Source organism: Chaetodon trifascialis, chromosome 1 (genome assembly GCF_039877785.1).
Source record: "Chaetodon trifascialis isolate fChaTrf1 chromosome 1, fChaTrf1.hap1, whole genome shotgun sequence".
Lineage (NCBI taxonomy): Eukaryota > Metazoa > Chordata > Actinopteri > Chaetodontiformes > Chaetodontidae > Chaetodon > Chaetodon trifascialis.
In genome coordinates, this window is record NC_092056.1 from 35,009,977 (window position 1) to 35,082,065 (window position 72,089).

Consider the following 72,089-nt stretch of genomic DNA (forward strand, 5'->3'; position numbering starts at 1 on the left):
AAAATAAACTATGTTGGCCTTCAATACTATGCATAAATGAATGTTTCTAAAGTGGAATTGTCATTCTAACATAGTTTGATAAATCACTACAGCTGAATCTTAAATAGTGACATTCGATGCATTAGACCGTTGAAATTAACGCTTTCAGAGCCAGAAAAACACATAATGAGACAACATGAACACGTGGCTGTTATCACAGTAAATGCATACGGAATCAAAATAAACTATGTTGGCCTTCAATACTTTGCATAAATGAATGTTTCTAAAGTGGAATTGTCATTCTAACATAGATTGATAAATCACCACAGCTGAATCTTAAATAGTGACATTCGCTGCATTAGACTGTCAAAATTAACGCTTTCAGAGCGAGAGAAGTACATAAAGAGCAATATGAACAATTTTTGTTTCTTTCACAGTAAATGCATACGGAATCAAAATAAACTATGTTGGCCTTCAATACTATGCATAAATGAATGTTTCTAAAGTGGAATTGTCATTCTAACATAGTTTGATAAATCACCACAGCTGAATCTTAAATAGTGACATTCGCTGCATTAGACCGTTGAAATTAACGCTTTCAGAGCCAGAAAAACACATAATGAGACAACATGAACACATGTGGCTGTTATCACAGTAAATGCATACGGAATCAAAATAAACTATGTTGGCCTTCAATACTTTGCATAAATGAATGTTTCTAAAGTGGAATTGTCATTCTAACATAGTTTGATAAATCACCACAGCTGAATCTTAAATAGTGACATTCGCTGCATTAGACCGTCAAAATTAACGCTTTGAGAGCGAGAGAAGTACATAAAGAGCAATATGAACACAAGTTACTGTTATCACAGTAAATGCATACGGAATCAAAATAAACTATGTTGGCCTTCAATACTTTGCATAAATGAATGTTTCTAAAGTGGAATTGTCATTCTAACATAGTTTGATAAATCACCACAGCTGAATCTTAAATAGTGACATTCGCTGCATTAGACCGTCAAAATTAACGCTTTCAGAGCGAGAGAAGTACATAAAGAGCAATATGAACACAAGTTACTGTTATCACAGTAAATGCATACGGAATCAAAATAAACTATGTTGGCCTTCAATACTAAGCATAAATGAATGTTTCTAAAGTGGAATTGTCATTCTAACATAGTTTGATAAATCACCACAGCTGAATCTTAAATAGTGACATTCGCTGCATTAGACCGTTGAAATTAACGCTTTCAGAGCCAGAAAAACACATAATGAGACAACATGAACACATGTGGCTGTTATCACAGTAAATGCATACGGAATCAAAATAAACTATGTTGGCCTTCAATACTTTGCATAAATGAATGTTTCTAAAGTGGAATTGTCATTCTAACATAGTTTGATAAATCACCACAGCTGAATCTTAAATAGTGACATTCGCTGCATTAGACCGTCAAAATTAACGCTTTGAGAGCGAGAGAAGTACATAAAGAGCAATATGAACACAAGTTACTGTTATCACAGTAAATGCATACGGAATCAAAATAAACTATGTTGGCCTTCAATACTAAGCATAAATGAATGTTTCTAAAGTGGAATTGTCATTCTAACATAGTTTGATAAATCACCACAGCTGAATCTTAAATAGTGACATTCGCTGCATTAGACTGTCAAAATTAACGCTTTCAGAGCGAAAGAAGTACATAAAGAGCAATATGAACAATTTTTGTTTTTTTCACAGTAAATGCATACGGAATCAAAATAAACTATGTTGGCCTTCAATACTTTGCATAAATGAATGTTTCTAAAGTGGAATTGTCATTCTAACATAGTTTGATAAATCACCACAGCTGAATCTTAAATAGTGACATTCGCTGCATTAGACCGTTGAAATTAACGCTTTCAGAGCCAGAAAAACACATAATGAGACAACATGAACACATGTGGCTGTTATCACAGTAAATGCATACGGAATCAAAATAAACTATGTTGGCCTTCAATACTTTGCATAAATGAATGTTTCTAAAGTGGAATTGTCATTCTAACATAGTTTGATAAATCACCACAGCTGAATCTTAAATAGTGACATTCGCTGCATTAGACCGTCAAAATTAACGCTTTCAGAGCGAGAGAAGTACATAAAGAGCAATATGAACACAAGTTACTGTTATCACAGTAAATGCATACGGAATCAAAATAAACTATGTTGGCCTTCAATACTATGCATAAATGAATGTTTCTAAAGTGGAATTGTCATTCTAACATAGTTTGATAAATCACCACAGCTGAATCTTAAATAGTGACATTCGCTGCATTAGACTGTCAAAATTAACGCTTTCAGAGCGATAAAAGCACATAATAAGACAATATGAACACATGTGGCTGTTATCACAGTAAATGCATACGGAATCAAAATAAACTATGTTGGCCTTCAATACTATGCATAAATGAATGTTTCTAAAGTGGAATTGTCATTCTAACATAGTTTGATAAATCACCACAGCTGAATCTTAAATAGTGACATTCGCTGCATTAGACTGTCAAAATTAACGCTTTCAGAGCGATAAAAGCACATAATAAGACAATATGAACACATGTGGCTGTTATCACAGTAAATGCATACGGAATCAAAATAAACTATGTTGGCCTTCAATACTATGCATAAAGGAATGTTTCTAAAGTGGAATTGTCATTCTAACATAGTTTGATAAATCACCACAGCTGAATCTTAAATAGTGACATTCGCTGCATTAGACTGTCAAAATTAACGCTTTCAGAGCGAGAGAAGTACATAAAGAGCAATATGAACAATTTTTGTTTTTTTCACAGTAAATGCATACGGAATCTAAATAAACTATGTTGGCCTTCAATACTATGCATAAAGGAATGTTTCTAAAGTGGAATTGTCATTCTAACATAGTTTGATAAATCACCACAGCTGAATCTTAAATAGTGACATTCGCTGCATTAGACTGTCAAAATTAACGCTTTCAGAGCGAGAGAAGTACATAAAGAGCAATATGAACAATTTTTGTTTTTTTCACAGTAAATGCATACGGAATCAAAATAAACTATGTTGGCCTTCAATACTATGCATAAATGAATGTTTCTAAAGTGGAATTGTCATTCTAACATAGTTTGATAAATCACCACAGCTGAATCTTAAATAGTGACATTCGCTGCATTAGACCGTTGAAATTAACGCTTTCAGAGCCAGAAAAACACATAATGAGACAACATGAACACATGTGGCTGTTATCACAGTAAATGCATACGGAATCAAAATAAACTATGTTGGCCTTCAATACTTTGCATAAATGAATGTTTCTAAAGTGGAATTGTCATTCTAACATAGTTTGATAAATCACCACAGCTGAATCTTAAATAGTGACATTCGCTGCATTAGACCGTCAAAATTAACGCTTTGAGAGCGAGAGAAGTACATAAAGAGCAATATGAACACAAGTTACTGTTATCACAGTAAATGCATACGGAATCAAAATAAACTATGTTGGCCTTCAATACTTTGCATAAATGAATGTTTCTAAAGTGGAATTGTCATTCTAACATAGTTTGATAAATCACCACAGCTGAATCTTAAATAGTGACATTCGCTGCATTAGACCGTCAAAATTAACGCTTTCAGAGCGAGAGAAGTACATAAAGAGCAATATGAACACAAGTTACTGTTATCACAGTAAATGCATACGGAATCAAAATAAACTATGTTGGCCTTCAATACTAAGCATAAATGAATGTTTCTAAAGTGGAATTGTCATTCTAACATAGTTTGATAAATCACCACAGCTGAATCTTAAATAGTGACATTCGCTGCATTAGACTGTCAAAATTAACGCTTTCAGAGCGAAAGAAGTACATAAAGAGCAATATGAACAATTTTTGTTTTTTTCACAGTAAATGCATACGGAATCAAAATAAACTATGTTGGCCTTCAATACTTTGCATAAATGAATGTTTCTAAAGTGGAATTGTCATTCTAACATAGTTTGATAAATCACCACAGCTGAATCTTAAATAGTGACATTCGCTGCATTAGACCGTTGAAATTAACGCTTTGAGAGCGAGAGAAGTACATAAAGAGCAATATGAACACAAGTTACTGTTATCACAGTAAATGCATACGGAATCAAAATAAACTATGTTGGCCTTCAATACTATGCATAAATGAATGTTTCTAAAGTGGAATTGTCATTCTAACATAGTTTGATAAATCACTACAGCTGAATCTTAAATAGTGACATTCGATGCATTAGACCGTTGAAATTAACGCTTTCAGAGCCAGAAAAACACATAATGAGACAACATGAACACGTGGCTGTTATCACAGTAAATGCATACGGAATCAAAATAAACTATGTTGGCCTTCAATACTTTGCATAAATGAATGTTTCTAAAGTGGAATTGTCATTCTAACATAGATTGATAAATCACCACAGCTGAATCTTAAATAGTGACATTCGCTGCATTAGACTGTCAAAATTAACGCTTTCAGAGCGAGAGAAGTACATAAAGAGCAATATGAACAATTTTTGTTTCTTTCACAGTAAATGCATACGGAATCAAAATAAACTATGTTGGCCTTCAATACTATGCATAAATGAATGTTTCTAAAGTGGAATTGTCATTCTAACATAGTTTGATAAATCACCACAGCTGAATCTTAAATAGTGACATTCGCTGCATTAGACCGTTGAAATTAACGCTTTCAGAGCCAGAAAAACACATAATGAGACAACATGAACACATGTGGCTGTTATCACAGTAAATGCATACGGAATCAAAATAAACTATGTTGGCCTTCAATACTTTGCATAAATGAATGTTTCTAAAGTGGAATTGTCATTCTAACATAGTTTGATAAATCACCACAGCTGAATCTTAAATAGTGACATTCGCTGCATTAGACCGTCAAAATTAACGCTTTGAGAGCGAGAGAAGTACATAAAGAGCAATATGAACACAAGTTACTGTTATCACAGTAAATGCATACGGAATCAAAATAAACTATGTTGGCCTTCAATACTTTGCATAAATGAATGTTTCTAAAGTGGAATTGTCATTCTAACATAGTTTGATAAATCACCACAGCTGAATCTTAAATAGTGACATTCGCTGCATTAGACCGTCAAAATTAACGCTTTCAGAGCGAGAGAAGTACATAAAGAGCAATATGAACACAAGTTACTGTTATCACAGTAAATGCATACGGAATCAAAATAAACTATGTTGGCCTTCAATACTAAGCATAAATGAATGTTTCTAAAGTGGAATTGTCATTCTAACATAGTTTGATAAATCACCACAGCTGAATCTTAAATAGTGACATTCGCTGCATTAGACCGTTGAAATTAACGCTTTCAGAGCCAGAAAAACACATAATGAGACAACATGAACACATGTGGCTGTTATCACAGTAAATGCATACGGAATCAAAATAAACTATGTTGGCCTTCAATACTTTGCATAAATGAATGTTTCTAAAGTGGAATTGTCATTCTAACATAGTTTGATAAATCACCACAGCTGAATCTTAAATAGTGACATTCGCTGCATTAGACCGTCAAAATTAACGCTTTGAGAGCGAGAGAAGTACATAAAGAGCAATATGAACACAAGTTACTGTTATCACAGTAAATGCATACGGAATCAAAATAAACTATGTTGGCCTTCAATACTAAGCATAAATGAATGTTTCTAAAGTGGAATTGTCATTCTAACATAGTTTGATAAATCACCACAGCTGAATCTTAAATAGTGACATTCGCTGCATTAGACTGTCAAAATTAACGCTTTCAGAGCGAAAGAAGTACATAAAGAGCAATATGAACAATTTTTGTTTTTTTCACAGTAAATGCATACGGAATCAAAATAAACTATGTTGGCCTTCAATACTTTGCATAAATGAATGTTTCTAAAGTGGAATTGTCATTCTAACATAGTTTGATAAATCACCACAGCTGAATCTTAAATAGTGACATTCGCTGCATTAGACCGTTGAAATTAACGCTTTCAGAGCCAGAAAAACACATAATGAGACAACATGAACACATGTGGCTGTTATCACAGTAAATGCATACGGAATCAAAATAAACTATGTTGGCCTTCAATACTTTGCATAAATGAATGTTTCTAAAGTGGAATTGTCATTCTAACATAGTTTGATAAATCACCACAGCTGAATCTTAAATAGTGACATTCGCTGCATTAGACCGTCAAAATTAACGCTTTCAGAGCGAGAGAAGTACATAAAGAGCAATATGAACACAAGTTACTGTTATCACAGTAAATGCATACGGAATCAAAATAAACTATGTTGGCCTTCAATACTATGCATAAATGAATGTTTCTAAAGTGGAATTGTCATTCTAACATAGTTTGATAAATCACCACAGCTGAATCTTAAATAGTGACATTCGCTGCATTAGACTGTCAAAATTAACGCTTTCAGAGCGATAAAAGCACATAATAAGACAATATGAACACATGTGGCTGTTATCACAGTAAATGCATACGGAATCAAAATAAACTATGTTGGCCTTCAATACTATGCATAAATGAATGTTTCTAAAGTGGAATTGTCATTCTAACATAGTTTGATAAATCACCACAGCTGAATCTTAAATAGTGACATTCGCTGCATTAGACTGTCAAAATTAACGCTTTCAGAGCGATAAAAGCACATAATAAGACAATATGAACACATGTGGCTGTTATCACAGTAAATGCATACGGAATCAAAATAAACTATGTTGGCCTTCAATACTATGCATAAAGGAATGTTTCTAAAGTGGAATTGTCATTCTAACATAGTTTGATAAATCACCACAGCTGAATCTTAAATAGTGACATTCGCTGCATTAGACTGTCAAAATTAACGCTTTCAGAGCGAGAGAAGTACATAAAGAGCAATATGAACAATTTTTGTTTTTTTCACAGTAAATGCATACGGAATCTAAATAAACTATGTTGGCCTTCAATACTATGCATAAATGAATGTTTCTAAAGTGGAATTGTCATTCTAACATAGTTTGATAAATCACCACAGCTGAATCTTAAATAGTGACATTCGCTGCATTAGACCGTTGAAATTGACGCTTTCAGAGCCAGAAAAACACATAATGAGACAACATGAACACATGTGGCTGTTATCACAGTAAATGCATACGGAATCAAAATAAACTATGTTGGCCTTCAATACTTTGCATAAATGAATGTTTCTAAAGTGGAATTGTCATTCTAACATAGTTTGATAAATCACCACAGCTGAATCTTAAATAGTGACATTCGCTGCATTAGACCGTCAAAATTAACGCTTTGAGAGCGAGAGAAGTACATAAAGAGCAATATGAACACAAGTTACTGTTATCACAGTAAATGCATACGGAATCAAAATAAACTATGTTGGCCTTCAATACTTTGCATAAATGAATGTTTCTAAAGTGGAATTGTCATTCTAACATAGTTTGATAAATCACCACAGCTGAATCTTAAATAGTGACATTCGCTGCATTAGACCGTCAAAATTAACGCTTTCAGAGCGAGAGAAGTACATAAAGAGCAATATGAACACAAGTTACTGTTATCACAGTAAATGCATACGGAATCAAAATAAACTATGTTGGCCTTCAATACTAAGCATAAATGAATGTTTCTAAAGTGGAATTGTCATTCTAACATGGTTTGATAAATCACCACAGCTGAATCTTAAATAGTGACATTCGCTGCATTAGACTGTCAAAATTAACGCTTTCAGAGCGAAAGAAGTACATAAAGAGCAATATGAACAATTTTTGTTTTTTTCACAGTAAATGCATACGGAATCAAAATAAACTATGTTGGCCTTCAATACTTTGCATAAATGAATGTTTCTAAAGTGGAATTGTCATTCTAACATAGTTTGATAAATCACCACAGCTGAATCTTAAATAGTGACATTCGCTGCATTAGACCGTTGAAATTAACGCTTTCAGAGCCAGAAAAACACATAATGAGACAACATGAACACGTGGCTGTTATCACAGTAAATGCATACGGAATCAAAATAAACTATGTTGGCCTTCAATACTTTGCATAAATGAATGTTTCTAAAGTGGAATTGTCATTCTAACATAGATTGATAAATCACCACAGCTGAATCTTAAATAGTGACATTCGCTGCATTAGACTGTCAAAATTAACGCTTTCAGAGCGAGAGAAGTACATAAAGAGCAATATGAACAATTTTTGTTTCTTTCACAGTAAATGCATACGGAATCAAAATAAACTATGTTGGCCTTCAATACTATGCATAAATGAATGTTTCTAAAGTGGAATTGTCATTCTAACATAGTTTGATAAATCACCACAGCTGAATCTTAAATAGTGACATTCGCTGCATTAGACCGTTGAAATTAACGCTTTCAGAGCCAGAAAAACACATAATGAGACAACATGAACACATGTGGCTGTTATCACAGTAAATGCATACGGAATCAAAATAAACTATGTTGGCCTTCAATACTTTGCATAAATGAATGTTTCTAAAGTGGAATTGTCATTCTAACATAGTTTGATAAATCACCACAGCTGAATCTTAAATAGTGACATTCGCTGCATTAGACCGTCAAAATTAACGCTTTGAGAGCGAGAGAAGTACATAAAGAGCAATATGAACACAAGTTACTGTTATCACAGTAAATGCATACGGAATCAAAATAAACTATGTTGGCCTTCAATACTTTGCATAAATGAATGTTTCTAAAGTGGAATTGTCATTCTAACATAGTTTGATAAATCACCACAGCTGAATCTTAAATAGTGACATTCGCTGCATTAGACCGTCAAAATTAACGCTTTGAGAGCGAGAGAAGTACATAAAGAGCAATATGAACACAAGTTACTGTTATCACAGTAAATGCATACGGAATCAAAATAAACTATGTTGGCCTTCAATACTTTGCATAAATGAATGTTTCTAAAGTGGAATTGTCATTCTAACATAGTTTGATAAATCACCACAGCTGAATCTTAAATAGTGACATTCGCTGCATTAGACCGTCAAAATTAACGCTTTCAGAGCGAGAGAAGTACATAAAGAGCAATATGAACACAAGTTACTGTTATCACAGTAAATGCATACGGAATCAAAATAAACTATGTTGGCCTTCAATACTAAGCATAAATGAATGTTTCTAAAGTGGAATTGTCATTCTAACATAGTTTGATAAATCACCACAGCTGAATCTTAAATAGTGACATTCGCTGCATTAGACCGTTGAAATTAACGCTTTCAGAGCCAGAAAAACACATAATGAGACAACATGAACACATGTGGCTGTTATCACAGTAAATGCATACGGAATCAAAATAAACTATGTTGGCCTTCAATACTTTGCATAAATGAATGTTTCTAAAGTGGAATTGTCATTCTAACATAGTTTGATAAATCACCACAGCTGAATCTTAAATAGTGACATTCGCTGCATTAGACCGTCAAAATTAACGCTTTGAGAGCGAGAGAAGTACATAAAGAGCAATATGAACACAAGTTACTGTTATCACAGTAAATGCATACGGAATCAAAATAAACTATGTTGGCCTTCAATACTTTGCATAAATGAATGTTTCTAAAGTGGAATTGTCATTCTAACATAGTTTGATAAATCACCACAGCTGAATCTTAAATAGTGACATTCGCTGCATTAGACCGTCAAAATTAACGCTTTCAGAGCGAGAGAAGTACATAAAGAGCAATATGAACACAAGTTACTGTTATCACAGTAAATGCATACGGAATCAAAATAAACTATGTTGGCCTTCAATACTAAGCATAAATGAATGTTTCTAAAGTGGAATTGTCATTCTAACATAGTTTGATAAATCACCACAGCTGAATCTTAAATAGTGACATTCGCTGCATTAGACTGTCAAAATTAACGCTTTCAGAGCGAAAGAAGTACATAAAGAGCAATATGAACAATTTTTGTTTTTTTCACAGTAAATGCATACGGAATCAAAATAAACTATGTTGGCCTTCAATACTTTGCATAAATGAATGTTTCTAAAGTGGAATTGTCATTCTAACATAGTTTGATAAATCACCACAGCTGAATCTTAAATAGTGACATTCGCTGCATTAGACCGTTGAAATTAACGCTTTGAGAGCGAGAGAAGTACATAAAGAGCAATATGAACACAAGTTACTGTTATCACAGTAAATGCATACGGAATCAAAATAAACTATGTTGGCCTTCAATACTATGCATAAATGAATGTTTCTAAAGTGGAATTGTCATTCTAACATAGTTTGATAAATCACTACAGCTGAATCTTAAATAGTGACATTCGATGCATTAGACCGTTGAAATTAACGCTTTCAGAGCCAGAAAAACACATAATGAGACAACATGAACACGTGGCTGTTATCACAGTAAATGCATACGGAATCAAAATAAACTATGTTGGCCTTCAATACTTTGCATAAATGAATGTTTCTAAAGTGGAATTGTCATTCTAACATAGATTGATAAATCACCACAGCTGAATCTTAAATAGTGACATTCGCTGCATTAGACTGTCAAAATTAACGCTTTCAGAGCGAGAGAAGTACATAAAGAGCAATATGAACAATTTTTGTTTCTTTCACAGTAAATGCATACGGAATCAAAATAAACTATGTTGGCCTTCAATACTATGCATAAATGAATGTTTCTAAAGTGGAATTGTCATTCTAACATAGTTTGATAAATCACCACAGCTGAATCTTAAATAGTGACATTCGCTGCATTAGACCGTTGAAATTAACGCTTTCAGAGCCAGAAAAACACATAATGAGACAACATGAACACATGTGGCTGTTATCACAGTAAATGCATACGGAATCAAAATAAACTATGTTGGCCTTCAATACTTTGCATAAATGAATGTTTCTAAAGTGGAATTGTCATTCTAACATAGTTTGATAAATCACCACAGCTGAATCTTAAATAGTGACATTCGCTGCATTAGACTGTCAAAATTAACGCTTTCAGAGCGAGAGAAGTACATAAAGAGCAATATGAACAATTTTTGTTTTTTTCACAGTAAATGCATACGGAATCAAAATAAACTATGTTGGCCTTCAATACTATGCATAAATGAATGTTTCTAAAGTGGAATTGTCATTCTAACATAGTTTGATAAATCACCACAGCTGAATCTTAAATAGTGACATTCGCTGCATTAGACTGTCAAAATTAACGCTTTCAGAGCGAGAGAAGTACATAAAGAGCAATATGAACAATTTTTGTTTTTTTCACAGTAAATGCATACGGAATCAAAATAAACTATGTTGGCCTTCAATACTATGCATAAATGAATGTTTCTAAAGTGGAATTGTCATTCTAACATAGTTTGATAAATCACCACAGCTGAATCTTAAATAGTGACATTCGCTGCATTAGACTGTCAAAATTAACGCTTTCAGAGCGAGAGAAGTACATAAAGAGCAATATGAACAATTTTTGTTTTTTTCACAGTAAATGCATACGGAATCTAAATAAACTATGTTGGCCTTCAATACTATGCATAAATGAATGTTTCTAAAGTGGAATTGTCATTCTAACATAGTTTGATAAATCACCACAGCTGAATCTTAAATAGTGACATTCGCTGCATTAGACCGTTGAAATTAACGCTTTCAGAGCCAGAAAAACACATAATGAGACAACATGAACACATGTGGCTGTTATCACAGTAAATGCATACGGAATCAAAATAAACTATGTTGGCCTTCAATACTTTGCATAAATGAATGTTTCTAAAGTGGAATTGTCATTCTAACATAGTTTGATAAATCACCACAGCTGAATCTTAAATAGTGACATTCGCTGCATTAGACCGTTGAAATTAACGCTTTGAGAGCGAGAGAAGTACATAAAGAGCAATATGAACACAAGTTACTGTTATCACAGTAAATGCATACGGAATCAAAATAAACTATGTTGGCCTTCAATACTATGCATAAATGAATGTTTCTAAAGTGGAATTGTCATTCTAACATAGTTTGATAAATCACTACAGCTGAATCTTAAATAGTGACATTCGATGCATTAGACCGTTGAAATTAACGCTTTCAGAGCCAGAAAAACACATAATGAGACAACATGAACACATGTGGCTGTTATCACAGTAAATGCATACGGAATCAAAATAAACTATGTTGGCCTTCAATACTTTGCATAAATGAATGTTTCTAAAGTGGAATTGTCATTCTAACATAGATTGATAAATCACCACAGCTGAATCTTAAATAGTGACATTCGCTGCATTAGACTGTCAAAATTAACGCTTTCAGAGCGAGAGAAGTACATAAAGAGCAATATGAACAATTTTTGTTTCTTTCACAGTAAATGCATACGGAATCAAAATAAACTATGTTGGCCTTCAATACTATGCATAAATGAATGTTTCTAAAGTGGAATTGTCATTCTAACATAGTTTGATAAATCACCACAGCTGAATCTTAAATAGTGACATTCGCTGCATTAGACCGTTGAAATTAACGCTTTCAGAGCCAGAAAAACACATAATGAGACAACATGAACACATGTGGCTGTTATCACAGTAAATGCATACGGAATCAAAATAAACTATGTTGGCCTTCAATACTTTGCATAAATGAATGTTTCTAAAGTGGAATTGTCATTCTAACATAGTTTGATAAATCACCACAGCTGAATCTTAAATAGTGACATTCGCTGCATTAGACTGTCAAAATTAACGCTTTCAGAGCGAGAGAAGTACATAAAGAGCAATATGAACAATTTTTGTTTTTTTCACAGTAAATGCATACGGAATCAAAATAAACTATGTTGGCCTTCAATACTATGCATAAATGAATGTTTCTAAAGTGGAATTGTCATTCTAACATAGTTTGATAAATCACCACAGCTGAATCTTAAATAGTGACATTCGCTGCATTAGACTGTCAAAATTAACGCTTTCAGAGCGATAAAAGCACATAATAAGACAATATGAACACATGTGGCTGTTATCACAGTAAATGCATACGGAATCAAAATAAACTATGTTGGCCTTCAATACTATGCATAAAGGAATGTTTCTAAAGTGGAATTGTCATTCTAACATAGTTTGATAAATCACCACAGCTGAATCTTAAATAGTGACATTCGCTGCATTAGACTGTCAAAATTAACGCTTTCAGAGCGAGAGAAGTACATAAAGAGCAATATGAACAATTTTTGTTTTTTTCACAGTAAATGCATACGGAATCTAAATAAACTATGTTGGCCTTCAATACTATGCATAAAGGAATGTTTCTAAAGTGGAATTGTCATTCTAACATAGTTTGATAAATCACCACAGCTGAATCTTAAATAGTGACATTCGCTGCATTAGACTGTCAAAATTAACGCTTTCAGAGCGAGAGAAGTACATAAAGAGCAATATGAACAATTTTTGTTTTTTTCACAGTAAATGCATACGGAATCAAAATAAACTATGTTGGCCTTCAATACTATGCATAAATGAATGTTTCTAAAGTGGAATTGTCATTCTAACATAGTTTGATAAATCACCACAGCTGAATCTTAAATAGTGACATTCGCTGCATTAGACCGTTGAAATTAACGCTTTCAGAGCCAGAAAAACACATAATGAGACAACATGAACACATGTGGCTGTTATCACAGTAAATGCATACGGAATCAAAATAAACTATGTTGGCCTTCAATACTTTGCATAAATGAATGTTTCTAAAGTGGAATTGTCATTCTAACATAGTTTGATAAATCACCACAGCTGAATCTTAAATAGTGACATTCGCTGCATTAGACCGTCAAAATTAACGCTTTGAGAGCGAGAGAAGTACATAAAGAGCAATATGAACACAAGTTACTGTTATCACAGTAAATGCATACGGAATCAAAATAAACTATGTTGGCCTTCAATACTTTGCATAAATGAATGTTTCTAAAGTGGAATTGTCATTCTAACATAGTTTGATAAATCACCACAGCTGAATCTTAAATAGTGACATTCGCTGCATTAGACCGTCAAAATTAACGCTTTCAGAGCGAGAGAAGTACATAAAGAGCAATATGAACACAAGTTACTGTTATCACAGTAAATGCATACGGAATCAAAATAAACTATGTTGGCCTTCAATACTAAGCATAAATGAATGTTTCTAAAGTGGAATTGTCATTCTAACATAGTTTGATAAATCACCACAGCTGAATCTTAAATAGTGACATTCGCTGCATTAGACTGTCAAAATTAACGCTTTCAGAGCGAAAGAAGTACATAAAGAGCAATATGAACAATTTTTGTTTTTTTCACAGTAAATGCATACGGAATCAAAATAAACTATGTTGGCCTTCAATACTTTGCATAAATGAATGTTTCTAAAGTGGAATTGTCATTCTAACATAGTTTGATAAATCACCACAGCTGAATCTTAAATAGTGACATTCGCTGCATTAGACCGTTGAAATTAACGCTTTGAGAGCGAGAGAAGTACATAAAGAGCAATATGAACACAAGTTACTGTTATCACAGTAAATGCATACGGAATCAAAATAAACTATGTTGGCCTTCAATACTATGCATAAATGAATGTTTCTAAAGTGGAATTGTCATTCTAACATAGTTTGATAAATCACTACAGCTGAATCTTAAATAGTGACATTCGATGCATTAGACCGTTGAAATTAACGCTTTCAGAGCCAGAAAAACACATAATGAGACAACATGAACACATGTGGCTGTTATCACAGTAAATGCATACGGAATCAAAATAAACTATGTTGGCCTTCAATACTTTGCATAAATGAATGTTTCTAAAGTGGAATTGTCATTCTAACATAGATTGATAAATCACCACAGCTGAATCTTAAATAGTGACATTCGCTGCATTAGACTGTCAAAATTAACGCTTTCAGAGCGAGAGAAGTACATAAAGAGCAATATGAACAATTTTTGTTTCTTTCACAGTAAATGCATACGGAATCAAAATAAACTATGTTGGCCTTCAATACTATGCATAAATGAATGTTTCTAAAGTGGAATTGTCATTCTAACATAGTTTGATAAATCACCACAGCTGAATCTTAAATAGTGACATTCGCTGCATTAGACCGTTGAAATTAACGCTTTCAGAGCCAGAAAAACACATAATGAGACAACATGAACACATGTGGCTGTTATCACAGTAAATGCATACGGAATCAAAATAAACTATGTTGGCCTTCAATACTTTGCATAAATGAATGTTTCTAAAGTGGAATTGTCATTCTAACATAGTTTGATAAATCACCACAGCTGAATCTTAAATAGTGACATTCGCTGCATTAGACTGTCAAAATTAACGCTTTCAGAGCGAGAGAAGTACATAAAGAGCAATATGAACAATTTTTGTTTTTTTCACAGTAAATGCATACGGAATCAAAATAAACTATGTTGGCCTTCAATACTATGCATAAAGGAATGTTTCTAAAGTGGAATTGTCATTCTAACATAGTTTGATAAATCACCACAGCTGAATCTTAAATAGTGACATTCGCTGCATTAGACTGTCAAAATTAACGCTTTCAGAGCGAGAGAAGTACATAAAGAGCAATATGAACAATTTTTGTTTTTTTCACAGTAAATGCATACGGAATCAAAATAAACTATGTTGGCCTTCAATACTATGCATAAATGAATGTTTCTAAAGTGGAATTGTCATTCTAACATAGTTTGATAAATCACCACAGCTGAATCTTAAATAGTGACATTCGCTGCATTAGACCGTTGAAATTAACGCTTTCAGAGCCAGAAAAACACATAATGAGACAACATGAACACATGTGGCTGTTATCACAGTAAATGCATACGGAATCAAAATAAACTATGTTGGCCTTCAATACTTTGCATAAATGAATGTTTCTAAAGTGGAATTGTCATTCTAACATAGTTTGATAAATCACCACAGCTGAATCTTAAATAGTGACATTCGCTGCATTAGACTGTCAAAATTAACGCTTCAGAGCGAGAGAAGTACATTAAGAGCAATATGAACACAAGTTACTGTTATCACAGTAAATACATACGGAATCAAAATAAACTATGTTGGCCTTCAATACTATGCATAAATGAATGTTTCTAAAGTGGAATTGTCATTCTAACATAGTTTGATAAATCACCACAGCTGAATCTTAAATAGTGACATTCGCTGCATTAGACTGTCAAAATTAACGCTTCAGAGCGAGAGAAGTACATTAAGAGCAATATGAACACAAGTTACTGTTATCACAGTAAATACATACGGAATCAAAATAAACTATGTTGGCCTTCAATACTATGCATAAATGAATGTTTCTAAAGTGGAATTGTCATTCTAACATAGTTTGATAAATCACCACAGCTGAATCTTAAATAGTGACATTCGCTGCGTTAGACCGTTGAAATTAACGCTTTCAGAGCCAGAAAAACACATAATGAGACAACATGAACACATGTGGCTGTTATCACAGTAAATGCATACGGAATCAAAATAAACTATGTTGGCCTTCAATACTATGCATAAATGAATGTTTCTAAAGTGGAATTGTCATTCTAACATAGTTTGATAAATCACCACAGCTGAATCTTAAATAGTGACATTCGCTGCATTAGACTGTCAAAATTAACGCTTTCAGAGCGATAAAAGCACATAATAAGACAATATGAACACATGTGGCTGTTATCACAGTAAATGCATACGGAATCAAAATAAACTATGTTGGCCTTCAATACTATGCATAAAGGAATGTTTCTAAAGTGGAATTGTCATTCTAACATAGTTTGATAAATCACCACAGCTGAATCTTAAATAGTGACATTCGCTGCATTAGACTGTCAAAATTAACGCTTTCAGAGCGAGAGAAGTACATAAAGAGCAATATGAACAATTTTTGTTTTTTTCACAGTAAATGCATACGGAATCAAAATAAACTATGTTGGCCTTCAATACTATGCATAAATGAATGTTTCTAAAGTGGAATTGTCATTCTAACATAGTTTGATAAATCACCACAGCTGAATCTTAAATAGTGACATTCGCTGCATTAGACCGTTGAAATTAACGCTTTCAGAGCCAGAAAAACACATAATGAGACAACATGAACACATGTGGCTGTTATCACAGTAAATGCATACGGAATCAAAATAAACTATGTTGGCCTTCAATACTTTGCATAAATGAATGTTTCTAAAGTGGAATTGTCATTCTAACATAGTTTGATAAATCACCACAGCTGAATCTTAAATAGTGACATTCGCTGCATTAGACCGTCAAAATTAACGCTTTGAGAGCGAGAGAAGTACATAAAGAGCAATATGAACACAAGTTACTGTTATCACAGTAAATGCATACGGAATCAAAATAAACTATGTTGGCCTTCAATACTTTGCATAAATGAATGTTTCTAAAGTGGAATTGTCATTCTAACATAGTTTGATAAATCACCACAGCTGAATCTTAAATAGTGACATTCGCTGCATTAGACCGTCAAAATTAACGCTTTCAGAGCGAGAGAAGTACATAAAGAGCAATATGAACACAAGTTACTGTTATCACAGTAAATGCATACGGAATCAAAATAAACTATGTTGGCCTTCAATACTAAGCATAAATGAATGTTTCTAAAGTGGAATTGTCATTCTAACATAGTTTGATAAATCACCACAGCTGAATCTTAAATAGTGACATTCGCTGCATTAGACTGTCAAAATTAACGCTTTCAGAGCGAAAGAAGTACATAAAGAGCAATATGAACAATTTTTGTTTTTTTCACAGTAAATGCATACGGAATCAAAATAAACTATGTTGGCCTTCAATACTTTGCATAAATGAATGTTTCTAAAGTGGAATTGTCATTCTAACATAGTTTGATAAATCACCACAGCTGAATCTTAAATAGTGACATTCGCTGCATTAGACCGTTGAAATTAACGCTTTGAGAGCGAGAGAAGTACATAAAGAGCAATATGAACACAAGTTACTGTTATCACAGTAAATGCATACGGAATCAAAATAAACTATGTTGGCCTTCAATACTATGCATAAATGAATGTTTCTAAAGTGGAATTGTCATTCTAACATAGTTTGATAAATCACTACAGCTGAATCTTAAATAGTGACATTCGATGCATTAGACCGTTGAAATTAACGCTTTCAGAGCCAGAAAAACACATAATGAGACAACATGAACACATGTGGCTGTTATCACAGTAAATGCATACGGAATCAAAATAAACTATGTTGGCCTTCAATACTTTGCATAAATGAATGTTTCTAAAGTGGAATTGTCATTCTAACATAGATTGATAAATCACCACAGCTGAATCTTAAATAGTGACATTCGCTGCATTAGACTGTCAAAATTAACGCTTTCAGAGCGAGAGAAGTACATAAAGAGCAATATGAACAATTTTTGTTTCTTTCACAGTAAATGCATACGGAATCAAAATAAACTATGTTGGCCTTCAATACTATGCATAAATGAATGTTTCTAAAGTGGAATTGTCATTCTAACATAGTTTGATAAATCACCACAGCTGAATCTTAAATAGTGACATTCGCTGCATTAGACCGTTGAAATTAACGCTTTCAGAGCCAGAAAAACACATAATGAGACAACATGAACACATGTGGCTGTTATCACAGTAAATGCATACGGAATCAAAATAAACTATGTTGGCCTTCAATACTTTGCATAAATGAATGTTTCTAAAGTGGAATTGTCATTCTAACATAGTTTGATAAATCACCACAGCTGAATCTTAAATAGTGACATTCGCTGCATTAGACTGTCAAAATTAACGCTTTCAGAGCGAGAGAAGTACATAAAGAGCAATATGAACAATTTTTGTTTTTTTCACAGTAAATGCATACGGAATCAAAATAAACTATGTTGGCCTTCAATACTATGCATAAAGGAATGTTTCTAAAGTGGAATTGTCATTCTAACATAGTTTGATAAATCACCACAGCTGAATCTTAAATAGTGACATTCGCTGCATTAGACCGTTGAAATTAACGCTTTGAGAGCGAGAGAAGTACATAAAGAGCAATATGAACACAAGTTACTGTTATCACAGTAAATGCATACGGAATCAAAATAAACTATGTTGGCCTTCAATACTATGCATAAATGAATGTTTCTAAAGTGGAATTGTCATTCTAACATAGTTTGATAAATCACTACAGCTGAATCTTAAATAGTGACATTCGATGCATTAGACCGTTGAAATTAACGCTTTCAGAGCCAGAAAAACACATAATGAGACAACATGAACACATGTGGCTGTTATCACAGTAAATGCATACGGAATCAAAATAAACTATGTTGGCCTTCAATACTTTGCATAAATGAATGTTTCTAAAGTGGAATTGTCATTCTAACATAGATTGATAAATCACCACAGCTGAATCTTAAATAGTGACATTCGCTGCATTAGACTGTCAAAATTAACGCTTTCAGAGCGAGAGAAGTACATAAAGAGCAATATGAACAATTTTTGTTTCTTTCACAGTAAATGCATACGGAATCAAAATAAACTATGTTGGCCTTCAATACTATGCATAAATGAATGTTTCTAAAGTGGAATTGTCATTCTAACATAGTTTGATAAATCACCACAGCTGAATCTTAAATAGTGACATTCGCTGCATTAGACCGTTGAAATTAACGCTTTCAGAGCCAGAAAAACACATAATGAGACAACATGAACACATGTGGCTGTTATCACAGTAAATGCATACGGAATCAAAATAAACTATGTTGGCCTTCAATACTTTGCATAAATGAATGTTTCTAAAGTGGAATTGTCATTCTAACATAGTTTGATAAATCACCACAGCTGAATCTTAAATAGTGACATTCGCTGCATTAGACTGTCAAAATTAACGCTTTCAGAGCGAGAGAAGTACATAAAGAGCAATATGAACAATTTTTGTTTTTTTCACAGTAAATGCATACGGAATCAAAATAAACTATGTTGGCCTTCAATACTATGCATAAAGGAATGTTTCTAAAGTGGAATTGTCATTCTAACATAGTTTGATAAATCACCACAGCTGAATCTTAAATAGTGACATTCGCTGCATTAGACTGTCAAAATTAACGCTTTCAGAGCGAGAGAAGTACATAAAGAGCAATATGAACAATTTTTGTTTTTTTCACAGTAAATGCATACGGAATCAAAATAAACTATGTTGGCCTTCAATACTATGCATAAATGAATGTTTCTAAAGTGGAATTGTCATTCTAACATAGTTTGATAAATCACCACAGCTGAATCTTAAATAGTGACATTCGCTGCATTAGACCGTTGAAATTAACGCTTTCAGAGCCAGAAAAACACATAATGAGACAACATGAACACATGTGGCTGTTATCACAGTAAATGCATACGGAATCAAAATAAACTATGTTGGCCTTCAATACTTTGCATAAATGAATGTTTCTAAAGTGGAATTGTCATTCTAACATAGTTTGATAAATCACCACAGCTGAATCTTAAATAGTGACATTCGCTGCATTAGACTGTCAAAATTAACGCTTCAGAGCGAGAGAAGTACATTAAGAGCAATATGAACACAAGTTACTGTTATCACAGTAAATACATACGGAATCAAAATAAACTATGTTGGCCTTCAATACTATGCATAAATGAATGTTTCTAAAGTGGAATTGTCATTCTAACATAGTTTGATAAATCACCACAGCTGAATCTTAAATAGTGACATTCGCTGCATTAGACTGTCAAAATTAACGCTTCAGAGCGAGAGAAGTACATTAAGAGCAATATGAACACAAGTTACTGTTATCACAGTAAATACATACGGAATCAAAATAAACTATGTTGGCCTTCAATACTATGCATAAATGAATGTTTCTAAAGTGGAATTGTCATTCTAACATAGTTTGATAAATCACCACAGCTGAATCTTAAATAGTGACATTCGCTGCGTTAGACCGTTGAAATTAACGCTTTCAGAGCCAGAAAAACACATAATGAGACAACATGAACACATGTGGCTGTTATCACAGTAAATGCATACGGAATCAAAATAAACTATGTTGGCCTTCAATACTATGCATAAATGAATGTTTCTAAAGTGGAATTGTCATTCTAACATAGTTTGATAAATCACCACAGCTGAATCTTAAATAGTGACATTCGCTGCATTAGACTGTCAAAATTAACGCTTTCAGAGCGATAAAAGCACATAATAAGACAATATGAACACATGTGGCTGTTATCACAGTAAATGCATACGGAATCAAAATAAACTATGTTGGCCTTCAATACTATGCATAAAGGAATGTTTCTAAAGTGGAATTGTCATTCTAACATAGTTTGATAAATCACCACAGCTGAATCTTAAATAGTGACATTCGCTGCATTAGACTGTCAAAATTAACGCTTTCAGAGCGAGAGAAGTACATAAAGAGCAATATGAACAATTTTTGTTTTTTTCACAGTAAATGCATACGGAATCAAAATAAACTATGTTGGCCTTCAATACTATGCATAAATGAATGTTTCTAAAGTGGAATTGTCATTCTAACATAGTTTGATAAATCACCACAGCTGAATCTTAAATAGTGACATTCGCTGCATTAGACCGTTGAAATTAACGCTTTCAGAGCCAGAAAAACACATAATGAGACAACATGAACACATGTGGCTGTTATCACAGTAAATGCATACGGAATCAAAATAAACTATGTTGGCCTTCAATACTTTGCATAAATGAATGTTTCTAAAGTGGAATTGTCATTCTAACATAGTTTGATAAATCACCACAGCTGAATCTTAAATAGTGACATTCGCTGCATTAGACCGTCAAAATTAACGCTTTGAGAGCGAGAGAAGTACATAAAGAGCAATATGAACACAAGTTACTGTTATCACAGTAAATGCATACGGAATCAAAATAAACTATGTTGGCCTTCAATACTTTGCATAAATGAATGTTTCTAAAGTGGAATTGTCATTCTAACATAGTTTGATAAATCACCACAGCTGAATCTTAAATAGTGACATTCGCTGCATTAGACCGTCAAAATTAACGCTTTCAGAGCGAGAGAAGTACATAAAGAGCAATATGAACACAAGTTACTGTTATCACAGTAAATGCATACGGAATCAAAATAAACTATGTTGGCCTTCAATACTAAGCATAAATGAATGTTTCTAAAGTGGAATTGTCATTCTAACATAGTTTGATAAATCACCACAGCTGAATCTTAAATAGTGACATTCGCTGCATTAGACTGTCAAAATTAACGCTTTCAGAGCGAAAGAAGTACATAAAGAGCAATATGAACAATTTTTGTTTTTTTCACAGTAAATGCATACGGAATCAAAATAAACTATGTTGGCCTTCAATACTTTGCATAAATGAATGTTTCTAAAGTGGAATTGTCATTCTAACATAGTTTGATAAATCACCACAGCTGAATCTTAAATAGTGACATTCGCTGCATTAGACCGTTGAAATTAACGCTTTGAGAGCGAGAGAAGTACATAAAGAGCAATATGAACACAAGTTACTGTTATCACAGTAAATGCATACGGAATCAAAATAAACTATGTTGGCCTTCAATACTATGCATAAATGAATGTTTCTAAAGTGGAATTGTCATTCTAACATAGTTTGATAAATCACTACAGCTGAATCTTAAATAGTGACATTCGATGCATTAGACCGTTGAAATTAACGCTTTCAGAGCCAGAAAAACACATAATGAGACAACATGAACACATGTGGCTGTTATCACAGTAAATGCATACGGAATCAAAATAAACTATGTTGGCCTTCAATACTTTGCATAAATGAATGTTTCTAAAGTGGAATTGTCATTCTAACATAGATTGATAAATCACCACAGCTGAATCTTAAATAGTGACATTCGCTGCATTAGACTGTCAAAATTAACGCTTTCAGAGCGAGAGAAGTACATAAAGAGCAATATGAACAATTTTTGTTTCTTTCACAGTAAATGCATACGGAATCAAAATAAACTATGTTGGCCTTCAATACTATGCATAAATGAATGTTTCTAAAGTGGAATTGTCATTCTAACATAGTTTGATAAATCACCACAGCTGAATCTTAAATAGTGACATTCGCTGCATTAGACCGTTGAAATTAACGCTTTCAGAGCCAGAAAAACACATAATGAGACAACATGAACACATGTGGCTGTTATCACAGTAAATGCATACGGAATCAAAATAAACTATGTTGGCCTTCAATACTTTGCATAAATGAATGTTTCTAAAGTGGAATTGTCATTCTAACATAGTTTGATAAATCACCACAGCTGAATCTTAAATAGTGACATTCGCTGCATTAGACTGTCAAAATTAACGCTTTCAGAGCGAGAGAAGTACATAAAGAGCAATATGAACAATTTTTGTTTTTTTCACAGTAAATGCATACGGAATCAAAATAAACTATGTTGGCCTTCAATACTATGCATAAAGGAATGTTTCTAAAGTGGAATTGTCATTCTAACATAGTTTGATAAATCACCACAGCTGAATCTTAAATAGTGACATTCGCTGCATTAGACTGTCAAAATTAACGCTTTCAGAGCGAGAGAAGTACATAAAGAGCAATATGAACAATTTTTGTTTTTTTCACAGTAAATGCATACGGAATCAAAATAAACTATGTTGGCCTTCAATACTATGCATAAATGAATGTTTCTAAAGTGGAATTGTCATTCTAACATAGTTTGATAAATCACCACAGCTGAATCTTAAATAGTGACATTCGCTGCATTAGACCGTTGAAATTAACGCTTTCAGAGCCAGAAAAACACATAATGAGACAACATGAACACATGTGGCTGTTATCACAGTAAATGCATACGGAATCAAAATAAACTATGTTGGCCTTCAATACTTTGCATAAATGAATGTTTCTAAAGTGGAATTGTCATTCTAACATAGTTTGATAAATCACCACAGCTGAATCTTAAATAGTGACATTCGCTGCATTAGACTGTCAAAATTAACGCTTCAGAGCGAGAGAAGTACATTAAGAGCAATATGAACACAAGTTACTGTTATCACAGTAAATACATACGGAATCAAAATAAACTATGTTGGCCTTCAATACTATGCATAAATGAATGTTTCTAAAGTGGAATTGTCATTCTAACATAGTTTGATAAATCACCACAGCTGAATCTTAAATAGTGACATTCGCTGCATTAGACTGTCAAAATTAACGCTTCAGAGCGAGAGAAGTACATTAAGAGCAATATGAACACAAGTTACTGTTATCACAGTAAATACATACGGAATCAAAATAAACTATGTTGGCCTTCAATACTATGCATAAATGAATGTTTCTAAAGTGGAATTGTCATTCTAACATAGTTTGATAAATCACCACAGCTGAATCTTAAATAGTGACATTCGCTGCGTTAGACCGTTGAAATTAACGCTTTCAGAGCCAGAAAAACACATAATGAGACAACATGAACACATGTGGCTGTTATCACAGTAAATGCATACGGAATCAAAATAAACTATGTTGGCCTTCAATACTTTGCATAAATGAATGTTTCTAAAGTGGAATTGTCATTCTAACATAGTTTGATAAATCACCACAGCTGAATCTTAAATAGTGACATTCGCTGCATTAGACTGTCAAAATTAACGCTTTCAGAGCGAGAGAAGTACATAAAGAGCAATATGAACAATTTTTGTTTTTTTCACAGTAAATGCATACGGAATCAAAATAAACTATGTTGGCCTTCAATACTATGCATAAATGAATGTTTCTAAAGTGGAATTGTCATTCTAACATAGTTTGATAAATCACCACAGCTGAATCTTAAATAGTGACATTCGCTGCATTAGACTGTCAAAATTAACGCTTTCAGAGCGAGAGAAGTACATAAAGAGCAATATGAACAATTTTTGTTTTTTTCACAGTAAATGCATACGGAATCTAAATAAACTATGTTGGCCTTCAATACTATGCATAAATGAATGTTTCTAAAGTGGAATTGTCATTCTAACATAGTTTGATAAATCACCACAGCTGAATCTTAAATAGTGACATTCGCTGCATTAGACCGTCAAAATTAACGCTTTCAGAGCGAGAGAAGTACATAAAGAGCAATATGAACACAAGTTACTGTTATCACAGTAAATGCATACGGAATCAAAATAAACTATGTTGGCCTTCAATACTTTGCATAAATGAATGTTTCTAAAGTGGAATTGTCATTCTAACATAGTTTGATAAATCACCACAGCTGAATCTTAAATAGTGACATTCGCTGCATTAGACCGTTGAAATTAACGCTTTCAGAGCCAGAAAAACACATAATGAGACAACATGAACACATGTGGCTGTTATCACAGTAAATGCATACGGAATCAAAATAAACTATGTTGGCCTTCAATACTTTGCATAAATGAATGTTTCTAAAGTGGAATTGTCATTCTAACATAGTTTGATAAATCACCACAGCTGAATCTTAAATAGTGACATTCGCTGCATTAGACCGTCAAAATTAACGCTTTCAGAGCGAGAGAAGTACATAAAGAGCAATATGAACACAAGTTACTGTTATCACAGTAAATGCATACGGAATCAAAATAAACTATGTTGGCCTTCAATACTATGCATAAATGAATGTTTCTAAAGTGGAATTGTCATTCTAACATAGTTTGATAAATCACCACAGCTGAATCTTAAATAGTGACATTCGCTGCATTAGACTGTCAAAATTAACGCTTTCAGAGCGATAAAAGCACATAATAAGACAATATGAACACATGTGGCTGTTATCACAGTAAATGCATACGGAATCAAAATAAACTATGTTGGCCTTCAATACTATGCATAAATGAATGTTTCTAAAGTGGAATTGTCATTCTAACATAGTTTGATAAATCACCACAGCTGAATCTTAAATAGTGACATTCGCTGCATTAGACTGTCAAAATTAACGCTTTCAGAGCGATAAAAGCACATAATAAGACAATATGAACACATGTGGCTGTTATCACAGTAAATGCATACGGAATCAAAATAAACTATGTTGGCCTTCAATACTATGCATAAAGGAATGTTTCTAAAGTGGAATTGTCATTCTAACATAGTTTGATAAATCACCACAGCTGAATCTTAAATAGTGACATTCGCTGCATTAGACTGTCAAAATTAACGCTTTCAGAGCGAGAGAAGTACATAAAGAGCAATATGAACAATTTTTGTTTTTTTCACAGTAAATGCATACGGAATCTAAATAAACTATGTTGGCCTTCAATACTATGCATAAAGGAATGTTTCTAAAGTGGAATTGTCATTCTAACATAGTTTGATAAATCACCACAGCTGAATCTTAAATAGTGACATTCGCTGCATTAGACTGTCAAAATTAACGCTTTCAGAGCGAGAGAAGTACATAAAGAGCAATATGAACAATTTTTGTTTTTTTCACAGTAAATGCATACGGAATCAAAATAAACTATGTTGGCCTTCAATACTATGCATAAATGAATGTTTCTAAAGTGGAATTGTCATTCTAACATAGTTTGATAAATCACCACAGCTGAATCTTAAATAGTGACATTCGCTGCATTAGACCGTTGAAATTAACGCTTTCAGAGCCAGAAAAACACATAATGAGACAACATGAACACATGTGGCTGTTATCACAGTAAATGCATACGGAATCAAAATAAACTATGTTGGCCTTCAATACTTTGCATAAATGAATGTTTCTAAAGTGGAATTGTCATTCTAACATAGTTTGATAAATCACCACAGCTGAATCTTAAATAGTGACATTCGCTGCATTAGACCGTCAAAATTAACGCTTTGAGAGCGAGAGAAGTACATAAAGAGCAATATGAACACAAGTTACTGTTATCACAGTAAATGCATACGGAATCAAAATAAACTATGTTGGCCTTCAATACTTTGCATAAATGAATGTTTCTAAAGTGGAATTGTCATTCTAACATAGTTTGATAAATCACCACAGCTGAATCTTAAATAGTGACATTCGCTGCATTAGACCGTCAAAATTAACGCTTTCAGAGCGAGAGAAGTACATAAAGAGCAATATGAACACAAGTTACTGTTATCACAGTAAATGCATACGGAATCAAAATAAACTATGTTGGCCTTCAATACTAAGCATAAATGAATGTTTCTAAAGTGGAATTGTCATTCTAACATAGTTTGATAAATCACCACAGCTGAATCTTAAATAGTGACATTCGCTGCATTAGACCGTCAAAATTAACGCTTTGAGAGCGAGAGAAGTACATAAAGAGCAATATGAACACAAGTTACTGTTATCACAGTAAATGCATACGGAATCAAAATAAACTATGTTGGCCTTCAATACTTTGCATAAATGAATGTTTCTAAAGTGGAATTGTCATTCTAACATAGTTTGATAAATCACCACAGCTGAATCTTAAATAGTGACATTCGCTGCATTAGACCGTCAAAATTAACGCTTTCAGAGCGAGAGAAGTACATAAAGAGCAATATGAACACAAGTTACTGTTATCACAGTAAATGCATACGGAATCAAAATAAACTATGTTGGCCTTCAATACTAAGCATAAATGAATGTTTCTAAAGTGGAATTGTCATTCTAACATAGTTTGATAAATCACCACAGCTGAATCTTAAATAGTGACATTCGCTGCATTAGACTGTCAAAATTAACGCTTTCAGAGCGAAAGAAGTACATAAAGAGCAATATGAACAATTTTTGTTTTTTTCACAGTAAATGCATACGGAATCAAAATAAACTATGTTGGCCTTCAATACTTTGCATAAATGAATGTTCTAAAGTGGAATTGTCATTCTAACATAGTTTGATAAATCACCACAGCTGAATCTTAAATAGTGACATTCGCTGCATTAGACCGTTGAAATTAACGCTTTGAGAGCGAGAGAAGTACATAAAGAGCAATATGAACACAAGTTACTGTTATCACAGTAAATGCATACGGAATCAAAATAAACTATGTTGGCCTTCAATACTATGCATAAATGAATGTTTCTAAAGTGGAATTGTCATTCTAACATAGTTTGATAAATCACTACAGCTGAATCTTAAATAGTGACATTCGATGCATTAGACCGTTGAAATTAACGCTTTCAGAGCCAGAAAAACACATAATGAGACAACATGAACACGTGGCTGTTATCACAGTAAATGCATACGGAATCAAAATAAACTATGTTGGCCTTCAATACTTTGCATAAATGAATGTTTCTAAAGTGGAATTGTCATTCTAACATAGATTGATAAATCACCACAGCTGAATCTTAAATAGTGACATTCGCTGCATTAGACTGTCAAAATTAACGCTTTCAGAGCGAGAGAAGTACATAAAGAGCAATATGAACAATTTTTGTTTCTTTCACAGTAAATGCATACGGAATCAAAATAAACTATGTTGGCCTTCAATACTATGCATAAATGAATGTTTCTAAAGTGGAATTGTCATTCTAACATAGTTTGATAAATCACCACAGCTGAATCTTAAATAGTGACATTCGCTGCATTAGACTGTCAAAATTAACGCTTTCAGAGCGAGAGAAGTACATAAAGAGCAATATGAACAATTTTTGTTTTTTTCACAGTAAATGCATACGGAATCTAAATAAACTATGTTGGCCTTCAATACTATGCATAAATGAATGTTTCTAAAGTGGAATTGTCATTCTAACATAGTTTGATAAATCACCACAGCTGAATCTTAAATAGTGACATTCGCTGCATTAGACCGTCAAAATTAACGCTTTCAGAGCGAGAGAAGTACATAAAGAGCAATATGAACACAAGTTACTGTTATCACAGTAAATGCATACGGAATCAAAATAAACTATGTTGGCCTTCAATACTTTGCATAAATGAATGTTTCTAAAGTGGAATTGTCATTCTAACATAGTTTGATAAATCACCACAGCTGAATCTTAAATAGTGACATTCGCTGCATTAGACCGTTGAAATTAACGCTTTCAGAGCCAGAAAAACACATAATGAGACAACATGAACACATGTGGCTGTTATCACAGTAAATGCATACGGAATCAAAATAAACTATGTTGGCCTTCAATACTTTGCATAAATGAATGTTTCTAAAGTGGAATTGTCATTCTAACATAGTTTGATAAATCACCACAGCTGAATCTTAAATAGTGACATTCGCTGCATTAGACCGTCAAAATTAACGCTTTCAGAGCGAGAGAAGTACATAAAGAGCAATATGAACACAAGTTACTGTTATCACAGTAAATGCATACGGAATCAAAATAAACTATGTTGGCCTTCAATACTATGCATAAATGAATGTTTCTAAAGTGGAATTGTCATTCTAACATAGTTTGATAAATCACCACAGCTGAATCTTAAATAGTGACATTCGCTGCATTAGACTGTCAAAATTAACGCTTTCAGAGCGATAAAAGCACATAATAAGACAATATGAACACATGTGGCTGTTATCACAGTAAATGCATACGGAATCAAAATAAACTATGTTGGCCTTCAATACTATGCATAAATGAATGTTTCTAAAGTGGAATTGTCATTCTAACATAGTTTGATAAATCACCACAGCTGAATCTTAAATAGTGACATTCGCTGCATTAGACTGTCAAAATTAACGCTTTCAGAGCGATAAAAGCACATAATAAGACAATATGAACACATGTGGCTGTTATCACAGTAAATGCATACGGAATCAAAATAAACTATGTTGGCCTTCAATACTATGCATAAAGGAATGTTTCTAAAGTGGAATTGTCATTCTAACATAGTTTGATAAATCACCACAGCTGAATCTTAAATAGTGACATTCGCTGCATTAGACTGTCAAAATTAACGCTTTCAGAGCGAGAGAAGTACATAAAGAGCAATATGAACAATTTTTGTTTTTTTCACAGTAAATGCATACGGAATCTAAATAAACTATGTTGGCCTTCAATACTATGCATAAAGGAATGTTTCTAAAGTGGAATTGTCATTCTAACATAGTTTGATAAATCACCACAGCTGAATCTTAAATAGTGACATTCGCTGCATTAGACTGTCAAAATTAACGCTTTCAGAGCGAGAGAAGTACATAAAGAGCAATATGAACAATTTTTGTTTTTTTCACAGTAAATGCATACGGAATCAAAATAAACTATGTTGGCCTTCAATACTATGCATAAATGAATGTTTCTAAAGTGGAATTGTCATTCTAACATAGTTTGATAAATCACCACAGCTGAATCTTAAATAGTGACATTCGCTGCATTAGACCGTTGAAATTAACGCTTTCAGAGCCAGAAAAACACATAATGAGACAACATGAACACATGTGGCTGTTATCACAGTAAATGCATACGGAATCAAAATAAACTATGTTGGCCTTCAATACTTTGCATAAATGAATGTTTCTAAAGTGGAATTGTCATTCTAACATAGTTTGATAAATCACCACAGCTGAATCTTAAATAGTGACATTCGCTGCATTAGACCGTCAAAATTAACGCTTTGAGAGCGAGAGAAGTACATAAAGAGCAATATGAACACAAGTTACTGTTATCACAGTAAATGCATACGGAATCAAAATAAACTATGTTGGCCTTCAATACTTTGCATAAATGAATGTTTCTAAAGTGGAATTGTCATTCTAACATAGTTTGATAAATCACCACAGCTGAATCTTAAATAGTGACATTCGCTGCATTAGACCGTCAAAATTAACGCTTTCAGAGCGAGAGAAGTACATAAAGAGCAATATGAACACAAGTTACTGTTATCACAGTAAATGCATACGGAATCAAAATAAACTATGTTGGCCTTCAATACTAAGCATAAATGAATGTTTCTAAAGTGGAATTGTCATTCTAACATAGTTTGATAAATCACCACAGCTGAATCTTAAATAGTGACATTCGCTGCATTAGACCGTCAAAATTAACGCTTTGAGAGCGAGAGAAGTACATAAAGAGCAATATGAACACAAGTTACTGTTATCACAGTAAATGCATACGGAATCAAAATAAACTATGTTGGCCTTCAATACTTTGCATAAATGAATGTTTCTAAAGTGGAATTGTCATTCTAACATAGTTTGATAAATCACCACAGCTGAATCTTAAATAGTGACATTCGCTGCATTAGACCGTCAAAATTAACGCTTTCAGAGCGAGAGAAGTACATAAAGAGCAATATGAACACAAGTTACTGTTATCACAGTAAATGCATACGGAATCAAAATAAACTATGTTGGCCTTCAATACTAAGCATAAATGAATGTTTCTAAAGTGGAATTGTCATTCTAACATAGTTTGATAAATCACCACAGCTGAATCTTAAATAGTGACATTCGCTGCATTAGACTGTCAAAATTAACGCTTTCAGAGCGAAAGAAGTACATAAAGAGCAATATGAACAATTTTTGTTTTTTTCACAGTAAATGCATACGGAATCAAAATAAACTATGTTGGCCTTCAATACTTTGCATAAATGAATGTTCTAAAGTGGAATTGTCATTCTAACATAGTTTGATAAATCACCACAGCTGAATCTTAAATAGTGACATTCGCTGCATTAGACCGTTGAAATTAACGCTTTGAGAGCGAGAGAAGTACATAAAGAGCAATATGAACACAAGTTACTGTTATCACAGTAAATGCATACGGAATCAAAATAAACTATGTTGGCCTTCAATACTATGCATAAATGAATGTTTCTAAAGTGGAATTGTCATTCTAACATAGTTTGATAAATCACTACAGCTGAATCTTAAATAGTGACATTCGATGCATTAGACCGTTGAAATTAACGCTTTCAGAGCCAGAAAAACACATAATGAGACAACATGAACACGTGGCTGTTATCACAGTAAATGCATACGGAATCAAAATAAACTATGTTGGCCTTCAATACTTTGCATAAATGAATGTTTCTAAAGTGGAATTGTCATTCTAACATAGATTGATAAATCACCACAGCTGAATCTTAAATAGTGACATTCGCTGCATTAGACTGTCAAAATTAACGCTTTCAGAGCGAGAGAAGTACATAAAGAGCAATATGAACAATTTTTGTTTCTTTCACAGTAAATGCATACGGAATCAAAATAAACTATGTTGGCCTTCAATACTATGCATAAATGAATGTTTCTAAAGTGGAATTGTCATTCTAACATAGTTTGATAAATCACCACAGCTGAATCTTAAATAGTGACATTCGCTGCATTAGACCGTTGAAATTAACGCTTTCAGAGCCAGAAAAACACATAATGAGACAACATGAACACATGTGGCTGTTATCACAGTAAATGCATACGGAATCAAAATAAACTATGTTGGCCTTCAATACTTTGCATAAATGAATGTTTCTAAAGTGGAATTGTCATTCTAACATAGTTTGATAAATCACCACAGCTGAATCTTAAATAGTGACATTCGCTGCATTAGACCGTCAAAATTAACGCTTTGAGAGCGAGAGAAGTACATAAAGAGCAATATGAACACAAGTTACTGTTATCACAGTAAATGCATACGGAATCAAAATAAACTATGTTGGCCTTCAATACTTTGCATAAATGAATGTTTCTAAAGTGGAATTGTCATTCTAACATAGTTTGATAAATCACCACAGCTGAATCTTAAATAGTGACATTCGCTGCATTAGACCGTCAAAATTAACGCTTTCAGAGCGAGAGAAGTACATAAAGAGCAATATGAACACAAGTTACTGTTATCACAGTAAATGCATACGGAATCAAAATAAACTATGTTGGCCTTCAATACTAAGCATAAATGAATGTTTCTAAAGTGGAATTGTCATTCTAACATAGTTTGATAAATCACCACAGCTGAATCTTAAATAGTGACATTCGCTGCATTAGACCGTTGAAATTAACGCTTTCAGAGCCAGAAAAACACATAATGAGACAACATGAACACATGTGGCTGTTATCACAGTAAATGCATACGGAATCAAAATAAACTATGTTGGCCTTCAATACTTTGCATAAATGAATGTTTCTAAAGTGGAATTGTCATTCTAACATAGTTTGATAAATCACCACAGCTGAATCTTAAATAGTGACATTCGCTGCATTAGACCGTCAAAATTAACGCTTTCAGAGCGAGAGAAGTACATAAAGAGCAATATGAACACAAGTTACTGTTATCACAGTAAATGCATACGGAATCAAAATAAACTATGTTGGCCTTCAATACTAAGCATAAATGAATGTTTCTAAAGTGGAATTGTCATTCTAACATAGTTTGATAAATCACCACAGCTGAATCTTAAATAGTGACATTCGCTGCATTAGACTGTCAAAATTAACGCTTTCAGAGCGAAAGAAGTACATAAAGAGCAATATGAACAATTTTTGTTTTTTTCACAGTAAATGCATACGGAATCAAAATAAACTATGTTGGCCTTCAATACTTTGCATAAATGAATGTTTCTAAAGTGGAATTGTCATTCTAACATAGTTTGATAAATCACCACAGCTGAATCTTAAATAGTGACATTCGCTGCATTAGACCGTTGAAATTAACGCTTTGAGAGCGAGAGAAGTACATAAAGAGCAATATGAACACAAGTTACTGTTATCACAGTAAATGCATACGGAATCAAAATAAACTATGTTGGCCTTCAATACTTTGCATAAATGAATGTTTCTAAAGTGGAATTGTCATTCTAACATAGTTTGATAAATCACCACAGCTGAATCTTAAATAGTGACATTCGCTGCATTAGACCGTTGAAATTAACGCTTTCAGAGCCAGAAAAACACATAATGAGACAACATGAACACATGTGGCTGTTATCACAGTAAATGCATACGGAATCAAAATAAACTATGTTGGCCTTCAATACTTTGCATAAATGAATGTTTCTAAAGTGGAATTGTCATTCTAACATAGTTTGATAAATCACCACAGCTGAATCTTAAATAGTGACATTCGCTGCATTAGACTGTCAAAATTAACGCTTTCAGAGCGAGAGAAGTACATAAAGAGCAATATGAACAATTTTTGTTTTTTTCACAGTAAATGCATACGGAATCAAAATAAACTATGTTGGCCTTCAATACTATGCATAAATGAATGTTTCTAAAGTGGAATTGTCATTCTAACATAGTTTGATAAATCACCACAGCTGAATCTTAAATAGTGACATTCGCTGCATTAGACTGTCAAAATTAACGCTTTCAGAGCGAGAGAAGTACATAAAGAGCAATATGAACAATTTTTGTTTTTTTCACAGTAAATGCATACGGAATCAAAATAAACTATGTTGGCCTTCAATACTATGCATAAATGAATGTTTCTAAAGTGGAATTGTCATTCTAACATAGTTTGATAAATCACCACAGCTGAATCTTAAATAGTGACATTCGCTGCATTAGACTGTCAAAATTAACGCTTTCAGAGCGAGAGAAGTACATAAAGAGCAATATGAACAATTTTTGTTTTTTTCACAGTAAATGCATACGGAATCTAAATAAACTATGTTGGCCTTCAATACTATGCATAAATGAATGTTTCTAAAGTGGAATTGTCATTCTAACATAGTTTGATAAATCACCACAGCTGAATCTTAAATAGTGACATTCGCTGTATTAGACCGTTGAAATTAACGCTTTCAGAGCCAGAAAAACACATAATGAGACAACATGAACACATGTGGCTGTTATCACAGTAAATGCATACGGAATCAAAATAAACTATGTTGGCCTTCAATACTTTGCATAAATGAATGTTTCTAAAGTGGAATTGTCATTCTAACATAGTTTGATAAATCACCACAGCTGAATCTTAAATAGTGACATTCGCTGCATTAGACCGTCAAAATTAACGCTTTGAGAGCGAGAGAAGTACATAAAGAGCAATATGAACACAAGTTACTGTTATCACAGTAAATGCATACGGAATCAAAATAAACTATGTTGGCCTTCAATACTTTGCATAAATGAATGTTTCTAAAGTGGAATTGTCATTCTAACATAGTTTGATAAATCACCACAGCTGAATCTTAAATAGTGACATTCGCTGCATTAGACCGTCAAAATTAACGCTTTCAGAGCGAGAGAAGTACATAAAGAGCAATATGAACACAAGTTACTGTTATCACAGTAAATGCATACGGAATCAAAATAAACTATGTTGGCCTTCAATACTATGCATAAAGGAATGTTTCTAAAGTGGAATTGTCATTCTAACATAGTTTGATAAATCACCACAGCTGAATCTTAAATAGTGACATTCGCTGCATTAGACTGTCAAAATTAACGCTTTCAGAGCGAGAGAAGTACATAAAGAGCAATATGAACAATTTTTGTTTTTTTCACAGTAAATGCATACGGAATCAAAATAAACTATGTTGGCCTTCAATACTATGCATAAATGAATGTTTCTAAAGTGGAATTGTCATTCTAACATAGTTTGATAAATCACCACAGCTGAATCTTAAATAGTGACATTCGCTGCATTAGACTGTCAAAATTAACGCTTTCAGAGCGATAAAAGCACATAATAAGACAATATGAACACATGTGGCTGTTATCACAGTAAATGCATACGGAATCAAAATAAACTATGTTGGCCTTCAATACTTTGCATAAATGAATGTTTCTAAAGTGGAATTGTCATTCTAACATAGTTTGATAAATCACCACAGCTGAATCTTAAATAGTGACATTCGCTGCATTAGACTGTCAAAATTAACGCTTTCAGAGCGAGAGAAGTACATAAAGAGCAATATGAACACAAGTTACTGTTATCACAGTAAATGCATACGGAATCAAAATAAACTATGTTGGCCTTCAATACTATGCATAAATGAATGTTTCTAAAGTGGAATTGTCATTCTAACATAGTTTGATAAATCACCACAGCTGAATCTTAAATAGTGACATTCGCTGCATTAGACTGTCAAAATTAACGCTTTCAGAGCGAGAGAAGTACATAAAGAGCAATATGAACAATTTTTGTTTTTTTCACAGTAAATGCATACGGAATCAAAATAAACTATGTTGGCCTTCAATACTATGCATAAATGAATGTTTCTAAAGTGGAATTGTCATTCTAACATAGTTTGATAAATCACCACAGCTGAATCTTAAATAGTGACATTCGCTGCATTAGACTGTCAAAATTAACGCTTTCAGAGCGAGAGAAGTACATAAAGAGCAATATGAACAATTTTTGTTTTTTTCACAGTAAATGCATACGGAATCAAAATAAACTATGTTGGCCTTCAATACTATGCATAAATGAATGTTTCTAAAGTGGAATTGTCATTCTAACATAGTTTGATAAATCACCACAGCTGAATCTTAAATAGTGACATTCGCTGCATTAGACCGTTGAAATTAACGCTTTCAGAGCCAGAAAAACACATAATGAGACAACATGAACACATGTGGCTGTTATCACAGTAAATGCATACGGAATCAAAATAAACTATGTTGGCCTTCAATACTTTGCATAAATGAATGTTTCTAAAGTGGAATTGTCATTCTAACATAGTTTGATAAATCACCACAGCTGAATCTTAAATAGTGACATTCGCTGCATTAGACCGTCAAAATTAACGCTTTGAGAGCGAGAGAAGTACATAAAGAGCAATATGAACACAAGTTACTGTTATCACAGTAAATGCATACGGAATCAAAATAAACTATGTTGGCCTTCAATACTTTGCATAAATGAATGTTTCTAAAGTGGAATTGTCATTCTAACATAGTTTGATAAATCACCACAGCTGAATCTTAAATAGTGACATTCGCTGCATTAGACCGTCAAAATTAACGCTTTCAGAGCGAGAGAAGTACATAAAGAGCAATATGAACACAAGTTACTGTTATCACAGTAAATGCATACGGAATCAAAATAAACTATGTTGGCCTTCAATACTATGCATAAAGGAATGTTTCTAAAGTGGAATTGTCATTCTAACATAGTTTGATAAATCACCACAGCTGAATCTTAAATAGTGACATTCGCTGCATTAGACTGTCAAAATTAACGCTTTCAGAGCGAGAGAAGTACATAAAGAGCAATATGAACAATTTTTGTTTTTTTCACAGTAAATGCATACGGAATCAAAATAAACTATGTTGGCCTTCAATACTATGCATAAATGAATGTTTCTAAAGTGGAATTGTCATTCTAACATAGTTTGATAAATCACCACAGCTGAATCTTAAATAGTGACATTCGCTGCATTAGACTGTCAAAATTAACGCTTTCAGAGCGATAAAAGCACATAATAAGACAATATGAACACATGTGGCTGTTATCACAGTAAATGCATACGGAATCAAAATAAACTATGTTGGCCTTCAATACTATGCATAAATGAATGTTTCTAAAGTGGAATTGTCATTCTAACATAGTTTGATAAATCACCACAGCTGAATCTTAAATAGTGACATTCGCTGCATTAGACCGTTGAAATTAACGCTTTCAGAGCCAGAAAAACACATAATGAGACAACATGAACACATGTGGCTGTTATCACAGTAAATGCATACGGAATCAAAATAAACTATGTTGGCCTTCAATACTTTGCATAAATGAATGTTTCTAAAGTGGAATTGTCATTCTAACATAGTTTGATAAATCACCACAGCTGAATCTTAAATAGTGACATTCGCTGCATTAGACTGTCAAAATTAACGCTTTCAGAGCGAGAGAAGTACATAAAGAGCAATATGAACACAAGTTACTGTTATCACAGTAAATGCATACGGAATCAAAATAAACTATGTTGGCCTTCAATACTATGCATAAATGAATGTTTCTAAAGTGGAATTGTCATTCTAACATAGTTTGATAAATCACCACAGCTGAATCTTAAATAGTGACATTCGCTGCATTAGACTGTCAAAATTAACGCTTTCAGAGCGAGAGAAGTACATAAAGAGCAATATGAACAATTTTTGTTTTTTTCACAGTAAATGCATACGGAATCAAAATAAACTATGTTGGCCTTCAATACTATGCATAAATGAATGTTTCTAAAGTGGAATTGTCATTCTAACATAGTTTGATAAATCACCACAGCTGAATCTTAAATAGTGACATTCGCTGCATTAGACTGTCAAAATTAACGCTTTCAGAGCGAGAGAAGTACATAAAGAGCAATATGAACAATTTTTGTTTTTTTCACAGTAAATGCATACGGAATCAAAATAAACTATGTTGGCCTTCAATACTATGCATAAATGAATGTTTCTAAAGTGGAATTGTCATTCTAACATAGTTTGATAAATCACCACAGCTGAATCTTAAATAGTGACATTCGCTGCATTAGACCGTTGAAATTAACGCTTTCAGAGCCAGAAAAACACATAATGAGACAACATGAACACATGTGGCTGTTATCACAGTAAATGCATACGGAATCAAAATAAACTATGTTGGCCTTCAATACTTTGCATAAATGAATGTTTCTAAAGTGGAATTGTCATTCTAACATAGTTTGATAAATCACCACAGCTGAATCTTAAATAGTGACATTCGCTGCATTAGACCGTCAAAATTAACGCTTTCAGAGCGAGAGAAGTACATAAAGAGCAATATGAACACAAGTTACTGTTATCACAGTAAATGCATACGGAATCAAAATAAACTATGTTGGCCTTCAATACTAAGCATAAATGAATGTTTCTAAAGTGGAATTGTCATTCTAACATAGTTTGATAAATCACCACAGCTGAATCTTAAATAGTGACATTCGCTGCATTAGACTGTCAAAATTAACGCTTTCAGAGCGAAAGAAGTACATAAAGAGCAATATGAACAATTTTTGTTTTTTTCACAGTAAATGCATACGGAATCAAAATAAACTATGTTGGCCTTCAATACTTTGCATAAATGAATGTTTCTAAAGTGGAATTGTCATTCTAACATAGTTTGATAAATCACCACAGCTGAATCTTAAATAGTGACATTCGCTGCATTAGACCGTTGAAATTAACGCTTTGAGAGCGAGAGAAGTACATAAAGAGCAATATGAACACAAGTTACTGTTATCACAGTAAATGCATACGGAATCAAAATAAACTATGTTGGCCTTCAATACTATGCATAAATGAATGTTTCTAAAGTGGAATTGTCATTCTAACATAGTTTGATAAATCACTACAGCTGAATCTTAAATAGTGACATTCGATGCATTAGACCGTTGAAATTAACGCTTTCAGAGCCAGAAAAACACATAATGAGACAACATGAACACGTGGCTGTTATCACAGTAAATGCATACGGAATCAAAATAAACTATGTTGGCCTTCAATACTTTGCATAAATGAATGTTTCTAAAGTGGAATTGTCATTCTAACATAGATTGATAAATCACCACAGCTGAATCTTAAATAGTGACATTCGCTGCATTAGACTGTCAAAATTAACGCTTTCAGAGCGAGAGAAGTACATAAAGAGCAATATGAACAATTTTTGTTTCTTTCACAGTAAATGCATACGGAATCAAAATAAACTATGTTGGCCTTCAATACTATGCATAAATGAATGTTTCTAAAGTGGAATTGTCATTCTAACATAGTTTGATAAATCACCACAGCTGAATCTTAAATAGTGACATTCGCTGCATTAGACTGTCAAAATTAACGCTTTCAGAGCGAGAGAAGTACATAAAGAGCAATATGAACACAAGTTACTGTTATCACAGTAAATGCATACGGAATCAAAATAAACTATGTTGGCCTTCAATACTTTGCATAAATGAATGTTTCTAAAGTGGAATTGTCATTCTAACATAGTTTGATAAATCACCACAGCTGAATCTTAAATAGTGACATTCGCTGCATTAGACCGTCAAAATTAACGCTTTGAGAGCGAGAGAAGTACATAAAGAGCAATATGAACACAAGTTACTGTTATCACAGTAAATGCATACGGAATCAAAATAAACTATGTTGGCCTTCAATACTTTGCATAAATGAATGTTTCTAAAGTGGAATTGTCATTCTAACATAGTTTGATAAATCACCACAGCTGAATCTTAAATAGTGACATTCGCTGCATTAGACCGTCAAAATTAACGCTTTCAGAGCGAGAGAAGTACATAAAGAGCAATATGAACACAAGTTACTGTTATCACAGTAAATGCATACGGAATCAAAATAAACTATGTTGGCCTTCAATACTAAGCATAAATGAATGTTTCTAAAGTGGAATTGTCATTCTAACATAGTTTGATAAATCACCACAGCTGAATCTTAAATAGTGACATTCGCTGCATTAGACCGTTGAAATTAACGCTTTCAGAGCCAGAAAAACACATAATGAGACAACATGAACACATGTGGCTGTTATCACAGTAAATGCATACGGAATCAAAATAAACTATGTTGGCCTTCAATACTTTGCATAAATGAATGTTTCTAAAGTGGAATTGTCATTCTAACATAGTTTGATAAATCACCACAGCTGAATCTTAAATAGTGACATTCGCTGCATTAGACCGTCAAAATTAACGCTTTGAGAGCGAGAGAAGTACATAAAGAGCAATATGAACACAAGTTACTGTTATCACAGTAAATGCATACGGAATCAAAATAAACTATGTTGGCCTTCAATACTTTGCATAAATGAATGTTTCTAAAGTGGAATTGTCATTCTAACATAGTTTGATAAATCACCACAGCTGAATCTTAAATAGTGACATTCGCTGCATTAGACCGTCAAAATTAACGCTTTCAGAGCGAGAGAAGTACATAAAGAGCAATATGAACACAAGTTACTGTTATCACAGTAAATGCATACGGAATCAAAATAAACTATGTTGGCCTTCAATACTATGCATAAAGGAATGTTTCTAAAGTGGAATTGTCATTCTAACATAGTTTGATAAATCACCACAGCTGAATCTTAAATAGTGACATTCGCTGCATTAGACTGTCAAAATTAACGCTTTCAGAGCGAGAGAAGTACATAAAGAGCAATATGAACAATTTTTGTTTTTTTCACAGTAAATGCATACGGAATCAAAATAAACTATGTTGGCCTTCAATACTATGCATAAATGAATGTTTCTAAAGTGGAATTGTCATTCTAACATAGTTTGATAAATCACCACAGCTGAATCTTAAATAGTGACATTCGCTGCATTAGACTGTCAAAATTAACGCTTTCAGAGCGATAAAAGCACATAATAAGACAATATGAACACATGTGGCTGTTATCACAGTAAATGCATACGGAATCAAAATAAACTATGTTGGCCTTCAATACTATGCATAAATGAATGTTTCTAAAGTGGAATTGTCATTCTAACATAGTTTGATAAATCACCACAGCTGAATCTTAAATAGTGACATTCGCTGCATTAGACCGTTGAAATTAACGCTTTCAGAGCCAGAAAAACACATAATGAGACAACATGAACACATGTGGCTGTTATCACAGTAAATGCATACGGAATCAAAATAAACTATGTTGGCCTTCAATACTTTGCATAAATGAATGTTTCTAAAGTGGAATTGTCATTCTAACATAGTTTGATAAATCACCACAGCTGAATCTTAAATAGTGACATTCGCTGCATTAGACTGTCAAAATTAACGCTTTCAGAGCGAGAGAAGTACATAAAGAGCAATATGAACACAAGTTACTGTTATCACAGTAAATGCATACGGAATCAAAATAAACTATGTTGGCCTTCAATACTATGCATAAATGAATGTTTCTAAAGTGGAATTGTCATTCTAACATAGTTTGATAAATCACCACAGCTGAATCTTAAATAGTGACATTCGCTGCATTAGACCGTTGAAATTAACGCTTTGAGAGCGAGAGAAGTACATAAAGAGCAATATGAACACAAGTTACTGTTATCACAGTAAATGCATACGGAATCAAAATAAACTATGTTGGCCTTCAATACTATGCATAAATGAATGTTTCTAAAGTGGAATTGTCATTCTAACATAGTTTGATAAATCACTACAGCTGAATCTTAAATAGTGACATTCGATGCATTAGACCGTTGAAATTAACGCTTTCAGAGCCAGAAAAACACATAATGAGACAACATGAACACGTGGCTGTTATCACAGTAAATGCATACGGAATCAAAATAAACTATGTTGGCCTTCAATACTTTGCATAAATGAATGTTTCTAAAGTGGAATTGTCATTCTAACATAGATTGATAAATCACCACAGCTGAATCTTAAATAGTGACATTCGCTGCATTAGACTGTCAAAATTAACGCTTTCAGAGCGAGAGAAGTACATAAAGAGCAATATGAACAATTTTTGTTTCTTTCACAGTAAATGCATACGGAATCAAAATAAACTATGTTGGCCTTCAATACTATGCATAAATGAATGTTTCTAAAGTGGAATTGTCATTCTAACATAGTTTGATAAATCACCACAGCTGAATCTTAAATAGTGACATTCGCTGCATTAGACCGTTGAAATTAACGCTTTCAGAGCCAGAAAAACACATAATGAGACAACATGAACACATGTGGCTGTTATCACAGTAAATGCATACGGAATCAAAATAAACTATGTTGGCCTTCAATACTTTGCATAAATGAATGTTTCTAAAGTGGAATTGTCATTCTAACATAGTTTGATAAATCACCACAGCTGAATCTTAAATAGTGACATTCGCTGCATTAGACCGTCAAAATTAACGCTTTGAGAGCGAGAGAAGTACATAAAGAGCAATATGAACACAAGTTACTGTTATCACAGTAAATGCATACGGAATCAAAATAAACTATGTTGGCCTTCAATACTTTGCATAAATGAATGTTTCTAAAGTGGAATTGTCATTCTAACATAGTTTGATAAATCACCACAGCTGAATCTTAAATAGTGACATTCGCTGCATTAGACCGTCAAAATTAACGCTTTCAGAGCGAGAGAAGTACATAAAGAGCAATATGAACACAAGTTACTGTTATCACAGTAAATGCATACGGAATCAAAATAAACTATGTTGGCCTTCAATACTAAGCATAAATGAATGTTTCTAAAGTGGAATTGTCATTCTAACATAGTTTGATAAATCACCACAGCTGAATCTTAAATAGTGACATTCGCTGCATTAGACCGTTGAAATTAACGCTTTCAGAGCCAGAAAAACACATAATGAGACAACATGAACACATGTGGCTGTTATCACAGTAAATGCATACGGAATCAAAATAAACTATGTTGGCCTTCAATACTTTGCATAAATGAATGTTTCTAAAGTGGAATTGTCATTCTAACATAGTTTGATAAATCACCACAGCTGAATCTTAAATAGTGACATTCGCTGCATTAGACCGTCAAAATTAACGCTTTGAGAGCGAGAGAAGTACATAAAGAGCAATATGAACACAAGTTACTGTTATCACAGTAAATGCATACGGAATCAAAATAAACTATGTTGGCCTTCAATACTTTGCATAAATGAATGTTTCTAAAGTGGAATTGTCATTCTAACATAGTTTGATAAATCACCACAGCTGAATCTTAAATAGTGACATTCGCTGCATTAGACCGTCAAAATTAACGCTTTCAGAGCGAGAGAAGTACATAAAGAGCAATATGAACACAAGTTACTGTTATCACAGTAAATGCATACGGAATCAAAATAAACTATGTTGGCCTTCAATACTATGCATAAAGGAATGTTTCTAAAGTGGAATTGTCATTCTAACATAGTTTGATAAATCACCACAGCTGAATCTTAAATAGTGACATTCGCTGCATTAGACTGTCAAAATTAACGCTTTCAGAGCGAGAGAAGTACATAAAGAGCAATATGAACAATTTTTGTTTTTTTCACAGTAAATGCATACGGAATCAAAATAAACTATGTTGGCCTTCAATACTATGCATAAATGAATGTTTCTAAAGTGGAATTGTCATTCTAACATAGTTTGATAAATCACCACAGCTGAATCTTAAATAGTGACATTCGCTGCATTAGACCGTTGAAATTAACGCTTTCAGAGCCAGAAAAACACATAATGAGACAACATGAACACATGTGGCTGTTATCACAGTAAATGCATACGGAATCAAAATAAACTATGTTGGCCTTCAATACTATGCATAAATGAATGTTTCTAAAGTGGAATTGTCATTCTAACATAGTTTGATAAATCACCACAGCTGAATCTTAAATAGTGACATTCGCTGCATTAGACTGTCAAAATTAACGCTTTCAGAGCGAGAGAAGTACATAAAGAGCAATATGAACACAAGTTACTGTTATCACAGTAAATGCATACGGAATCAAAATAAACTATGTTGGCCTTCAATACTATGCATAAATGAATGTTTCTAAAGTGGAATTGTCATTCTAACATAGTTTGATAAATCACCACAGCTGAATCTTAAATAGTGACATTCGCTGCATTAGACCGTCAAAATTAACGCTTTGAGAGCGAGAGAAGTACATAAAGAGCAATATGAACACAAGTTACTGTTATCACAGTAAATGCATACGGAATCAAAATAAACTATGTTGGCCTTCAATACTTTGCATAAATGAATGTTTCTAAAGTGGAATTGTCATTCTAACATAGTTTGATAAATCACCACAGCTGAATCTTAAATAGTGACATTCGCTGCATTAGACCGTTGAAATTAACGCTTTGAGAGCGAGAGAAGTACATAAAGAGCAATATGAACACAAGTTACTGTTATCACAGTAAATGCATAAGGAATCAAAATAAACTATGTTGGCCTTCAATACTATGCATAAATGAATGTTTCTAAAGTGGAATTGTCATTCTAACATAGTTTGATAAATCACTACAGCTGAATCTTAAATAGTGACATTCGATGCATTAGACCGTTGAAATTAACGCTTTCAGAGCCAGAAAAACACATAATGAGACAACATGAACACATGTGGCTGTTATCACAGTAAATGCATACGGAATCAAAATAAACTATGTTGGCCTTCAATACTTTGCATAAATGAATGTTTCTAAAGTGGAATTGTCATTCTAACATAGATTGATAAATCACCACAGCTGAATCTTAAATAGTGACATTCGCTGCATTAGACTGTCAAAATTAACGCTTTCAGAGCGAGAGAAGTACATAAAGAGCAATATGAACAATTTTTGTTTCTTTCACAGTAAATGCATACGGAATCAAAATAAACTATGTTGGCCTTCAATACTATGCATAAATGAATGTTTCTAAAGTGGAATTGTCATTCTAACATAGTTTGATAAATCACTACAGCTGAATCTTAAATAGTGACATTCGATGCATTAGACCGTTGAAATTAACGCTTTCAGAGCCAGAAAAACACATAATGAGACAACATGAACACATGTGGCTGTTATCACAGTAAATGCATACGGAATCAAAATAAACTATGTTGGCCTTCAATACTTTGCATAAATGAATGTTTCTAAAGTGGAATTGTCATTCTAACATAGTTTGATAAATCACCACAGCTGAATCTTAAATAGTGACATTCGCTGCATTAGACTGTCAAAATTAACGCTTTCAGAGCGAGAGAAGTACATAAAGAGCAATATGAACAATTTTTGTTTTTTTCACAGTAAATGCATACGGAATCAAAATAAACTATGTTGGCCTTCAATACTATGCATAAAGGAATGTTTCTAAAGTGGAATTGTCATTCTAACATAGTTTGATAAATCACCACAGCTGAATCTTAAATAGTGACATTCGCTGCATTAGACTGTCAAAATTAACGCTTTCAGAGCGAGAGAAGTACATAAAGAGCAATATGAACAATTTTTGTTTATTTCACAGTAAATGCAAACGGAATCTAAATAAACTATGTTGGCCTTCAATACTATGCATAAATGAATGTTTCTAAAGTGGAATTGTCATTCTAACATAGTTTGATAAATCACCACAGCTGAATCTTAAATAGTGACATTCGCTGCATTAGACTGTCAAAATTAACGCTTTCAGAGCGATAAAAGCACATAATAAGACAATATGAACACATGTGGCTGTTATCACAGTAAATGCATACGGAATCAAAATAAACTATGTTGGCCTTCAATACTATGCATAAATGAATGTTTCTAAAGTGGAATTGTCATTCTAACATAGTTTGATAAATCACCACAGCTGAATCTTAAATAGTGACATTCGCTGCATTAGACTGTCAAAATTAACGCTTTCAGAGCGAGAGAAGTACATAAAGAGCAATATGAACAATTTTTGTTTTTTTCACAGTAAATGCATACGGAATCTAAATAAACTATGTTGGCCTTCAATACTATGCATAAATGAATGTTTCTAAAGTGGAATTGTCATTCTAACATAGTTTGATAAATCACCACAGCTGAATCTTAAATAGTGACATTCGCTGCATTAGACTGTCAAAATTAACGCTTTCAGAGCGAGAGAAGTACATAAAGAGCAATATGAACAATTTTTGTTTTTTTCACAGTAAATGCATACGGAATCTAAATAAACTATGTTGGCCTTCAATACTATGCATAAATGAATGTTTCTAAAGTGGAATTGTCATTCTAACATAGTTTGATAAATCACCACAGCTGAATCTTAAATAGTGACATTCGCTGCATTAGACTGTCAAAATTAACGCTTTCAGAGCGAGAGAAGTACATAAAGAGCAATATGAACAATTTTTGTTTTTTTCACAGTAAATGCATACGGAATCTAAATAAACTATGTTGGCCTTCAATACTATGCATAAATGAATGTTTCTAAAGTGGAATTGTCATTCTAACATAGTTTGATAAATCACCACAGCTGAATCTTAAATAGTGACATTCGCTGCATTAGACTGTCAAAATTAACGCTTTCAGAGCGAGAGAAGTACATAAAGAGCAATATGAACAATTTTTGTTTTTTTCACAGTAAATGCATACGGAATCAAAATAAACTATGTTGGCCTTCAATACTATGCATAAATGAATGTTTCTAAAGTGGAATTGTCATTCTAACATAGTTTGATAAATCACCACAGCTGAATCTTAAATAGTGACATTCGCTGCATTAGACTGTCAAAATTAACGCTTTCAGAGCGATAAAAGCACATAATAAGACAATATGAACACATGTGGCTGTTATCACAGTAAATGCATACGGAATCAAAATAAACTATGTTGGCCTTCAATACTATGCATAAATGAATGTTTCTAAAGTGGAATTGTCATTCTAACATAGTTTGATAAATCACCACAGCTGAATCTTAAATAGTGACATTCGCTGCATTAGACCGTTGAAATTAACGCTTTCAGAGCCAGAAAAACACATAATGAGACAACATGAACACATGTGGCTGTTATCACAGTAAATGCATACGGAATCAAAATAAACTATGTTGGCCTTCAATACTTTGCATAAATGAATGTTTCTAAAGTGGAATTGTCATTCTAACATAGTTTGATAAATCACCACAGCTGAATCTTAAATAGTGACATTCGCTGCATTAGACTGTCAAAATTAACGCTTTCAGAGCGAGAGAAGTACATAAAGAGCAATATGAACACAAGTTACTGTTATCACAGTAAATGCATACGGAATCAAAATAAACTATGTTGGCCTTCAATACTATGCATAAATGAATGTTTCTAAAGTGGAATTGTCATTCTAACATAGTTTGATAAATCACCACAGCTGAATCTTAAATAGTGACATTCGCTGCATTAGACCGTCAAAATTAACGCTTTGAGAGCGAGAGAAGTACATAAAGAGCAATATGAACACAAGTTACTGTTATCACAGTAAATGCATACGGAATCAAAATAAACTATGTTGGCCTTCAATACTTTGCATAAATGAATGTTTCTAAAGTGGAATTGTCATTCTAACATAGTTTGATAAATCACCACAGCTGAATCTTAAATAGTGACATTCGCTGCATTAGACCGTTGAAATTAACGCTTTGAGAGCGAGAGAAGTACATAAAGAGCAATATGAACACAAGTTACTGTTATCACAGTAAATGCATAAGGAATCAAAATAAACTATGTTGGCCTTCAATACTATGCATAAATGAATGTTTCTAAAGTGGAATTGTCATTCTAACATAGTTTGATAAATCACTACAGCTGAATCTTAAATAGTGACATTCGATGCATTAGACCGTTGAAATTAACGCTTTCAGAGCCAGAAAAACACATAATGAGACAACATGAACACATGTGGCTGTTATCACAGTAAATGCATACGGAATCAAAATAAACTATGTTGGCCTTCAATACTTTGCATAAATGAATGTTTCTAAAGTGGAATTGTCATTCTAACATAGATTGATAAATCACCACAGCTGAATCTTAAATAGTGACATTCGCTGCATTAGACTGTCAAAATTAACGCTTTCAGAGCGAGAGAAGTACATAAAGAGCAATATGAACAATTTTTGTTTCTTTCACAGTAAATGCATACGGAATCAAAATAAACTATGTTGGCCTTCAATACTATGCATAAATGAATGTTTCTAAAGTGGAATTGTCATTCTAACATAGTTTGATAAATCACTACAGCTGAATCTTAAATAGTGACATTCGATGCATTAGACCGTTGAAATTAACGCTTTCAGAGCCAGAAAAACACATAATGAGACAACATGAACACATGTGGCTGTTATCACAGTAAATGCATACGGAATCAAAATAAACTATGTTGGCCTTCAATACTTTGCATAAATGAATGTTTCTAAAGTGGAATTGTCATTCTAACATAGTTTGATAAATCACCACAGCTGAATCTTAAATAGTGACATTCGCTGCATTAGACTGTCAAAATTAACGCTTTCAGAGCGAGAGAAGTACATAAAGAGCAATATGAACAATTTTTGTTTTTTTCACAGTAAATGCATACGGAATCAAAATAAACTATGTTGGCCTTCAATACTATGCATAAAGGAATGTTTCTAAAGTGGAATTGTCATTCTAACATAGTTTGATAAATCACCACAGCTGAATCTTAAATAGTGACATTCGCTGCATTAGACTGTCAAAATTAACGCTTTCAGAGCGAGAGAAGTACATAAAGAGCAATATGAACAATTTTTGTTTATTTCACAGTAAATGCAAACGGAATCTAAATAAACTATGTTGGCCTTCAATACTATGCATAAATGAATGTTTCTAAAGTGGAATTGTCATTCTAACATAGTTTGATAAATCACCACAGCTGAATCTTAAATAGTGACATTCGCTGCATTAGACTGTCAAAATTAACGCTTTCAGAGCGATAAAAGCACATAATAAGACAATATGAACACATGTGGCTGTTATCACAGTAAATGCATACGGAATCAAAATAAACTATGTTGGCCTTCAATACTATGCATAAATGAATGTTTCTAAAGTGGAATTGTCATTCTAACATAGTTTGATAAATCACCACAGCTGAATCTTAAATAGTGACATTCGCTGCATTAGACTGTCAAAATTAACGCTTTCAGAGCGAGAGAAGTACATAAAGAGCAATATGAACAATTTTTGTTTTTTTCACAGTAAATGCATACGGAATCTAAATAAACTATGTTGGCCTTCAATACTATGCATAAATGAATGTTTCTAAAGTGGAATTGTCATTCTAACATAGTTTGATAAATCACCACAGCTGAATCTTAAATAGTGACATTCGCTGCATTAGACTGTCAAAATTAACGCTTTCAGAGCGAGAGAAGTACATAAAGAGCAATATGAACAATTTTTGTTTTTTTCACAGTAAATGCATACGGAATCTAAATAAACTATGTTGGCCTTCAATACTATGCATAAATGAATGTTTCTAAAGTGGAATTGTCATTCTAACATAGTTTGATAAATCACCACAGCTGAATCTTAAATAGTGACATTCGCTGCATTAGACTGTCAAAATTAACGCTTTCAGAGCGAGAGAAGTACATAAAGAGCAATATGAACAATTTTTGTTTTTTTCACAGTAAATGCATACGGAATCTAAATAAACTATGTTGGCCTTCAATACTATGCATAAATGAATGTTTCTAAAGTGGAATTGTCATTCTAACATAGTTTGATAAATCACCACAGCTGAATCTTAAATAGTGACATTCGCTGCATTAGACTGTCAAAATTAACGCTTTCAGAGCGAGAGAAGTACATAAAGAGCAATATGAACAATTTTTGTTTTTTTCACAGTAAATGCATACGGAATCAAAATAAACTATGTTGGCCTTCAATACTATGCATAAATGAATGTTTCTAAAGTGGAATTGTCATTCTAACATAGTTTGATAAATCACCACAGCTGAATCTTAAATAGTGACATTCGCTGCATTAGACTGTCAAAATTAACGCTTTCAGAGCGATAAAAGCACATAATAAGACAATATGAACACATGTGGCTGTTATCACAGTAAATGCATACGGAATCAAAATAAACTATGTTGGCCTTCAATACTATGTATAAATGAATGTTTCTAAAGTGGAATTGTCATTCTAACATAGTTTGATAAATCACCACAGCTGAATCTTAAATAGTGACATTCGCTGCATTAGACCGTTGAAATTGACGCTTTCAGAGCCAGAAAAACACATAATGAGACAACATGAACACATGTGGCTGTTATCACAGTAAATGCATACGGAATCAAAATAAACTATGTTGGCCTTCAATACTATGCATAAATGAATGTTTCTAAAGTGGAATTGTCATTCTAACATAGTTTGGTAAATCACCACAGCTGAATCTTAAACAGTGACATTCGCTGCATTAGACTGTCAAAATTAACGCTTTGAGAGCGAGAGAAGTACATAAAGAGCAATATGAACAATTTTTGTTTATTTCACAGTAAATGCATACGGAATCTAAATAAACTATGTTGGCCTTCAATACTATGCATAAATGAATGTTTCTAAAGTGGAATTGTCATTCTAACATAGTTTGATAAATCACCACAGCTGAATCTTAAATAGTGACATTCGCTGCATTAGACCGTCAAAATTAACGCTTTCAGAGCGAGAGAAGTACATAAAGAGCAATATGAACACAAGTTACTGTTATCACAGTAAATGCATACGGAATCAAAATAAACTATGTTGGCCTTCAATACTATGCATAAATGAATGTTTCTAAAGTGGAATTGTCATTCTAACATAGTTTGGTAAATCACCACAGCTGAATCTTAAACAGTGACATTCGCTGCATTAGACTGTCAAAATTAACGCTTTGAGAGCGAGAGAAGTACATAAAGAGCAATATGAACAATTTTTGTTTTTTTCACAGTAAATACACACGGAATCAAAATAAACTATCTTGTCCTTCAATACTATGCATAAATGAATGTTTCTAAAGTGGAATTGACATTCTAACATAGTTTGATAAATCACTACAGCTGAATCTTAAATAGTGACATTCGCTGCTTAAACCGTCAAAATTGACGCTTTCAGAGCCAGAAAAAAACATAATGAGACAATATGAACACATGTGGCTGTTATCACAGTAACTGCATACGGAATCTAAATAAACTATGTTGGCCTTCAATACTATGCATAAATGAATGTTTCTAAAGTGGAATTGTCATTCTAACATAGTTTGATAAATCACCACAGCTGAATCTTAAATAGTGACATTCGCTGCATTAGACTGTCAAAATTAACGCTTTCAGAGCGAGAGAAGTACATAAAGAGCAATATGAACACAAGTTACTGTTATCACAGTAAATGCATACGGAATCAAAATAAACTATGTTGGCCTTCAATACTCTGCATAAATGAATGTTTCTAAAGTGGAATTGTCATTCTAACATAGTTTGATACATCGCCACAGCTGAATCTTAAATAGTGACATTCGCTGCATTAGACTGTCAAAATTAACGCTTTCAGAGCGAGAGAAGTACATAAAGAGCAATATGAACAATTTTTGTTTTTTTCACAGTAAATACACACGGAATCAAAATAAACTATCTTGTCCTTCTATACTATGCATAAATGAATGTTTCTAAAGTGGAATTGTCATTCTAACATAGTTTGATAAATCACCACAGCTGAATCTTAAATAATGACATTCGCTGCATTAGACTGTCAAAATTAACGCCTTCAGAGCGAGAGAAGTACATAAAGAGCAATATGAACACAAGTTACTGTTATCACAGTAAATGCATACGGAATCAAAATAAACTATGTTGGCCTTCAATACTATGCATAAATGAATGTTTCTAAAGTGGAATTGACATTCTAACATAGTTTGATAAATCACTACAGCTGAATCTTAAATAGTGACATTCGCTGCTTAAACCGTCAAAATTGACGCTTTCAGAGCCAGAAAAAAACATAATGAGACAATATGAACACATGTGGCTGTTTTCACAGTAACTGCATACGGAATCAAAATAAACTATGTTGGCCTTCAATACTATGCATAAATGAATGTTTCTAAAGTGGAATTGTCATTCTAACATAGTTTGGTAAATCACCACAGCTGAATCTTAAATAGTGACATTCGCTGCAATCAGACCGTCAAAATTAACGCTTTCAGCGAGAGAAGTACATAAAGAGCAATATGAACACAAGTTACTGTTATCACAGTAAATACATACGGAATCAAAATAAACTATCTTGTCCTTCAATACTATGCATAAATGAATGTTTCTAAAGTGGAATTGTCATTCTAACATAGTTTGATAAATCACCACAGCTGAATCTTAAATAGTGACATTCGCTGCATTAGACCGTCAAAATTAACGCTTTCAGAGCCAGAAAAATACATAATGAGACAATATGAACACATGTGGCTGTTTTCACAGTAACTGCATACAGAATCAAAATAAACTATGTTGGCCTTCAATACTATGCATAAATGAATGTTTCTAAAGTGGAATTGTCATTCTAACATAGTTTGGTAAATCACCACAGCTGAATCTTAAATAGTGACATTAGCTGCATTAGACCGTCAAAATTAACGCTTTCAGAGCCAGAAAAACACATAATGAGACAATATGAACACATGTGGCTGTTTTCACAGTAAATGCATACGGAATCAAAATAAACTATGTTGTCCTTCAATAATATGCATAAATGAATGTTTCTAAAGTGGAATTGTTATTCTGACATAGTTTGGTACATCAATACACCTGAATTTTAAATAGTGACATTTGTTACATTAGACCGTCAAAACTGACGCTTTCAGAGGGAGAAATGCACATAAAGAGCAATATGAACACATGTTGCTGTATTCACATTAAATGCATACGGAATCAAAATAAACTATGTTGTCCTTCAAAACTATGCACAATTGAATGTTTCTACAGTGGAATTGTTATTCTGACATAGTTTGATACATAAAAACAAATGAATTTCAAATGTGATTTTACATTCATAACCACAGTGTGTGAGCAACACAAGTACAAAATCCACACAAAAATCACGACAAAGTCAAATTAAACCATGCTGTCCTTCAACAACCATTAACATTTCCAAGTTTCTAAAGTGGAATTGTCATTAGTGGACAGTTTGGCACATAAAGAAACAACAGTTGATTTACAAAATGGGGTCATTTGTTTTTTTTTCCTCTTCAAATCACACTATATAAGCTTGTCAAGCTAGCTAGACAAGCATAATGAGCACATGTTGTTTTTGTCACAGTAACTGCAAAGGAATTCAGATTAACCATGCTGTCCTTCAAAAAGATTCACACTTGAAGGTTTCTCAAGTGGATTTTTCATTCTAAGACAGTCTGGAATATAACAACAGCTGAACCATGTCACGCCATGCTGACCTTCAAAAACATTTCCATTTGAGTGTTGTTCAGCTGCAGATTTATTTCTGAAACAGTTTGGCACATAAAAACAGCCAAACCTTCAATAGTGACTAGTGATATTAATGCTTCTTCTCGTAAGTTTCTATTTCCTTCTCGCGATTTGCTGTGTATGTGCAGCAACTGCAATGTAAATCAAATGAAGCCACATTTTAATTCATGAACATCCACATTTGAGTGTGTCTGAGATGGACATTTCATTTGAAAAAAAAGGATTGTTTTGTTTATGTGTTCTTGTGTGCATGTGTGCTACCACTGTAGAATGTGTACAGTCTGGAGATCTCATCTGTTCCATCCGATGCAGCCACAGGTATGATCAAGTAAGCTGAGCAGTGTAGATCACACTCTCCTCAGATGAAAGGGATCCTGGATTGCTGTGTTTCGCTCCATGTTGTTCCACAATATGAGGACACTAATGAAAAAAAGCATTACAGAAATAATAATTTCCTTCTTATCAAAAATAATAATCAAAATAATATTTTATAGCTACAGCTTATACAGCACTTTTCAGGGTACAACAGTGCAAGTAATGAAATAAATGAATAGATCAATACATACATACATACATACATACATACATACATACATACATACACATGGCAGTTGACATGCTCACAATCTTTGGCTCCTTTCTTCTCTGAAATGGTAAAACCTAAAACAACATACTCCACTACGAGACTTCTCCAGATTGCTGTCTCTCTGAATTTCCTCAGCCAAGGTAATGTGCTCTTCTCAAAGGTACTTAGTGTTTTTAATAACAGGCAAAGGTCACCAGGGAGAGCCTCTCTGGTGAGCTCATGTTGTATCTACACTTGTTAAAATTTACTGGCTGGTCATTGTACGTGGGCCACACTGATACCCTTCAAAAATATCCACAGTTGAATGTCTGTGAGCTGGAAGTTTGATACTCAGACCTAAGTTACCTAAATGTCAACATCACATGGCCTCAGTGTCAGAGGCACCAAATACACGTTTGTTTTATGCAGGGAACATTTCCAATTTAAGCAAAACAAAATTAAGCCATACTTCATTGATACTCACATTTGAGTGTGTCTGAGATGGAAAGAAAAAATGAGAATTTAAAATGAGAGTAAGGGAGCAGTACTGGGACAGTACTGGGATGTTCCTCAGAAAATTAATAAATCACCTCAGGGATGTGCCATATCATATCATATATTCACAATAATGCTAGTACAATTTCTGTGATTACAAAAATCATATTGTCTCGTCTCTCATCTCGTCGTCTTCTACTTATCGGGGTCTGGGTCGCGGGGTAGCAGCCTCAGCAATGACGCCCAGACAGCCCTCTCCGCAGCCACTTCCACCTGCTGAGGGATCCCAAGGCGTTCCCAGGCCAGCCGAGAGACAAAATCCCTCCAGCTTGTCCTGGGTCCTCCCTGACGGTCCGATCCCCAGACACAGAAGCTGTCTGAAATTCATATTGTGATAATAGTAACATTTTGACAAGCTGAAAAGAATCTGTTTGTGTGGAACTACAGTTTATCTTTGTGGATTGTTTTGCCAAATTGACAAGAAGACAGCCAAAATATAATATGCCTTTTATCTTGTGTTTCTGGAGTAATGTGTTTGTGCGGACACATACATATATCAATACATCAAATTTCTTGAAGGGAGATTGGTATAATGTTTTCCCCAGAGACCACAGGGAATTCAAATGCTATGTGTGTGTGTGTGTGTGTGTGTGTGTGTGTGTGTGTGTGTGTGTGTGTGTGTGTGTGTGTGTATTTTATATATATATATATATATATATATATATATATATATATATATATTTTTTTTTTTTTTTAAGGTTTTATCACAACCACAAAAACACTAGGTAACTGCTTAAGTATGGCAGAGTTGTCTGACAGCTTAGTTATTGATTTGATTAATGGTTTACAGTCTAATAATTTGTTTGTATTGAATACTGACAGTGGCTGAAAAGGCTAATTACCAGCTACAAAAGCTAATATTTCTCTCTATTTATCTCCTCTTTTTGCGCTGCCGAACGCTGCCTAAATGCTGCATCTCCCGTGCCGTTAACAGTATCAGGGACTCTTTACATCCCCACCATGGTCTGATCTCCCTGCTGGCCTCTGGAAAGAGGTTCTGCAGCATTCGCTGCAGGACCACCAGGTTCTGCAACAGATTTTTCCCTCAGTCCATCAGACTGCTGAACTCTAAATGAGCATCTTTGCACCACTGATGTCACCTCAGGTTATTCTTCTCTCATACATTTTAAAATTACTTATTACTTAAAACTTATTACTTGTATATTTGTGCTGCTTGTTTTTCACTTAACACTTCTCCTTAACTAGTTCCTTAATTCCTTAACCTATATTCTACTGTTTATTGTACACACTGTTGATTTGACATGCTGTTTATTTATACACTGTATATGCAAAATTATACTGCCATTTATTTTAACATTCTTTACGATAATTGTAAATATTTTCACCACCTACTGTTCATTTATACATATACTGTACTGTGTATATATACACACACACACACACACACACACACACACACACACACACACACACACACACACACATACATATATATATATATGTATACTTTTTAACTATTTTCTGTGATTTCATTCATTTTTGTGACTGCTCTTATGAGCTCAGACTCAACTGCTAATAGTTACATGGGTGCTGAAACTCTACTGCCCTGTTGCACTGACCTCCACCATCATGATGCTTTGAAAGGCTCGCCATGCAACAAATAAATTCCAGCCTCCCACCTCTCCTGGACCCATTTCAGTTTGCATTCCAGGCCAACCGGTCCACTGATGATGCAATCTCCTCTGCTCTCCACTCAGCTCTCGCCCACCTTCACACAAGAGAATCTTACATGAGAATGTTGTTCACAGACGTCAGTTTACCATCCAACACTGTCATCCCTCAGCAGTTACCAGCTTGGCCTGTGCAACCTCCTCTGGAATTGGTGGCAGGACTTTGTTACAGAGAGATCACATGCAGTACTGGTTGGCATCAGCAACAGTGATGAGACCAACTACAGGCACGAGGTGAACCCACTGGCCATGTGGTATGGAAATACCAATCTCTCCCTAAATGTGGAGACAACAAAGGAGATTGAAATTGACTTCTGGAGAACCCACCCCCAACACCCCCCACTTACCACAAATCATTCTACTGTGAGACGGTGAGCAGCACCAAATTACTGAGGACCTCTCTTGAACAAGAAACACTGCATCAGTGGCAAAGAAAGCCCAGCATTGCCTCTACTTCCTGCACAAATTAAGGAGAGTGAGAGCCCTAGCACCCATCATATGCTCCTTCTACTGAGGCGCCATGCAAGCTCCACCAGACTAAACTATTTATCCTCACACTTTTAACAATTACAATTAATTTGTCATTTGGCAGACGCTTTTATTCCAAAGCGCCGTATACATGAGATTTTCATAACTCACAGTTTTTTATGATCACTTTTTATGTCTTGGTACTTTTCAGTAGTTTTGTATACCCCTGTATTTATTTTAAACACTTGTCATGTTTTTGTCTTTATTCTTGTATTGTTATTGTTTTAACCTTTATATAGAGCATTTTTGTTTGTTTGTTTCGCACACAGGGGACTTACTTGGACCCCTCTTTATGTCCTGTACATGTGGTGTTATCGACACAAAGTTGATTTTTGACTTTGACCTGTAGCCCATCTATAGACTTAATTTTATTGTTGAAATTTAACAATAACAATTAATATAATGATTTGCATTTGTAAAAATCAGCCAAGACAGAATTCTGTGGAAAGGTTGAATTTTCAGTTTGCAGTTTGAAAGTCAAGTGAATTTTATCTAATTTTATTTTCTATATAGCGCCAGCTCACAACATAAGCCATTTGAGAATAGCTCTCCTATAGAACAGGGCTCGTATTCACAAAGCTTCTTAGAGTCCTCCTAACTTAGCCTTCAAATTCTGAGCAAGGAATCTTAGCTTAAGAGTGATTCAGGAAGTGTCTGAGAGCAACTTTTATCTTAGTGAGGAGGTGTGGTTGATCCCGTTGCTAGGTATGACGTATTCGTCTAGAAACTGTGATTGGTTGTTCCAAAAGGGGGGGGGGGGACGTTTTTCGAGGAATGACGTCACTAAGAGCTACTTTTAGCCTTAGGATGCTTTATGAATACGGCCCAGGTCTATATCTTGTCCTTTTATTAAACAAACTAAATATCTTTATGTTATTTATCTCATTTACAATTTGGCATGTCATGTCTGTCTCTACATGGTCGCACGTTTACAATTCTCCTTTGCTCTCGGCTCTCTGTATCGCGCACGGCGGAGTTCCGCCCCGATGTCCGTCTGCGACCCACTTTTGGACCGTGACCCGCCAGTTGAGAATCACTGATTTAGAGTATAGTTGAGGAAAAAAAAATTCACCACATAGAAATGGTCTTGCAGATACAGAGAGCATTAAGAGTGCATGATAAATTTACCAGGTAAATTTATCATGCACTCTTAATCCATCAATAAAGTCTTGTCAATGATAACGAGTTCATTAAATTCATCATACCTAGTGACAACAAATCAGCCCTTCTTGTGTGTTGTCCTTCCTCTGTTATGAAATATTGCACATTTACACAAAAATTTGTATTACGTATCTCAGTGGAGCCAAACTGTGAGACTGCACCTTCAACATGTTCAGAGGAACACGGCAAGTTGCCTTTACGTTGTGAGGCAGGAGGACCAAGCTGATAAATAGGCCTCAAAATGTCTTTCTGAAAGAATGAAACATACATTTTTACAATTGTGCAAATGGCCTACTGATAACTCTTTCAGAAGCAAATTTAATCTATTCAAGGTACATGTCTGTCCTCACCCATGTACATGTAAAAAAAAAAAAAAAAAAAAAACCCCACCAGCTTTCAACACACATGAATATTCAAGCGAGCAGATTCTCCGCAAGTGAAACAGCAATAATATTACATCTTAAAAATCAAATCCGCATATATCCACCATGAAACTAACAGCGCAACGTTAGCGATGGCACATTAGCCTTGTTCCATTTCAGTCATGCCTGGAAATGGAGACCACATTTTTTCAAAAGCATTTTAGCCATCCATCCATCCATCCATTGTCTTCCGCTTATCCGGGGCCGGGTTGCGGGGGGAGCAGTCTGAGCAGGGACGCCCAGACTTCCCTCTCCCCGGACACTTCCTCCAACTCTTCCGGGGGGATCCCGAGGCGTTCCCAGGCCAGACGAGTGACGTAGTCACCCCAGCGTGTCCTGGGTCTTCCCCGGGGCCTCCTCCCGGTGGGACATGCCTGGAACACCTCCCTAGGGAGGCGTCCAGGGGGCATCCGATAGAGATGCCCGAGCCACCTCAGCTGACTCCTCTCGATGCGGAGGAGCAGCATTTTAGCCAGACTCGCTAAAAACAGACTCACAATGTCCCATTATGGAGAGCATGCAGCACATCCAAAAAAGAAAAGAAAAGAAAAAACCCCCACCAGCTTTCAACACACATGAATATTCAAGCGAGCAGATTCTCCGCAAGTGAAACAGCAATAATATTACATCTTAAAAATCAAACCCGAATATATCCACCATGAAACTAACAGCGTAACGTTAACGATACTATATGGCACATTAACCTTGTTCCATTTCAGTCATGCCTGGAAATGGAGACCACAGTTTTTCCAAAAGCATTTTTGCCAGACTCGCTAAAAACAGACTCACAATGTCCCATTATGGTGAGCTTGCAGCACATCCAAAAAAAAAACAAAAAAAAAACACCAGCTTTCAACACACATGAATATTCAAGTGAGCAGATTCTCCGCAAGTGAAACAGCAATAATATTACATCTTAAAAATCAAACCCGCATATATCCACCATGAAACTAACAGCGTAACGTTAACGATACTATATGGCACATTAGCCTTGTTCCATTTCAGTCATGCCTGGAAATGGAGACCACATTTTTTCAAAAGCATTTTTGCCAGACTCGCTAAAAACAGACTCACAATGTCCCATTATGGTGAGCATGCAGCACATCCAAAAAAAACAAAAAAAAAAACAAACAAAAAAAAAAAACACCAGCTTTCAACACGCATGAATATTCAAGCGAGCAGATTCTCCGCAAGTGAAACAGCAATAATATTACATCTTAAAAATCAAATCCGCATATATCCACCATGAAACTAACAGCGTACCGTTAACGATGGCACATTAGCCTTGTTCCATTTCAGTCATGCCTGGAAATGGAGACCACATTTTTTCAAAAGCATTTTAGCCAAACTCGCTAAAAACAGACTCACAATGTCCCATTATGGAGAGCATGCAGCACATCCAAAAAAAAAAAAAAAAAACACCAGCTTTCAACACACATGAATATTCAAGCGAGCAGATTCTCCGCAAGTGAAACAGCAATAATATTACATCTTAAAAATCAAATCCGCATATATCCACCATGAAACTAACAGCGTAACGTTAACGATGGCACATTAGCCTTGTTCCATTTCAGTCATGCCTGGAAATGGAGACCACATTTTTTCAAAAGCATTTTTGCCAGACTCGCTAAAAACAGACTCACAATGTCCCATTATGGTGAGCATGCAGCACATCCAAAAAAAACAACAAAAAAAACAAACAAAAAAAACCCACCAGCTTTCAACACACATGAATATTCAAGCGAGCAGATTCTCCGCAAGTGAAACAGCAATAATATTACATCTTAAAAATCAAATCCGCATATATCCACCATGAAACTAACAGCGTACCGTTAACGATGGCACATTAGCCTTGTTCCATTTCAGTCATGCCTGGAAATGGAGACCACATTTTTTCAAAAGCATTTTAGCCAGACTCGCTAAAAACAGACTCTCAATGTCCCATTATGGAGAGCATGCAGCACATCCAAAAAAAAAAAAAAAAACCACCAGCTTTCAACACACATGAATATTCAAGTGAGCAGATTCTCCGCAAGTGAAACAGCAATAATATTACATCTTAAAAATCAAACCCGCATATATCCACCATGAAACTAACAGCGTAACGTTAACGATACTATATGGCACATTAGCCTTGTTCCATTTCAGTCATGCCTGGAAATGGAGACCACATTTTTTCAAAAGCATTTTTGCCAGACTCGCTAAAAACAGACTCACAATGTCCCATTATGGTGAGCATGCAGCACATCCAAAAAAAACAAAAAAAAAAAAAAACAAAAAAAAAAACACCAGCTTTCAACACGCATGAATATTCAAGCGAGCAGATTCTCCGCAAGTGAAACAGCAATAATATTACATCTTAAAAATCAAATCCGCATATATCCACCATGAAACTAACAGCGTACCGTTAACGATGGCACATTAGCCTTGTTCCATTTCAGTCATGCCTGGAAATGGAGACCACATTTTTTCAAAAGCATTTTAGCCAAACTCGCTAAAAACAGACTCACAATGTCCCATTATGGAGAGCATGCAGCACATCCAAAAAAAAAAAAAAAACACCAGCTTTCAACACACATGAATATTCAAGCGAGCAGATTCTCCGCAAGTGAAACAGCAATAATATTACATCTTAAAAATCAAATCCGCATATATCCACCATGAAACTAACAGCGTAACGTTAACGATGGCACATTAGCCTTGTTCCATTTCAGTCATGCCTGGAAATGGAGACCACATTTTTTCAAAAGCATTTTTGCCAGACTCGCTAAAAACAGACTCACAATGTCCCATTATGGTGAGCATGCAGCACATCCAAAAAAAACAACAAAAAAAACAAACAAAAAAAACCCACCAGCTTTCAACACACATGAATATTCAAGCGAGCAGATTCTCCGCAAGTGAAACAGCAATAATATTACATCTTAAAAATCAAATCCGCATATATCCACCATGAAACTAACAGCGTACCGTTAACGATGGCACATTAGCCTTGTTCCATTTCAGTCATGCCTGGAAATGGAGACCACATTTTTTCAAAAGCATTTTAGCCAGACTCGCTAAAAACAGACTCTCAATGTCCCATTATGGAGAGCATGCAGCACATCCAAAAAAAAAAAAAAAAACCACCAGCTTTCAACACACATGAATATTCAAGTGAGCAGATTCTCCGCAAGTGAAACAGCAATAATATTACATCTTAAAAATCAAACCCGCATATATCCACCATGAAACTAACAGCGTAACGTTAACGATACTATATGGCACATTAGCCTTGTTCCATTTCAGTCATGCCTGGAAATGGAGACCACATTTTTTCAAAAGCATTTTTGCCAGACTCGCTAAAAACAGACTCACAATGTCCCATTATGGTGAGCATGCAGCACATCCAAAAAAAACAAAAAAAAAAAAAAACAAAAAAAAAAACACCAGCTTTCAACACGCATGAATATTCAAGCGAGCAGATTCTCCGCAAGTGAAACAGCAATAATATTACATCTTAAAAATCAAATCCGCATATATCCACCATGAAACTAACAGCGTACCGTTAACGATGGCACATTAGCCTTGTTCCATTTCAGTCATGCCTGGAAATGGAGACCACATTTTTTCAAAAGCATTTTAGCCAAACTCGCTAAAAACAGACTCACAATGTCCCATTATGGAGAGCATGCAGCACATCCAAAAAAAAAAAAAAAACACCAGCTTTCAACACACATGAATATTCAAGCGAGCAGATTCTCCGCAAGTGAAACAGCAATAATATTACATCTTAAAAATCAAATCCGCATATATCCACCATGAAACTAACAGCGTAACGTTAACGATGGCACATTAGCCTTGTTCCATTTCAGTCATGCCTGGAAATGGAGACCACATTTTTTCAAAAGCATTTTTGCCAGACTCGCTAAAAACAGACTCACAATGTCCCATTATGGTGAGCATGCAGCACATCCAAAAAAAACAACAAAAAAAACAAACAAAAAAAACCCACCAGCTTTCAACACACATGAATATTCAAGCGAGCAGATTCTCCGCAAGTGAAACAGCAATAATATTACATCTTAAAAATCAAATCCGCATATATCCACCATGAAACTAACAGCATACCGTTAACGATGGCACATTAGCCTTGTTCCATTTCAGTCATGCCTGGAAATGGAGACCACATTTTTTCAAAAGCATTTTAGCCAGACTCGCTAAAAACAGACTCTCAATGTCCCATTATGGAGAGCATGCAGCACATCCAAAAAAAAAAAAAAAAACCACCAGCTTTCAACACACATGAATATTCAAGCGAGCAGATTCTCCGCAAGTGAAACAGCAATAATATTACATCTTAAAAATCAAATCCGCATATATCCACCATGAAACTAACAGCGTAACGTTAACGATGGCACATTAGCCTTGTTCCATTTCAGTCATGCCTGGAAATGGAGACCACATTTTTTCAAAAGCATTTTAGCCAAACTCGCTAAAAACAGACTCACAATGTCCCATTATGGAGAGCATGCAGCACATCCAAAAAAAAAAAAAAAAAAAAAAAAAAAAAAAACACCACCAGCTTTCAACACACATGAATATTCAAGCGAGCAGATTCTCCGCAAGTGAAATAGCAATAATATTACATCTTAAAATCAAACCCGCATATATCCACCATGAAGCGATCAGTGTAACGTTAAAGATACTATATGGCACATTAACCTTGTTCCATTTCAGTCATGCCTGGAAATGGAGACCACATTTTTTTCAAAAGCATTTTTGCCAGACTCGCTAAAAACAGACTCACAATGTCCCATTTTATGGAGAGCATGCAGCATATCCACAAAAAAAAAAAAAAACTAAACAAAAAACCCCCACCAGCTTTCAACACACATGAATATTCAAGCGAGCAGATTCTCCGCAAGTGAAACAGCAATAATATTACATCTTAAAAATCAAATCCGCATATATCCACCATGAAACTAACAGCGTAACGTTAACGATGGCACATTAGCCTTGTTCCATTTCAGTCATGCCTGGAAATGGAGACCACAGTTTTTCAAAAGCATTTTAGCCAGACTCGCTAAAAACAGACTCTCAATGTCCCATTATGGAGAGCATGCAGCACATCCAAAAAAAACAAAAAAAAAACCAAACAAAAAAAAAAACACCAGCTTTCAACACACATGAATATTCAAGCGAGCAGATTCTCCGCAAGTGAAACAGCAATAATATTACATCTTAAAAATCAAATCCGCATATATCCACCATGAAACTAACAGCGTACCGTTAACGATGGCACATTAGCCTTGTTCCATTTCAGTCATGCCTGGAAATGGAGACCACAGTTTTTCAAAAGCATTTTAGCCAGACTCGCTAAAAACAGACTCTCAATGTCCCATTATGGAGAGCATGCAGCACATCCAAAAAAAAAAAAAAAACCCACCAGCTTTCAACACACATGAATATTCAAGCGAGCAGATTCTCCGCAAGTGAAACAGCAATAATATTACATCTTAAAAATCAAACCCGCATATATCCACCATGAAACTAACAGCGTAACGTTAACGATACTATATGGCACATTAGCCTTGTTCCATTTCAGTCATGCCTGGAAATGGAGACCACATTTTTTCAAAAGCATTTTAGCCAGACTCCCTAAAAACAGACTCTCAATGTCCCATTACAGAGAGCATGCAGCACATCCAAAAAAAAAAAAAAAACCCACCAGCTTTCAACACACATGAATATTCAAGCGAGCAGATTCTCCGCAAGTGAAACAGCAATAATATTACATCTTAAAAATCAAATCCGCATATATCCACCATGAAACTAACAGCGTAACGTTAATGATGGCACATTAGCCTTGTTCCATTTCAGTCATGCCTGGAAATGGAGACCACATCTTTTCAAAAGCATTTTTGCCAGACTCGCTAAAAACAGACTCACAATGTCCCATTTTATGGAGCGCATGCAGCATATCCACAAAAAACAAAACAAAAAACCCCCACCAGCTTTCAACACACATGAATATTCAAGCGAGCAGATTCTCCGCAAGTGAAACAGCAATAATATTACATCTTAAAAATCAAATCCGCATATATCCACCATGAAACTAACAGCGTAACGTTAACGATGGCACATTAGCCTTGTTCCATTTCAGTCATGCCTGGAAATGGAGACCACATCTTTTCAAAAGCATTTTTGCCAGACTCGCTAAAAACAGACTCACAATGTCCCATTTTATGGAGAGCATGCAGCATATCCACAAAAAACAAAACAAAACAAAAAACCCCCACCAGCTTTCAACACACATGAATATTCAAGCGAGCAGATTCTCCGCAAGTGAAACAGCAATAATATTACATCTTAAAAATCAAATCCGCATATATCCACCATGAAACTAACAGCGTAACGTTAACGATGGCACATTAGCCTTGTTCCATTTCAGTCATGCCTGGAAATGGAGACCACATCTTTTCAAAAGCATTTTTGCCAGACTCGCTAAAAACAGACTCACAATGTCCCATTATGGTGAGCATGCAGCACATCCAAAAAAAACAAAAAAAAAACCAAACAAAAAAAAAAACACCAGCTTTCAACACACATGAATATTCAAGCGAGCAGATTCTCCGCAAGTGAAACAGCAATAATATTACATCTTAAAAATCAAATCCGCATATATCCACCATGAAACTAACAGCATACCGTTAACGATGGCACATTAGCCTTGTTCCATTTCAGTCATGCCTGGAAATGGAGACCACAGTTTTTCAAAAGCATTTTAGCCAGACTCGCTAAAAACAGACTCTCAATGTCCCATTATGGAGAGCATGCAGCACATCCAAAAAAAAAAAAACCCACCAGCTTTCAACACACATGAATATTCAAGCGAGCAGATTCTCCGCAAGTGAAACAGCAATAATATTACATCTTAAAAATCAAACCCGCATATATCCACCATGAAACTAACAGCGTAACGTTAACGATACTATATGGCACATTAGCCTTGTTCCATTTCAGTCATGCCTGGAAATGGAGACCACATTTTTTCAAAAGCATTTTAGCCAGACTCCCTAAAAACAGACTCTCAATGTCCCATTACAGAGAGCATGCAGCACATCCAAAAAAAAAAAAAAAACCACCAGCTTTCAACACACATGAATATTCAAGCGAGCAGATTCTCCGCAAGTGAAACAGCAATAATATTACATCTTAAAAATCAAATCCGCATATATCCACCATGAAACTAACAGCGTACCGTTAACGATGGCACATTAGCCTTGTTCCATTTCAGTCATGCCTGGAAATGGAGACCACATCTTTTCAAAAGCATTTTTGCCAGACTCGCTAAAAACAGACTCACAATGTCCCATTTTATGGAGAGCATGCAGCATATCCACAAAAAACAAAACAAAAAACCCCCACCAGCTTTCAACACACATGAATATTCAAGCGAGCAGATTCTCCGCAAGTGAAACAGCAATAATATTACATCTTAAAAATCAAATCCGCATATATCCACCATGAAACTAACAGCGTAACGTTAACGATGGCACATTAGCCTTGTTCCATTTCAGTCATGCCTGGAAATGGAGACCACATTTTTTCAAAAGCATTTTTGCCAGACTCGCTAAAAACAGACTCACAATGTCCCATTTTATGGAGAGCATGCAGCATATCCACAAAAAACAAAACAAAACAAAAAAAAAACCCCACCAGCTTTCAACACACATGAATATTCAAGCGAGCAGATTCTCCGCAAGTGAAACAGCAATAATATTACATCTTAAAAATCAAATCCGCATATATCCACCATGAAGCGATCAGCGTAACGTTAAAGATACTATATGGCACATTAGCCTTGTTCCATTTCAGTCATGCCTGGAAATGGAGACCACAGTTTTTCAAAAGCATTTTAGCCAGACTCGCTAAAAACAGACTCTCAATGTCCCATTATGGAGAGCATGCAGCACATCCAAAAAAAAAAAACCCACCAGCTTTCAACACACATGGATATTCAAGCGAGCAGATTCTCCGCAAGTGAAACAGCAATAATATTACATCTTAAAAATCAAACCCGCATATATCCACCATGAAACTAACAGCGTAACGTTAACGATACTATATGGCACATTAGCCTTGTTCCATTTGAGTCATGCCTGGAAATGGAGACCACATTTTTTCAAAAGCATTTTAGCCAGACTCGCTAAAAACAGACTCTCAATGTCCCATTATGGAGAGCATGCAGCATATCCAAAAAAAAAACAAAAAAACACCAGCTTTCAACACACATGAATATTCAAGCGAGCAGATTCTCCGCAAGTGAAACAGCAATAATATTACATCTTAAAAATCAAATCCGCATATATCCACCATGAAACTAACAGCGTAACGTTAACGATGGCACATTAGCCTTGTTCCATTTCAGTCATGCCTGGAAATGGAGACCACATTTTTTCAAAAACATTTTAGCCAGACTCGCTAAAAAACAGACTCACAATGTCCCATTTTATGGAGCGCATGCAGCATATCCAAAAAAAAAAAAAAAAAACAAAACAAAAAAACCCCACCAGCTTTCAACACACATAAATATTCAATATGACAATATGACACACATCTAGCATGAAACTAACAGCATAATGTTAGCTAACTCTCAGCATGGCATTTTAGCCTGTAATGTCATGCAGCGAAACAAGGTCCACGTTGTACCAAAGCACTTTTGCGACAATCAGTAGTCACAGACAATTTTGTCGGAGACACAAAGAAAATAAATGCTTTCAGTGTTAACATTGGCTTAACATGCATGAACAATCTTAATGATTCCAATCATATTACAGTGCTTACCTTGCTAATATTGACTTGATCTTGCCGGTAACTGAAGATGTGCTGTAACAATGTCCAAAATTCAGACGAGGACAGTGGGCGCTGTCTCTGCTGTTTGAATGACGCGTCAAAGATGTTTGAATGTAAGCGCTCCTTCTGTTCACAAGGAGGGGGGGGGGGCAACAAAAAAAAAACAAAAAACAAAAAACAAGTGCACCTGGACTCCAGAATAGAAACAACTTTGATGTGTAGTTCATCCAGCACATCAAAAGACATCATGTGTGCACATGTCTGTGTGTGTGACACACACACACACACACACACACACACACACACACACACACACACACACACACACACACACACACACACACACACACACACACACACACACACACACACACACCAGCGGGCAGAGAGTGCTTTTTCACTGAATACATGTGGTCCACGATTTGGTTTTATTTTCTATATAGCGCCAAATCACAACATAAGTCATTTGAGAATAGTTTTCCTTTTGAACAGGTCTATACCTTGTGCCTTTATTAAACAAACTCAATATCTTATATATCTCATTTACAGGAAGGCATGTCATTTGTCTCTACATGGTCGCACGTTTACACTTCTCCTCTGCTCTCTGGATCGCGCATGGCGGAGTTCCGCCCCGATGTCCGTCTGCGACCCACTTTTGGACCGTGACCCGCCAGTTGAGAATCACTGATTTAGAGGACAGTTAAGAAAAAAATCACCACACAGCAATGGCCTTGCAGATACAGAGAGCATTAAGAGTCCATGATAAATTTACCTGGTGTGGGATCAATAAAGTCTCGTCTCATGTCAATGAGTTCGAGTTCATTAAATTCATCATACGTAGTGACAACAGATCAGCCCTTTTTGCATGTTATCCTTCCTCTGTTATGAAATATTGCACATTTACACAAAAATTTGTATTACGTATCTCAGTGGAGCCAAACTGTGAGACTGCACCTTCAACATGTTCAGAGGAACACGGCAAGTTGCCTTTACGTTGTGAGGCAGGAGGACCAAGCTGATAAATAGGCCTCAAAATGTCTTTCTGAAAGAATGAAACATACATTTTTACAATTGTTCAAATGGCGTACTGATAACTCTTTCAGAAGCAGATTTAATCTATTCAAGGAACATGTCTGTCCTCACTCATGTACATTCTGAATCTCCTCATCAGTATTCTGAATAGCAGATGCTGGAATAAAATACCATTCCTCTAAATTTATGTAAAACATACACACATTTTAGAGACACGATTCACTGAAATAAAACATGTCCCCAACAATGTCCTCAGTATCTAACACACTGACAGTTTCCTGTATGGCAGTTACATGAAGATACAAGTGAATGGATTCTCCGCAAGTGAAACAGCAATAATATTACATCTTAAAAATCAAACCCGCATATATCCACCATGAAACTAACAGCGTAACATTAACGATACTATATGGCACATTAGCCTTGTTCCATTTCAGTCATGCCTGGAAATGGAGACCACAGTTTTTCAAAAGCATTTAGCCAGACTGGCTAAAAACAGACTCACAATGTCCCATTATGGAGAGCATGCAGCACATCCAAAAAAAATAAATGAATAAAAAAACCCACCAGCTTTCAACACACATGAATATTCAAGCGAACAGATTCGATTCTCCGCAAGTGAAACAGCAATAATATTACATCTTAAAAATCAAACCCGCATATATCCACCATGAAACTAACAGCGTAACATTAACGATACTATATGGCACATTAGCCTTGTTCCATTTCAGTCATGCCTGGAAATGGAGACCACATTTTTCAAAAGCATTTTTGCCAGACTCGCTAAAAACACTCACAATGTCCCATTACGGTGAGAATGCAGCACATCCAAAAAAAAAAAAAAAACCCACCAGCTTTCAACACACATGAATATTCAATATGACAATATGACACACATCTAGCATGAAACTAACAGCATAATTTAGCTAACTCTCAGCATGGCATATTAGCCTGTAATGTCATGCAGGGAAACTGGCGACAATCAGTAGTCACAGACAATTTTGTCGGAGACACACTGACAGTTTCCTGTATGGCAGTTACATTAAAATACAAGTGAATGGATTCTCCGCAAGTGAAACAGAAATAATATTACATCTCAAAAATTAAACCGCATATATCCACCATGAAACTAACAGCGTAACGTTAACGATACCATATGGCACATTAGCCTGTTATAAGTTCAGTCATGCCTGCAAAGCACCTTTGCTAGCAAGACTTGCTAATCACACTCAATTTCATCAGCGAAAGAAATACAACAAAGTACTATCAATTTAGTCTATGTGAGAGAGGATAATCTAAGTGAGTCAGATTATATTAAAACGCTTACCTTGCTCACGTTGACTTGACCTGACCGGCAAGGGAAGACGGGCTGGAACAACGACGTCCGAAGTCCAGAGAACTCAGAGGGACTATGGCGTCACTTCTACTGAGAATACTTCAAAGATGTCTTTTGATGTGCTGGATGAACTGTGTGTGTGTGTGTGTGTGTGTGTGTGTGTGTGTGTGTGTGTGTGTGTGTGTGTGTGTGTGTGTGTGTGTGTGGATGAACTACACATCAAAGATGTTTCTATTCTGGAGTCCAGGTGCACTTGTTTTTTTTTTTGTTTTTTTTTTGTAGCCCCCCCCCCACCCCCCCCCCCCCCCCCTCTCCTTGTGGACAGAAGGAGCGCTTACATTCAAACATCTTTGATGCGTCATTCAAACAGCAGAGACAGCGCCCACTGTCCTCGTCTGAAATTTGGACATTGTTACAGCACATCTTCAGTTACCGGCAAGATCAAGTCAATGTTAGCAAGGTAAGCACTGTAATTTGATTGGAATCATTAAGATTATTCATGCATTTGTGTTCCGGATAGCGACTAACATCGCCAGAGTTTAGACCGTGTCTAGCCACATAACGTTAATGCTATGCATGTTAAGCCAATGTTAACACTGAAAGCATTTATTTTCTTTTTGTCTCCGACAAAATTGTCTGTGACTACTGATTGTCGCAAAAGTGCTTTGGTAAAACGTGGACCCGTTTCCCTGCATGACATTACAGGCTAATATGCCATGCTTGGAGTTAGCTAACATTATGCTGTTAGTTTCCTGCTAGATGTGTGTCACTTTGAGGTAAAGTTGTGGCTTTTTCATCTGTGTGGAATCTAAACACATTTTTGTTGATTAGCAAGTCTTGCAAAGGTGCTTTAGGAAAAAACGGTGGTCTCCATTTGCAGGCATGACTGAAATGGAACAAGGCAAATGTGCCATATAGTATTGTTAACGTTACGCTGTTAGTTTCATGGTGGATATATGTGGGTTTGATTTTTAAGATGTAATATTATTGCTGTTTCACTTGCGGAGAATCTGCTCGCTTGAATATTCATGTGTGTTGAAAGCTGGTGGGTTTTTTTATTTATTTATTTTTTTTGGATGTGCTGCATGCTCACCATAATGGGATATTGTGAGTCTGTTTTTAGCCAGTCTGGCTAAAATGCTTTTGAAAAACTGTGGTCTCCATTTCCAGGCATGACTGAAATGGAACAAGGCTAATGTGCCATCGTTAACGTTACGCTGTTAGTTTCATGGTGGATATATGCGGATTTGATTTTTAAGATGTAATATTATTGCTGTTTCACTTGCGGAGAATCTGCTCGCTTGAATATTCATGTGTGTTGAAAGCTGGTGTTTTTTTTTGTTTTTTTTTTGGATGTGCTGCATGCTCACCATAATGGGACATTGTGAGTCTGCTTTTAGCGAGTCTGGCAAAAATGCTTTTGAAAAAATGTGGTCTCCATTTCCAGGCATGACTGAAATGGAACAAGGCTAATGTGCCATATAGTATCGTTAACGTTACGCTGTTAGTTTCATGGTGGATATATGCGGGTTTGATTTTTAAGATGTAATATTATTGCTGTTTCACTTGCGGAGAATCTGCTCGCTTGAATATTCATGTGTGTTGAAAGCTGGTGGGTTTTTTTATTCATTTATTTTTTTTGGATGTGCTGCATGCTCACCATAATGGGACATTGTGAGTCTGCTTTTAGCGAGTCTGGCAAAAATGCTTTTGAAAAAATGTGGTCTCCATTTCCAGGCATGACTGAAATGGAACAAGGCTAACGTGCCATATAGTATCGTTAATGTTACGCTGTTAGTTTCATGGTGGATATATGCGGGTTTGATTTTTAAGATGTAATATTATTGCTGTTTCACTTGCGGAGAATCCATTCACTTGTATCTTCATGTAACTGCCATACAGGAAACTGTCAGTGTGTTAGATACTGAGGACATTGTTGGGGACATGTTTTATTTCAGTGAATCGTGTCTCTAAAATGTGTGTATGTTTTACATAAATTTAGAGGAATGGTATTTTATTCCAGCATCTGCTATTCAGAATACTGATGAGGAGATTCAGAATGTACATGAGTGAGGACAGACATGTTCCTTGAATAGATTAAATCTGCTTCTGAAAGAGTTATCAGTACGCCATTTGAACAATTGTAAAAATGTATGTTTCATTCTTTCAGAAAGACATTTTGAAGCCTAT